The sequence below is a fragment of the Miscanthus floridulus genome, chromosome 10 (assembly GCF_019320115.1).
Source record: "Miscanthus floridulus cultivar M001 chromosome 10, ASM1932011v1, whole genome shotgun sequence".
NCBI lineage: Eukaryota > Viridiplantae > Streptophyta > Magnoliopsida > Poales > Poaceae > Miscanthus > Miscanthus floridulus.
In genome coordinates this window covers 142,205,534-142,276,387 of record NC_089589.1, presented here as the reverse complement: position 1 = coordinate 142,276,387, position 70,854 = coordinate 142,205,534, and the positions used below count along the sequence as shown (strand labels likewise).

The 70,854-nt window shown below is 47.3% G+C and overlaps 3 protein-coding genes and 4 pseudogenes across 3 annotated transcripts; 4 read left to right on the top strand and 3 right to left on the bottom strand.

Moving 5' to 3' along the window:
- Window positions 1-2,038, bottom strand: part of LOC136489868 (putative disease resistance protein RGA4) — a 4,300-nt pseudogene extending 2,262 nt beyond the window's left edge.
- Window positions 2,039-5,552: 3,514 nt separating this feature from the next.
- Window positions 5,553-9,531, bottom strand: LOC136485927 (DNA repair protein RAD51 homolog A-like; annotated as a pseudogene).
- An 18,781-nt stretch (window positions 9,532-28,312) lies between these two features.
- On the top strand, window positions 28,313-34,674 carry LOC136489867 (receptor like protein 22-like; annotated as a pseudogene).
- A 5,487-nt stretch (window positions 34,675-40,161) lies between these two features.
- On the bottom strand, window positions 40,162-42,393 carry LOC136485926 (DNA repair protein RAD51 homolog A-like). Its single transcript, XM_066482725.1, has 6 exons — window positions 42,259-42,393; window positions 41,910-42,004; window positions 41,721-41,834; window positions 40,891-41,020; window positions 40,632-40,753; window positions 40,162-40,516 (listed from the first exon to the last, which is right to left on the bottom strand). The coding sequence occupies exons 3-6, from the start codon at window positions 41,735-41,737 to the stop codon at window positions 40,393-40,395; spliced, it is 393 nt and encodes a 130-aa protein (XP_066338822.1). The 5' UTR covers window positions 41,738-41,834; window positions 41,910-42,004; window positions 42,259-42,393; the 3' UTR covers window positions 40,162-40,392.
- Window positions 42,272-46,214, top strand: LOC136489866 (protein FAR1-RELATED SEQUENCE 5-like). Its single transcript, XM_066486386.1, has 2 exons — window positions 42,272-42,399; window positions 45,044-46,214. The coding sequence occupies exons 1-2, from the start codon at window positions 42,272-42,274 to the stop codon at window positions 46,212-46,214; spliced, it is 1,299 nt and encodes a 432-aa protein (XP_066342483.1).
- Window positions 46,215-47,109: 895 nt separating this feature from the next.
- LOC136485925 (proteasome subunit alpha type-5-like) lies at window positions 47,110-51,430 on the top strand. Its single transcript, XM_066482724.1, has 9 exons — window positions 47,110-47,240; window positions 47,369-47,450; window positions 48,022-48,102; window positions 48,590-48,703; window positions 48,788-48,889; window positions 49,461-49,519; window positions 50,459-50,561; window positions 50,946-51,011; window positions 51,101-51,430. Exons 1-9 carry the CDS (start codon window positions 47,227-47,229, stop codon window positions 51,191-51,193), a joined length of 714 nt encoding a protein of 237 aa, XP_066338821.1. The 5' UTR covers window positions 47,110-47,226; the 3' UTR covers window positions 51,194-51,430.
- A 2,001-nt stretch (window positions 51,431-53,431) lies between these two features.
- On the top strand, window positions 53,432-54,241 carry LOC136485924 (kafirin PSKR2-like; annotated as a pseudogene).
- Window positions 54,242-70,854: the final 16,613 nt, after the last annotated feature.

Below are 70,854 nucleotides of genomic sequence, written 5' to 3'. Positions count from 1 at the left end.
AAGGTTTCCGAACTTTAATTGCTCTGGCCCTATGTCAATACTTCTGTCTGCAATAAGTATTTGCAAGTGATAGAGTTTAGAAAGTCCTTGTACTTTTTGCATCCCAGAGAAGGAGACATAACGAAGATGCTTATTAGCAACTTCTTTTGCAAAGCAAAATTCGGGAACCCCTTTTAAGATCAATAACCGCAACCGCTTCAAGTTCTTTACAACTTTCTCCAGTGCATATACACGTGCCATGCCAAGATCACTGGAGCTTTCTATGACAAGTGTGCGCAAATTCTTGAAGAATGAGATTGCCTTAGTCTTCTCAATTGTTAACTTGCTGAAGTCTGCAATCTACAAGTGTCTAACTGTATGTCTGTCATGCATATAATCAACAGATTCAAGTCTTAGACATTCGCCAAAAGAAACATTGCGTGATAAATCGTGCAATAAATCATGCATGATATAATATCCTGAGTAGTGTTTGTTGTTAGGATCTCCTGTTGGCACAAAAGAAAAAAATGATTTTCTTGTCAATTGTGCCAGGTATCTTTCGCCGATGTCTTCTGGCTTCTCAGTTCCACCTTCAACATGTGGAATCAGTCCTGATCCCATCCACATTTTCACCAATTCGTCCTTCTTAAACATAGAATCTTTTGGAAAAATGCTACAGTATCTGAAGCAGAGTTGTAAGTCTTCTGGTAGATGCCGGTAGCTTGATCAGAGAACAGTCATGATGATAACATCCAGTCTTCCTTTCAACTGCTCAAGCTGTGTGTACAGATTCTCCCAGTATTGTTCATTAGGAACATTTTCCTTCAGATATCCACCTGCAATCTTTGTCACCAATGGACACACTTGAAACTTCTTTACATTTTTTTTAGCAATTGGCAGGAGATGTGTGTAATCTTCAGTTTGCATATCTTTAAATGCGACTTTCTGAAATAGTGTAAAATTGGCGTCTTCATCTAGTCCACGTAAGTGAAAATACTTCGGTTCACTCCCGATCGCACTTGCAACCATATCTGCCACAGATTGCATTCGGATTGTCAGCAGGATCCTGCTTCCTTTCTGGCTAGTCTGCAAAGGCGCCATTAATTTATCCCATTCTTCCCATCTTCTGTCTTCCCAAACATCATCTAAAATAAGCAAAAATTTCTTAGGGTTGAGCTGCTCTTTGAGAAGTTGTTGCAGTGCCTCCAAACTATCAGCATTTGGCCTGTTTTTTGTAACTGCCTCTAGGATCTTCTTTGTTATCCTTGTTGCACTGAATGTATTGTCAGACACATGTGCCCACACAATTATATCAAAGTGAGGTGAACCTTCTAAATCTCTGCACACAAGTTTAGCAAGGGTGGTCTTCCCTATACCTCCGATGCCAATTATTGCAAAGACAGGAACCGTGCTGGCTCTACAAGTGCTTGAACCTTCATCTAAATTATTAGTCAACCACATTATGACCTCATTCTTCTCCCTGTTACGGCCAAAGATTTCAGTGCCCACCAGAGAGCTAGTCTGTCGATCACTGCTTTCAGCACCATCTGGCAAGGCACGACTGTCAAACCGGCTGATAAGCTGAAGGAATGTGCAGACACCTTCTGCAACTCCATCTAAATCTTGGATAGCCTTTCTCAGCTTCTTCACCATGTTTCCTTCAGAGGTATGCCTCACAAATCTTCCAAATACCCTATCTCTGAAGAACCTCGTGACCGGATTGCGTACCTGAATGTGATGTTGGAGGTTTTGTGGATGTGCATCTTCCTCAAGCTTGTAGTAGCCTACCTCATCAAGTGCATCCTCAGCACCTTCAACCGCATCTCGGAACCGCCAAAGCCACTGGTCCAACGCACGGCCCTTCTTTGCGTCGATCTGCTCGAGGTTGACGGACCGCCTGGATCTCTGTGAGCCGCTGCTCCAACCGATCCTTGACGGCCTCCATGCCCTCGGCCTGGTGGCAGTCCCTGAGGTAGCTGAAGGCCTTGTTGACTATGAATGAGATGGCTGGCGTTGCCACCGACTTGCCGGCGAAAACCAGTGCGGCGGTGCCAGCCATTTCTTGGAATATGAGGGTCTGTTCTGGCGTGCTCTCTGTTTGCAAGAGCAACTGAAAATGGTTAAGAGCATGGCCTGCGCAGGTCGTCGGTGTCCAAGTTTTGTAAGCTCGCTGAGAAAGCTTGCCCGGATCCAAATTATGTTTAGGACCCTCTGTAAAGCATAAATCGGTTAGGGACACAAGGAAATGGACAAATTTTGACATATCTAGGGTATGTTTGGCAGAGCTTAAAACGACATGATCCGTATTCAATTTTTCTAGCCAAACACTTATCAACTCCAAAACCATTGATATGTCCTAGATCTACCAAACAGGTGGAGTTGGAGAAAATTACCCGCCACTATCACTGGTTATACAAAAATAATGCTTTGTTCTCTCTTTCCTATCATTTCCCGTCATTGCACGCCTGCCCCGCCCCGCCTGCCCTTGGCCAGGGCTACACCCACCGAGGCCGCGTGCGCCCTTGGCCGGACGGACGCTCGCCGATGGTCGCGGCTACCGGTGGCTGCGAGCTCCAACTGCGTGCAAGCTCGTTGGGAGTTAGAAACCCATGGTTTTTTTTTTTTGCATTTTTCATTATACCCATTGACACGTGGGCTCGGGTTGGAAGTAAGATGGAGAGAAGCGTGGAGCTGTACCAAACATTTGGGTGAATCCCATGACCCATATCAACGGTGGAGCTATTCCATGTGGATCTTGATGGATCTAGAACTAGTGAAGCTCTGTCAAACAGACCCTTGCTCACTTAGAACTCAGAATTAGAGAGATACCATGGGGCGCAACACGAAACCATGTTCCCTACGAAGATTGACTTGGCCCTGTTTATGCAAAACATGTAAACAACTAGTTCCATATGAGAGCAACGTCATGTTTATATATGATGCGAACTACGCGTATGACTTGGAATCCGCTGGCACGGTTGTTGATGGCAGTTGGCGCCAGCTAGCACGACCTGTTAAAGTCAACTGTTTGTGATTGATGGCTTTGAGTGTGAGGTCTACCGCCTCGGCACCATTTTTTTTTTTTTTGAAAAAGTAAAACCTCCATTGCATCACAAACATGTAACGTGCAAGCGACGACAAGCTGTTGCATTTTCCCGGCCAATACTCCGTGCGCATGAGAGCCATGGTGGCCGGTCAAGGGGCGCAGCTCTGGGTGTAGAGTCTAGTCTGCCGACTGTTGAGAACAATAACTTTTCGCTAAATTTATCAGGCTTTTAAGGCTTCCCCAAGGCAGTGGCTTTAGAAGTAGCACCAAAATCTACGATATACAAAAAGTAGGTGCCCTAGAGTTGTCATAGTTACATGTAGAAGCTACATATGCTTAGAGAGAGAATATGGTCAATACATGAAAAGAAGAGAGAAAAAAAAAGTTACACATAATGAAAGAAAAAAAAAAGAATTTTAAGACCACAAGTAGTGATAGTTTGCATTGTGTGAATTGTAGTCTTAATGTCTGTATGGACTACTTTATTGGTACTGGAACCACAGGAACGTTAGCCTCTCGTGCCCTAAGCCAAGTAGTCAACTGACCTCGATGAAAAAAAAAGGCCCTGGCTCGGCCCGGTAGGACGTTTGTAAGTTCCTCTACTGTTTGCAGCAGTTGGCGACTGGATTGTAGAAGAAATGGAAATGGGATAGGAAGCACAGATATACTGTACAGTAGAACAGCAGCAGAGTAGCAAACAAAATTGCTTTACGGTTAGGAAGGATCGGGGAACTCTTTCTTCTCTTCGAACTAGTCAGTACATGGGCGGGCTGCTTGATCAGTTGTTCACTTGTTCTTGGCACTATGGCCCCGTTCGCCCTTAAATCCGACTTGATCTGTTTCTTTTTTCATCCGGAACAGTATTTTCTTCTCACAAATTCCTCCAAAATTCTTTTAAACCATCCAAATTCCTCCACAACCATACCAGCCGAACACCCCCTATGAATCCCTTTGTCTTCTCAGGCCTTGTTTAGATCCCACCTAAAAACTTTACACCCTATTATATCGGATGTTTGGACACATGCATGGAGTATTAAATATAGACTAAAAAATAACTAATTACATAGATTACGTGTAAATTGCGAGATGAATCTTTTAAGCCTAATTAATCCATGATTAAACACTAATTGCTACAGTATACACATGTGCTAATGATGGATTAATTAAGCTTAATAAATTCGTCTCGCGGTTTACGGACGAATTCTGTAATTTATTTTTTTATTAGCGTCCTAACACCCCATGCAACCTCTCTACGTGACACCCCAAACTTCTCCAACTCATCCACCCCCTGCTGAAGTTCCACTGAGGCACTGACAACTGGAGGAATGACTAACAGTGAGTCAGTGTACAAGGCAGATGAGAGTCCATGACAGAATGCACATGACGGTGTCCCGTGTACCAGACTCGTTCCATCGACTGAACAAACAATTGCCACTAAGCAGACAAAAAAAAAGAGGGGGAAAAAGTAAGGTAGAGAACCCACGGCTCGCCTCATTCCTCTTGGATGCAGTCTAGGCTATTGGTTTTGATCTGCCTCGAGGACCGTCCATAGTCTTCCAGCCGATCCAGAAACAGCCATGCTAACTGGAGTACTGAACAATGCAATGCGGACCGAGAAAACAATTGATTCAGCAGAACTAACAAGAATCATTTGCATTTTAGTGCTTGACAACAGATTTGACATTACATGGAATGCTCGTTTTGTACAACAGCAACACCGGCACACTGTGCCACTGCCATCTCCATCTCCCAAAGCAAGCATTTTGTACATCAAGGAGGGGCAACACAACAGTTCAGTTGACCCAAGCGATGACAAAGCAGACAGTTGACCAACAATTGATCTGCAGATGCTGCAGTGCAGCCTTTAAGCCGAGATGGTTTCAGTCCTTGACATCTGCAACGCCTTCAGAAGCTAACTGAAACCTTTGCTTGGGCTTCAGGCAGACAGGGAGAGCTTATTACTTTACAGGTCCCCCCTCTCGTCCCTTGCGAAGAGCAATGGGCATGGATAGGAATACCGACATTAGGGGCTTGGATATAGATGACTAGTTAGTATGATCAACTGGTAGAGCAATGCACCTTTTTGTCGAAGCATGAACCATGATGTTTCCCCCAATGGGCTTTTTTCTAACGAAAATGACAAGAGCTCCTCAGTTAAGAGAGAAAAGAGAGTTCGAAGCACACAATACAGGTTAATCCCAAAGCCCAAAATGGATCTAGAAACAAATCTCCCCAGAAATTATCTGGGGACGAAAAAAAACTGAGCCTGAAGAACACGTAGAAGAGGAAAGGGAGCTACGACAGCAAAAATCAAATGCTTGAAGGAATTGCCACCAACAAAGTGCTACTACTTGATTGGTGATAACCACATTTACTCCAAACTGCCGTGACTAATAAAATCAAATTAAGCAAAACCGAACAAATTGTAAACAGAATTTTCATTTGAACGAAAGCTAAGACATAGCGATAAAGGTAAAGGCTACAATTTTCTCAATGAAAAAAAAAAGAATGCTATCTTACAACTGACCTCATCAGCAAACTTCTGAAAGCTCCTCAATAACTTTAGTCATGTGCCCACTTCAACTGCCAGGCAACCTGCACCAATAGTCAAGAACTCAAGATCGTGTCAACTGGAGTCACATATTGTCACATTCACTACTACTTTATCAGGATCGGTCATTGTTCTGTGAATCCGATTATCTACACACTGCACTTCCAGCAATTGCTGTGATAATTGAACAAATAAACGCAAAAATGGGAACTGGACTGATATTTGATACATCATAACTATAATTCTATATCAATATTTGTTGTTGTCAGGTCTCATGCAACACACAACAGGGCAACAGGCATCGCTTTACAACAGGATGCTCGGATCAGTTACAGGTGCAACCGCATCTGTGAAGGCAAGTGTTCTGTACATCAAAGTGGGGAAACTCAGCAGCTGACCCAAGGAATGACAAAGCAGATAGCAGACAAGCACTGGAGACAAAGCTACTGTGCACTGTATGCAGAGATAAGACAGCCTCAATCCTTGACATCTGCGACGCCTTCAGAAGCTATCTGAAACCTCGCTTCAGCTTCAGCCAAGCAGGGAGAGCTTATTACTTTACAAATCCGCTCCTCCCCTCTTCCCTTGTGAAGAGCAAGCCTGATGGAGAGTTGGAGACACTATCGACATTTTAAGATACGATATGGATAGGAACAGAACAGAACCTGGGTCTTGGAGAAAACCAGTTAGTTCTTGATAGCTGGCATAATGTACCTTGTTGTGGAAGCATGAGCCATGATGTTACCACCAACGGGCTTGATCTGTGGTCCGGCAAACATAGCAGAGCCATCCACTTGTGCTACTACTTGATTGGTGATAACCACAGCAACTCCAAACTGCCATGATCAATCAAATCAAATTAAGAAAAGCAAAAAATCATGAAGGGATATCCAGCGTCAACAGCATTTTCATTTGACTGAAAGCTAAGACAAAAACCATAAAGAGAAAAGACTTGGTGTTCTTGAAGACAAAAAATAATAACAATTTATACCAACCTCATCTGCTAACTTCTGAAGGCTTCTCAGAAACTTAACCATATGCATTTGCCTAGCCGATAGCTCCCCTCTTCCTGAGAAATCAGTTCTGTACAGAGCTGTGGCACTGTCAACAACCATTAGAGCAAACCTGCAGATGTAGATATTCAGATTAGAAATTCTGACCAAGCTACCTCCATAATCACTAGTCTTCATAACAGATATATACTGATAATCAAAGAACACAGACATTGGCAGAGTAAGCAGTTGCAGTGACAAATTTAGCTGGATTCTGCATTTCCTAATGTGATTTGATTGTGAAGCAGCACATCATGTATTCAGGTTAGACTAAGCGTAGCAAACACTGCATTGGTATATCCCTACAGACAAACCAGGGCATACAATTAATTAGCTGTAATGTAATGCAAGGTTTGATATGGTACATACCTCAGCTAATTAACCATTTTATGTTTTAGCTAGTTAGCTTATATGAATCGCAACATGGGATATTCTTGTACAATGCACGTAGAGTGAAAACAGACAATACTAATGTTGTAAATAGTAGTGAAGTCCAGTTCAGTATGAGAGTTGCATTTGTATTTTATTGTCACATGTTACCGTTATGTGGGTCCAAAGGATCAGTACTTTAACTAAGGCATGATCCCTTTGATTCATAAGCAAAAGATAACCAAATCAATTTCAATTTATTTACCTAGAGCACAACTGATAGAAAGTAAAGCACGCTTATGTGCTCAAAGTAACATATAGTTCACATGTAGACTCAAAACAATAAGTTGGACTTGCCTTGTCTCTATCATCATGGAAGCTGCCTCCAGCAGAAGTCTGGATTGATGATCTGTATTATAAGCTCTGGCATAAGCCACATTCTCTAGCACATCAGCACCGTTAAGCCCAAACCTAGATTCCAGTATGAGCATGTTTAGTGATCAAATTTATGTTATAATAATTAAAAAAAATGCAACTAAGGTATCACCTGTCAGCTATCTGCAGGAGCCTTTGTGGTCTGAACGTACCCTCTGCATCAATGTACAGAGCCTTTCCTTCACCACCACCTTGGTCCAGTGGAAGCTGCAATGTAAATTGTTTACATATTTTACACCAACAAAATAAAATGGAAAAAGCCAAGAAGGGGTTGATAGACAAAAATCTCACCTGACATGTAACACAAAGGGTGTGACACAATTAAGTCTTTCCAGAGCGGAACTCACCATATATCTCTGTGATAGATCCTGTTTCTATCCCACCTGTTGCAGGTATGTCATAACACTATAACAGAATGCTAAATCACTGCGAGTAACTAGATTAAGTTTTAAGTTCTGTAGGAAAAGTAAGATCATGGAATCTACAAGCTCATTACCCTCCAAGATCTTATCAAGTTCTCTTGATCCAGTTGTAACTTGAATAATCTCCAGCCGCTGCGCATGTAGTTGGCTGGCACTTGTAAATCCCAGTGGAACTATCTTGGATGCTGCAAAAGGTTTGTAGACAGTTACGAGTTCAACAGTACGCAACACAACTTCCCTACAACATAGCCTCAATACATATAGTTCCATATTACTTGCCTGCTTCAATTATCTTGCCAACTTTAGCTTCACTTATTCCTTTGATCTGCACAAGATCTTTCCTTGGAGTGTAAGCCACAGCCTCCACAGTGTGCAGACCAGAATCTTTCAGCTTTTTCACATCCAATGCAGCTATTCCAGAAGCCTAGACCACAAATGACACAAATTTAATGTTAACAGAGCAATGTGCCCTTTTTATGTTTCAAGAAACTAGTTACAGTTAGTCTGCTACCTAAATGGCACTGAAACAAGGGAATAGATACAAACTACAAAATGCAATCATAAGAGCCTTTGCTAATGTATATTGACTACAATTGAAGAACACCATGTCCTTAGGCAATGAACTACAATTGTGCCATTTATTAACTAACAGGCCAATATAGTTCAGGCAACAAATTCCTCATTTTCTGAAGGCGTTTGCACAGGGAAACTATTTCAGGCCAATATGGTTCAGGCAGCAATGAACTGAAATTATGTCAGACTCATCTGAAATGATGTATGCACAGGAAAATCAATTAACAGAAGAGCAATTCTCACAAGAAACAGGATGGTGACTTCATGCTTCATTTCTCAAGCATATTTCAGAAGCAACTACCCATGTCCCATGAATCCACTCGAGAGCCTAGTCATGATTCCAGTTGAAAGCACATCATCTCAGTACAGCAATGAATGTACTAAACGTTGACACTGTTTATTACTGACAATTGTGCAATCCGTGGTAGAAAGGACCAAACAAAGCCCAATAATCGCTCAAACTTGACCGCTATTCATGTGAAGTGGCGAATTATCAAGAACCTAGGTTTTGGCAACCAAGAATCTGCCGAGACCATGTCAATTCAATCACGCATGACCTGGAAATTCCATACTCTCTCACAATCGTCGCGTCATTCACGGGAAAAGGCAAGTTAATCAACAAAGAACCTAGTTTCTCGCAGTCAATAAACCGCGGCAACAGCTGGGGAAAAAGGAAAACCAACGCCAATTCATACTCGCACGGATCGGAACATCCAAGAAAGGCTTGCCCTGGCTCCACCAAGTGCGGAACAAACGATTCAAGAACCTCCCATCTCTTCGGCCAAGAACCCAGCCCCACACCCAAAGAACCCGAACCCGCGACGAAGCCCACCTCCACTCCCTAATCGCGCAGAACGCGGAGCCGGAGCCTCAAGAAAGCCTCGGCCTCGGAAACGCCGCCCGTTCCGGGGCATCGCGAGGGGAACAAGAACCGGACCCAAGAAGCCGTGTAGGGTTTGGGCGCGGGCCGAGGGGAGCCGGGTCCGTACCTGGAGCTGCTCGATGGGGAATGGCCCGTGCTCCACCTCCTCCTGCTGCTCCGCTCCCGCCGCCGAGGCCGAGGCCGCCGCGCTTCTGCTGCTGCTGCTGCTGCGCCGCCGACATGGTCTTCTCCTTCTCTCACCTCTGCTGCTCTGCCTGTTCACTCTGTTTGTTTGTTCGAAGAGAATTGGACCTCACATGGCGGGAGGCTGGGAGGGTTTACTGGACCTTACATGGGCCACCGTCCAATGGGCCAACCAGTGGCCGTCGGCCCGCGTTTGGTTGAGCACACTAAGATGACTATGGGCTTGACTTCAATCCAATCTTCGTTTCATTTCTTTCCGAAAAATGTCTACCTTACCTCCTCAACTTTCGCAAAAGTCTGTTTTTCCTCCTTGAACTCTAAAATCGAGCAAAACACCTCCCTCAACTTTTAAAACTGTTTATTTTACCTCCCCTGGCCCTGTTATAAGCAGTTTTGAAGGTGATTTTGTCTTTTTCTTTTTTATTTATTTTGGCTGAATTTTTAAAAAATCATAGTAAATCATCGAAAAATCATAAAATAAAAAATCTAATTTTGTTAGACTCCACATGAGTAGATCTACACAGTGAATATATAATATGGTAAGTTTTAGGACAAAGTTTTTGCTGTGGCTTTAGATCTATGATTTTTTGTAATTAATTGGAATAATTCATAGCTGCAGTTTCTATGGTCCAATTATGATAAAATTTTTATAGTGGGCTAATTATTGTATGATTGAACTATAGTAAAAATTTCATACTCATTGGATCATGTATAGCTTAGTTATAGATTTATTTATTTTTAACAAACATAAACCTAAATAAAATCTATAACTAAGTTATACATGATCTAATGAGTATGCAATTTTTACTATAGTTTAAGAATACAATAATTAGTCCATCATAAAAAATTCACCACAATTGAACCATAGAAACCACAGCTATGAATTATTCCATTTAATTACAGAAAAAACATAGATCTAAAGCTACAACAAAAACTTTGTACTAAAGCATACCATATTATATGTTCACTGTGTAGATCTACTCATATGGAGTTCAACAAAATTGGAATTTTCTATTTTATGATTTTCTGTGATTTACTATGTTTTTTCAAAGATTTGGCCGAAATAAATAAATAAGACAAAACCGCCTTCAAAGCTGCTTATAACAGGGCCAAGGAGATAAGATGAACGTTTTTAAAAGTTGAGGGAGGTGTTTTGCCCGGTTTTGGAGTTCAGGGAGGAAAACGGACTTTCGCGAAAGTTGAGGAGGTAATGTGGACTTTTTCCTTTTTTAGCAGAAACGAAGCCCAACCTAGAGGCTGGGACGTGTCCGATCCTGCGCGGCGGCCCATATACATGGCGGACCGCGCCCTGCCCGCACCGCCGCCCTCGCCTGTGTTCTTCGCTTCAACTTCCTCAGCAAGCAGAAGAGGAGAGAAGAGAGAGAGGTGGCGAGGTCCTGCTCGATCCAGCATCCGCCGTCACTGGAGTCGCCGACCGAGAGGATGTTTCTCATGAGGTGACTGGCCGGTTTCAGATCCCTCTGTCCATCATTAAACCCTCTGGATTCAATCCTCCGCCGTTGGCGGCCCGTTGTGGCACTGTCAACAATCATTGGAGCAAACCTGCAAATGTAGATATTCAAATTAGAAATTCTAACCAAGCTACCTATGTAATCACTAGTCTTCATAACAAATATATACTGAAGGGAATGCGGGTGGCTGCATGATAGCACAAAAAGATTTACTACATAAAATAGGATCACTTGCATATAGATGATCATAGATTATATTTCCAACGCGCGACGCAACGGAAGATTTAGCGGAACGGGCGTAGTTGATGTCAAGGAAGTAGGTATACCGTACGACCTGACGTAGTGCGCATGGAGAGGTGAACAGCGCGACATGGCGTGCTAGTGCTTGACAACGCGTTCAGATGTACTGCCGCAGACCAAACGACACCGCAACAGTCTTCACAGAATCACAGCGGCCTCCTGTTCTCATGCACAAGGGCGTGACCAAGGCTGCTAGTCGTGTGGTGGCTAGGGCTAATCAGGGTTATTACCCCCTTGGCCAGTGATTAGCATATATAGTTATTGCTAATGGGCCACATGGGTTGGACAGGCCCACACTGAGTTGGGCATATTTCTAGCACCTTACTCCTCACTTTGTCAATCATGTTGGCTATTTTCGTAATCTCACATAAACTCTGTTCTTTTGATTGCTCTGTATAGAGTTGACAGGAGGAGGAACCAGGGTGCTCAAAACTGAGCGGAGAGGCACGACAGCGACATCGCATCGTGGACGAACCGGCACAACGGTATTGTCTAGATGGTGCGTACCATCGAGCCCACAGGATGAGGGAGCACATAGCCCGGTTGAAGGCAAACACCGGCCTCAAGCTGTCATGGGCTTTGTTCAAAATTTTATTTCAGAGCTAAGATTGTGAAAGAGAGGGGTGGTAACAATAAAGCAGTCCGCACTAAGATTGGCTCCTCCTTCACAAGGTTTTATGACGATGAACGTTGACGCGGCAGTGGCTAAGGGAAGTAACAGAGGAGCACTTTTTGTCATTTGTAGATATCAACAATTAGTTTATCATGGCTCCTCTGCTATTGTCATCGGTGGGTTTTTAGAGGACCCAGCCACTTTGGAAGCTATGGCATGCTGGAAAGCTTTGTCTTTGGCGTCAGATTTGAACCTATACTGTACCCTTTATCATCAATCAATGAAGTCGGTGTTTCACCTAAAAAAATCTTGTATAAAGTTGCAAAGCAAAGGAAAATACAAATACTGGAGCTTTCATCGGTGATTGAAAAAGAAAATGGCGTCTATGTGATTCCACGAATACGACCAACGACTTAGAAATTTCAAATTAAGACCATCAACTTCATATCTGCCGTCTCCCGGGGGCGGGAACAGTTGCTTCGAGCTGGCATGAACTTCTCCGTCCGTGCCACAACGGAGCCATCAACTTTTATATCTCTTGACTTCGGGGATTTAGGGGGAGACTTGCCTAAGACCGTCGCAACAACAATACTGTCGGTGTTTCGGACCCGGGGGTCCTCAACCAATCAGTAAATATGAACTGCGTGCCCCTAATCCCGGATAGTGATGCAAAGAGACACAAGGTTTATACTGGTTCAGGCAATCGGTGCCCTACGTCCAGTCTAGGAGATCGATCTTGTATTCTTTGCACCGAAGTGCTTGTAGTAGGGGGTTACAAGCTGGGTGAGAGAGGGAGCTAGTCCCAGGTCTCGGCGTGGAGTGGTGCGGGCTGCTTGAGTCGTTGCTCTCAGGCAGCGTGGGAGCGTGCGTGAATTGAGTGAGTGCGTTTTGCGCGTGAGGGCCGGCGTGGTCTCGATCCATAGAAACGGCCCTGGCTGCTTCCTTTTATAGCCACAAGGAGGGAGCCAGGAGTACATGAGAGAGCTACATGTGGAGCCTTAGCGAGGAAGGAAGATCCAGTACTGTGGCCTATTCCTGTAGCAGCACAGTGTCGGGAATGGCAATTGGTACTTGATCACTGGTGCGTCATGCCGGCCATGCCTGAGGCTGTTGAAGTCGTAGGGGTCCTCGTTGACGTTTAGTCAACATGGCCTCCTCTGTAGGTGACATGCCGTGCCTTGTGAATTTTTGACTTGGTGGTTCGCCGAGGCCTGGCAGGTGTTTGTGGCCGACCGCGCCGAGGCCTGATTTGCCGAGGCCTGGGAGGTGACCTGAGTACGATGCGGCGGTCTCGGTGGTCAGCGTCGTACCCGGTTTAGGTGGAAAAGTACAGGGCGTGTGTCCGCAAAGCACGGTAGTCCCTGCACCGTCAGTGGGGAATGGTAAAAAATGAGATTTGACCGCCGTCCCATCGCCCCTGTTGCTATGCCCTGCCAATCGTGGCTGACGTAGGCGCAACCAGGGGTACTTACACGGATGGGACAGCCCGCCAGAGGGGCAGTTGAGGAGGAGACGACGAGGATGCGGGATGAACCCGGCCTCGGCCGAGGCGGAGAAGGAATAGTACGTCTGAGACCCTGCCGGGGGGTCTCGGACGAGGCGTAGAATGAGCAGTTGGGCTCTCCTGCGGTTTCCGAGACTACAGGGACATGGACTTGACCTTCCATGCTGCTTTGTCCTTGGCACAGGGGTTAGGTAGCACAGTGATGAGCACAGTGGCAGGTAACCCCTGTTGCGCCCGGTCCCCTGTCCCGTCGGTCGTTCTGCCCGTACTGTACCTGAGTGCAGCTGACGTTTGCGGGAGTAGTTGGGCGCATTAATCTGGACATGACGTTTCGTCAGAGGAGTTTGGTCGGGACGGAGGTTACGAGTATGTTTGCCGAGCCCGGCCTCGAGCGAAACGGAGAATTGGCATCCCATCGGAGGCCTTTCGGGGCGAGGCCTCGGCGAGAGGGCCTCGGCGGGGCGCTTTTGGCCTTTCGTATGAGGCCTCGGCGCAAGGCCTCGAGCGAATCGGAGAATTCTGCAGAGACCTGGCGGTAGTCTTTTGGCTTTGATTTTTGCAAGGTTTAAGCAACATTTTTTGTTCTTGCTTAGAGTACCCCTTCTTGTGGTATTCGACAGTAGCCCCCGAGCCTCGGGAGGAGTGTGGGCACTCTCCTAAGGTTTTGACGAGACTTGGTTCACAACAGCTCCTGTCGGGATCGTGTTTTGTACTTGGTGGTTCCGGTGGGTGCGCGCGAGCGCACCCGCCGGGTGTAGCCCCCGAGGCCCTGGAGGAGTGAGTTTTATCGTGCTTGCTGGGCCCATGAATGCGAGTTCGGGTCGCTAGGTCTCGGCAAACTTGCAGGAAGAGCCCCCTAGCCTCTGCACAGAGCGAGAGGGCCGTCAGGTGCTCTCCTGGCTTTTTATACACCTCTCGCGCGTGAGGGTTTGTTTGCTGAGACCCCCTCGGGTGCGAGCCTAGGTCGCGGGGCCTCAGCATATCTGCAGGAAGAGCTCCCTAGCCTCTGCCTAGAGCAAGAGGGCCGTCAGGAGTACCCTTGGCTTTTTGTACGACCCTCGCGCAACCTTCTCGTTCGGAAGGAGGGGTTTGCTTGCCGAGCCCCCTCGAGTGCGAACCTGGTCGCTAGGTCTCGGCAAAGTTACAGGGAGAGCCCCTTAGCCTCTGCGGGGAGGTCCGTCAGGGGTTCCCCCTGGCTTTTTTATATGACCCTTGCGCTTCCTTTTCGTTCGGAAGGAGGGGTGGAATATGCCAGGCTACCCTCGGTGGGCGCGAGCGGTGACACTTCCGGTGAGCTGCTATCGGGTAAGTCCGAGTGGAGGCCCGTGCCCCATTCGATAAGGGTCCGCTAGCGGTCCAGAGATGCACTCCAAAAGTACCAGAGGGCTTCTTTATTGGGTCTCAGGGCCGTTCGATTGGCCCCGGGGTCTCGGTGCCTCCCTACGGTGGGATCCCATTCCGAGAACTCCCTGCTAGGTCTCGAACACGACTTAGGGCATCCCGAGCGATCGCTTGCTCGGGCCACGGCCATGTACGGGCTCGCCCATAGTTATCCCTGACTCTGTTGTCCTGGGGCGGCTGTCGAAACCCTCGGTGGTCCAGCCTTCGAACCCTTGGACCGTAACGGGCTCGGCGCCCTTTTTGTTGCTTTTTTCTGAATCTATGAGTGCGGGCTTGGGTCGCTTATCCTTGTCTTGGGTGCGGAAGGAGCCCCCGAGCCTCCGCATGAAGCGAGAGGGCGGTCAGGGGTCCCCTGACTTTTTTGTTCAGCCCTTGCGCATCATTTTCGTTCGGACGGGTGGGTTGTTTACCGAGCCCACTCGTGTGCGAACCCGGGTCGCTAGGTCTCGGCAAACCTGCAGGAAGAGCCCCCTAGACTCTGCACGGAGCGAGAGGGCCATCAGGTGCTCTCCTGGCTTTTTATACGCCTCTCGTGCGTGAGGGTTTGTTGGCTGAGCCCCCCTCGGGTGCGAGCCTGGGTCGTGGGGCCTCAGCATATCTGCAGGAAGAGCTCCCTAGCCTCTGCCCGGAGCAAGAGGGCCGTTAGGAGTTCCCCTGGCTTTTTGCACGACCTTCGCGCAACCTTTTCGTTCGGAAGGAGGGGTTTGTTTGCCGAGCCCCCTCGAGTGCGAACCTGGGTCGCTGGGTCTCGGCAAAGTTGTAGGGAGAGCCCCTTAGCCTCTGCGGGGAGGTTCGTCAGGGGTTCCCCCTGGCTTTTTTATACGACCCTCGCGCTTCTTTTTCGTTCGGAAGGAGGGGTGGAATATGCCAGGCTACCCTTGGTGGGCGCGAGCGGTGACACTTCCGGGGAGCTGCTATCGGGTAAGTCCGAGTGGAGGCCCGTGCCCCATTCGATAAGGGTCGGCTAGCGGTCCGGAGACGCACTCCAAAAGTACTAGAGGGCTTCTCTATTGGGTCCTAGGGCCGTTCGATTGGCCCCGGGGGCTCGGCGCCTCCCTACGGTGGGATCCCATTCGGAGAACTCCCTACTGGTCTCGGACGCGACTTTGGGCGTCCCAAGCATCTCGCTTGCTTGGGTCTCGGCCATGTACGGGCTCGCCCGTGGTCGCCCCTGACTCTGTTGCCCTGGGGCGGCTGTCGAAACCCTTAGGGGCTCAGCCTTCGAACCCCTGGACCGTAATGGGCTCGGCACCCGGTTCCTTCACCTGAAAGGAATAGGGTGGGGGGATATTTCCCCCATCGGTTCGACAATGGCCGGCGCGCCTTTTTAGGCGATTTCCTGGGGGAGGCAAAACCACACCTGCTGCTACAGCGGTCGGATGTGACGTGGCGTCAGCGGATGGGACGTAACTGTTCCCGCGATTAATGAGGAAAAGGTGGACACACGGGCGGTAAAATCGGATTAGGATTAACCGCGCCGGATCTGAGGGAAACTTCCCCGATTTCGTCGCCCATCTGTTTCGCCTTCACCCTGCATAAATACGCAACGACCCTCACTCCTCCCCTCCTTACCTTGCCCATATTAGCTTTGCCGTCTTTGAGCCGTCGCCAGAGTAGAGAGCCCCAGGAGGAAGAAAGGAAAGAGGCAAGGCAGAGAGAGAGAGAGAGAGAGAGAGACTCACCGTCGTAGTTGAGCCCTCCACCGCACTCATGGCCGGCGACATTGTTGTCATCGAGGCGGACCCTTGGGATCCATTCGACGTCACCGTGGAGATGCTTCAGTCGCTCGTCGACGGCGGGCTCCTTCGCCCGGTGACCGACCCCAACAGGCCAGAGTGGATCACTCCGTTGGGCGAGCCGGAGCCGAGGCCTCGCTACGGTTATGTCGTGAGCTTCGTGTCCTTTCACGAGCACGGCCTCGGTGTTCCTGCGGACCAATTCATGCTGGCGCTCCCGCACTACTATGGCATGGAGCTCCACAACTTCAACCCCAATTCTATCACGCAAGCGGCTATCTTCGTCGCTGTCTACGAGGGGTATCTGGGGATTGCCCCCCACTGGGAGTTGTGGCTCCATCTCTTCCGGGCGGGGCATACCACCAAGCCGGAGGGCACGAGGAAGGCGGTGAGGGCCGGCGACTGTACTCTCCAAGTGCGCCAGGATCGTCAGCACCTCTACATCTCGGCCCAGCTCGCGTCATCCAACCGTCGATGGTACACGAGCTGGTTCTACCTTCGCAATGATGACGACGGACTTCCCCCCTACACTGGGCGGATTGTGGGGAGCTGCCCGGAGCGGTGGAAGTATGGCGTCCCGAGGGAGGATCAGCCCAAGCTATAGCCGCTCCTGGAGGGGCTGCAGAGGCTACGGGACCGCCACCTTACTGCGGCTATGGTCGTGGCCGCCTTCCATAGCCGGAGGGTGCTGCCACTGCTGTCTGCCTCCGCCCTTTCTGACGAGGAAATTTTTTGCCGGGTGAGGGAGACGGTGGAGGCGAAGCCGCGGAGCGGTGGTCTGACCACCCTCGCGATGCGTTCGTCGCGGGGGTATCTCTCGCTGGTAAGTCGCGCGCCGCTGCATCCCCCGAGCCCTCCCCATTTCTCATTATTTCTCGTTCCCTTATGCGTGTTCGCCATTCCTGCAGGGGATGAGGGACGTGCGAGCCTCCCCACCGCCCGTTCCCGAGGACGCGAGGCAGCGGCGATCAACCGGGCGCACGCCGAGGCGCAGAAAAAATGGAATGACACCAAGGCGGCCAAGCGCACAAAGCAGATTCTTGCGCGCGAGAAGCTAGATGAGCGTCGTCGGTAGCAAAGGAGGGACGGCCTTCCGCTGGAGGAGTCCCCGTCGCCGTCACTATCGACGGACGCCTCGGACGGAGATGACGAGGGCGAGAGGGGGCAGGATCCCCTGGACCATCTCCCTGATGTTGAGGAGACGGCGCCCAGGGTGTTGGCAAGTAGCCCGGTGCTCCTAGGAGGAGGAGGAGGAGCCGCCTCGGGGTCGGCGATTGCCCGCCTCGGGCTAAGGCCGACACGCCTGAGGAGCGGGCATTGGGCAAGCGTGCTGTTAGCCCGGTGGGCTCGACGGCAACGGTGGTGCAAGTGGCGGTGGAGCTGACACAACTGCTCCCTCAGAGCACCGAGGGGGCGCCGGGGTCCGTCGAGGACCAGCCGGTGCCGACGGATACGGCGGTCGTGCTTCAGCCGCCGTCGCCGCCTTTGCAGACGAGGGTCGCCGTGCCGAAGTGGTTGCTGCCCCGGTCGAGGTAAGCGTACTTTAGGTGGCGCCGCAGCGTTTTTTGTTCGTTCCTTCGTCTCGTGCTGACCCTGTAAGTATTATGTTTTTAGCCGGAAGCGACCTGCGGAGGTGTCTTCCTTGGCGCCGCTTAAGGCGCTTAAGGTGACCCCTGGCTCCACCGCCCATTGGGTGGTGGGGGCACAAGCCGCCATACGACGCGGCGTGGCATCGGCGAGAGCCGGCCTGACGGAGTCGGTCTCCCAAGGAGGGGCTGTCGAGGGTACCCCAACACCGACGGGGGAGGGGCCGCCTCTGCCCCACGAAGGCGAGGGCCATGAGTCGGATGTGGCCGGGGTGTCCTCGGTTGTCGAGGCCACCGAGGTCAAGGCCCGCAGGGTCTTTGAGGCTGAGGCAACCGACGAGGCCGCAGCAGCGGAGGTCGAAGCCCCCGCGCCCATCAAGGCCACGATGGCGGGGGCCGGAGCCCATGGGACCACCGAGGCCGGCGTAGTGGTGGCGAACCGTCGGCCCAGGAAGTGGAGATGAAGGTGGTGGAAGCCTCGGTGGCACCCCTGGTTCAAGGCCCGCCGTTGTTGCCGGGGAGCGCCCGGGAGGTAGAGGTCCTTCCGATCTCCTCCGATGATGTTTCCTGGGCATGGGAGATGGCCGACGGCGAGGTGGCCAGTGCCGTGGAACAGTCGGTTTCGACCCCGGGCGAGGGAAGCTCGACCCTCGCATGGGTACGACCCGAGCCCCATGGGTGGGACCACCTACGTGTGGTGTGGCAGAGCCAGGATGACCCTGAGGCGGAGCCTCTATTTGCCCTCAAGGACGCGGCCGAGGGCGGGCGCTGGGACACGTTCGAGCAGTACCGCCGGCTGGCGGAGCGGTCACTTCGAACGGCGCTGTCCGTGGTGGCCGATGATCTGCCCGGAGTCGCCCAGGTTCGCACTTTCTTTCCTCACGCGGTGGTCTTCTTCTGAGTTTTCTTTGTAGGGATTGACCCCTGTTCTGTTTCCCCCAGGAGCTCGAGACCCGGTCCCTCGGGAAGTTGGTCTTTCTCCGGGGGGAGAGGGACGTCTGGGACCAGCTTCAGCGGCAAAAAGGGCTTCTTGCCGGCGCCAACGAGCTCCTGTTGGCACGGAGCATAGAGGTGGAGGACCTCCGCCTTCATTGTGCCGATGCGACGGTCGAGGCGGTTACGGCCCGGGAGCGGGTCGCCCCTCTGGCAGCGCGGGTCAAGGAGTTGGAGGAGGAGCTGATCCGCGTGGCCGGTGAGCGGGACACCTTCAGGTCTCGGGCTGGAGAAGCCACGACCTTGGGCAAGGTCCTTGCTGGGCAGCTGGGGGCGGAGCAAAGTGCGCACCAGCTGACGAAAGGCACCTTGGATGAGGCCCTTTTGGTGGCTGAGGCCTCCCGGACCGAGGCTGTGATCTGGAGGGGAAATGCCAAAGGTGAGTCTTGTTCCCTTTATTTAATTCGTTTTTCTTATGTTCGGCCCCTAACTCCTTGGTGCGATACAGAGCTGGCGGGGGAGGCTTCTAGGGCGGCCGAGGCTGCTCGGGCGGGTCGAGGCTCAGCACCTGAAGGAGTTAGCCGAGGCGTCTCGGGTCGAGGCCTAGTGTTGGAAGGAGAAAGCCGAGGCCTCTCAGGTCGAGGCCCGATGCTGGGGGCAGAAGGCCGCGGGTGAGTTCTGTAGACTTTCCGCCCTTGCTCTGGCTTGTACTTTTTTGCGCTCAACCTTGTTCCGTTGCGTTTGGCGTAGAGCTGGAGAAAGAAATCACCCAGGCAGCCGAGGCCTCGGCCGTAGTGCAGGCGGTGCTTGAACCCGAGATCGGGGAGCATGATGTGCTGAAGAGCGCCTCCCGTACTGCCTGCGAGGCCCTGGAAGTCGAGGGGGTCCAGTCAGGAAGCTCTCTCGGGAGCCGCCTGGTTGCGTTGAGCGGCCAGATGAGCGAGCGACTCCGAGGGGCGCTGCATACGGGCGTCAAGCGCGCACTGGCCGTCATCGCCTCGTACTACGTCGGCGTTGACCTCCAAGCCATCAGCGATGGCTACGTCCTGCCCGATGATGACGAGGAGGTTGATGAGGGGGTGACAAAGCTGATGGAGGCAGCGGAGGGTCCCGGCGTGGTGCTGGCTGGGCTGTTCGAAGAGGAGGTTGTCCCTCCTCCACCGTCCGCCGATGCTGGAGACCCTGCACCGTGACCTAGGCCCAAGAGGCCGTGTAATTAGATTAGGGATTATGTTGCCCTATCATAACGTTGGCGGCTGTTGAGGCCTTTTTAAAGTGATCGTGCGCCGATGCTTTTTCAATCGTTTTTCCTTATTGTATTTTCGAGCCTCTGCCCTCTGTCTTGTTTCTGAACGTATCTCTTGTAAAAAACTTCCTCGGAGCCTAAGTTGCCCCTTGGGCAGAAGGTGGTGAGGGAGTGCCATAGCCCGGAGGCGTAGGCCATCTCACGACTCAGCCGGCCTTCTAACCTTGAGACAGTCTTTTGGTCCTTAGGTTCTTTCACAATCGATTTGTCAGAGCACGCTAGAGAGTTCGGCGTAGGAATTTTTTCGAAAAACGACTTAAGAATGGTGCGTGGGACTTAGGGGGGGAGTCCCCCCTTCTAGTCCCCCGAGGGAGGCTCGGTTCTGCAGAGACATAGCAGAGCCTTCCTCATGGTGTTATTGTAATGCCGAGCCCCGTGATGGGCTCGGCGGGTTTCTAGAAAATTTGGAACAACTAAAGAACGCCTCTTAATTGTATTCCGAGAAACAGTTTGTACAATGCTTGGAAATTCTAAGGGTAGAAACGACGTAGCTGTTCTATGTTCCAAGCGTTGGTGAAGATTTCGCCTTTCTCGTTGGCCAGCTTGTAGGTCCCGGGTTTTAGTACTTGGGCGATGATGTACGGTCCTTCCCATGGCGGGGTCAGCTTGTGGCGGCCCTTGTTGCTCTGCCTTAGTCTCAGCACCAGGTCTCCCACCTTTAGGTCTCGGCTTCGTATGCGCCGGGCTTGATAGCATCATAGGGCTTGCTGGTACTTGGCTGAATGTAGCAGCGCAACGTCTCGGGCTTCCTCCAGTTGGTCGAGAGTGTCCTCGCGGGTAGTGCGGTTGCTTTGCTCGTTGTAAGCCTGCAGCCTTGGGGAGCTGTACTCCAAGTCAGTGGGGAGGATGGCCTCGGCTCCATAGACCAGGAAGAACGGCGTGAACCCCGTGGCTCGGCTTGGTGTATTCCTTAGGCTCCAGATGACCGACGGGAGTTCGACCAGCCGTTTCTTGCTGAATTTCTTCAGCCGGTTGTATATCCTTGGCTTGAGGCCCTGAAGAATCATGCTGTTGGCACGTTCTACTTGGCCATTCATCCTAGGGTGTCCTACGGCCGACCAGACCACGCGGATGTGGTGGTCGTCACAGAACGTCAGAAATTTATGTCCGGTGAATTGTGTCCCATTGTCGGTGATGATGGTGTTTGGAACTCCGAACCTGTGGACGATGTCCATGAAGAACAATACTGCTTGCTTGGATTTGATTTGAGTGATCGGTCGAGCCTCGATCCACTTGGAGAACTTGTCAATAGCTACCAACAAGTGGGTATAGCCCCCGGGGGCTTTCTGTAGAGGCCCAACCATGTCCAGTCCCCATACGGCGAACGACCATGTGATGGGGATGGTTTGGAGGGCTTGAGCCAGGAGGTGTGTCTGTCGCGCATAGTACTGACATCCTTCGTAGGAGCGTACCAGCTTGGTGGCGTCGACAACCGCCGTTGGCCAGTAGAACCCTTGGCGGAAAGCGTTTCCGACGAGCATTCGAGGCGTAGCATGGTGTCCGCAGGCTCCTGTGTGCAAGTCCCAAAGCAGGGCTTGGCCTTCCCCGGTGGTGATGCATCGTTGGAGGACGCCAGATGGGCTTCGTTTGTACAACTCACTGTTGTTGACGACGTAAGTTTTGGCTCGTCGCGCTAGCCGTTGGGCCTCGGTTCTGTCTGCAGGAAGCACTCCTCGAGTGAGGCGATCAAGGAGGGGGACTCACCAATCCACCCCTCGATCGGCCTCGGGAGGCCCTACATCGACTTCCATGGTCTCAGGCTCGGCCGTCGGGGTCTCGGTAATAGAGGGGGCCTTGGGCCCTGTGGGTGCCTCGGCCAGTGGGCCTTCTTGTGTTGCCGAGACGTAGTCCACCGAGGGCTTGTGTAGGTCTCTGGCGAATATGTTCGGGGGGACCGAGGCCCGTGCCGATGCCATCTTTGCTAGTTCGTCCGCGGCCTCGTTGAACTTCGGCGCAATGTGGTTGAGTTCGAGACCGTCAAATTTATCTTCAAGGCGACGTACCAGTTTGTAGTACGCCTCCATTTTGGGGTCGTGACAATTCGAGTCCTTCATGACTTGGTCGATGACGAGCTGTGAATCGCCTCGCACGTCGAGACGCCGCACTCCAAGCTCGATAGCGATTTGCAAGCCATTGATGAGAGCTTCATACTCGGCTGCGTTGTTGGAGGCGGCGAAGTGGAGCCAAATTATGTAATGCACATGCACTCCAAGGGGGGAGATGAAAGCAGGCCCGCGCCTGCCCCGGTCTTCATCAGAGACCTGTCAAAGTACATGGTCCAGCATTCTGATTGGATTTGAGCAGGTGGCAGCTGGGTGTCGGTCCACTCAGCCACAAAATCGACTAAGACCTGGGATTTAATTGCTTTCCGAGGCGCAAAAGACAGGGCCTCCCCCATGAGTTCGACAGCCCACTTGGCTATTCTACCTGAGGCCTCCCAGTTCTGGATTATCTCCCCTAGAGGGAAGGATGACACCACGGTCACCAGGTGGGATTCGAAGTAGTGACACAGCTTGCGCTGAGCCAAGACTATGGCGAAGACCAGCTTCTGGATATGGGGGTAGCGTGTCTTAGTTTCGGAGAGTACTTCGCTAATGAAGTAAACGGGTCGTTGGACAGATAGAGCATGCCCCTCCTCTTGCCTCTCGACTACTACTGCCGCGCTGACCACCTAGGTCGTTGCGGTGACGTAGAGCAAGAGGGCCTCGCCCTCGGTTGGCGGTACCAGGATGGGGGGGTTGGTGAGTAATGCCTTGAGCTTGGTGAGGGCCTCTTCGGCCTCGGGGGTCCAGGAAAAGCGTTCGGATTTTCTCAAGAGACGGTACAGAGGTAAACCTTTTTCGCCAAGGCATGAGATGAAGCGACTCAGGGCCGCAAGACATCCCATAACTCTCTGTACTCCCTTGAGGTCTTGGATCGGCCCCATGTTGGTTACGGCTGAGACCTTCTCTGGGTTGGCCTCGATGCCGCGTTTTGAGACTATGAATCCTAAGAGCATGCCTTGGGGGACCCCGAAGATGCACTTCTCGGGGTTAAGCTTGATGCCCTTCTCCCTGAGGCATTTGAAGGCGATCTCCAGGTCATCGACGAGGTTACTGGCCTTTCTGGACTTGACTATGATGTCGTCCACATAGGCCTCGACAGTTTGCCCGATGTGCTTGCCGAAGACCTAGGTCATGCACCGTTGGTACGTGGCCCCCGCGTTTCTGAGACCAAATGGCATAGTTCTATAGCAGTACATGCCAAATGGGGTGATGAAAGAAGTCGCGAGCTGGTCGGACTCTTTCATCTTGATTTGATGGTAACCAGAATACGCATCAAGGAAGGATAAGGTCTCACATCCTGTAGTAGAGTCAACGATTTGATCGATCCGAGGCAACGGGAATGGAACCTTTGGACATGCTTTATTTAACCCAGTGTAGTCTATGCACATCCTCCATTTTCCGTTTTTCTTCCTTACTAATACAGGATTGGCTAACCACTCTGGATGGGATACTTCCTTGATGAACCCGGCCGCCAAGAGCTTCTGCACCTCCTCGCCGATGGCCCTGCGCTTCTCCTCATCGAATTGGCGTAGGCGCTGCTTCACTGGTCTGGAGCCGGCCCGGACGTCCAAGGCGTGCTCGGCGACCTCCCTCGGTATGCCCAGCATGTCTGAGGGGCTCCATGCGAACATATCGGCATTCGCGCGGAGGAAGTCGACGAGCATGGCTTCCTATTTGCTATCGAGGGTGGCGCTGACCCCCAACGTTCGGCCGTTGGAGCAGTTGGGGTCGATCGGGATGAGCTTGACAGTCTCTGTGGGCTGGAAAGTCCCGGCGCGGCGCTTGGAGTCGGGTACTTCGCTACCGAGTTGGTCGAAGTTGATGATGAGTGCCTCGGCCTCCACGATAGCCTCTGCGTATTCGATGCATTCGACATTGCAGTCGTATGCATGCTCGTACGTGGACTCGATGGTGATGACGCCGTTGGGGCCAGGCATTTTGAGCTTGAGGTAGGTGTAGTTCGGGACCTCCATGAACTTAGCGTAGCACGGGCGCCCCAGAATGGCGTGGTAGGTTCCCTTGAACCCAACCACTTCGAAGGTGAGGATCTCTTTGCGGTAGTTGGAGGGAGTGCCAAAGCAGACCGGCAAATCAATGCGTCCGAGGGGTCGTGCGCGCTTCCCTAGCATGATGCCGTGGAAAGGTGCGACACCCCCTCGGAGCATCGACTGGTCGAGCTCTAGGAGCTCCATGGTGTTGGCGTAGAGGATGTTGAGGCCGCTACCTCCGTCCATCAGCACTTTAGTGAGCCGGGTGTTGCCAATAATCGGGTCGACGACGAGCGGGTATTGCCCGGGGTTTGGGACATAGTTGGGGTGGTCCTCCCGATCGAAGGTGATCGCCTCCCGAGACTAGTTAAGGTACTGGGGAGTAGCTACCTCAACCGAGAAGACTTCCCGGCGTTCCCTCTTTCATTGACGCACCGTGAGGCACGCTGAAGGCCCGCCAAAGATCATGAAGGCATTGTGCACATCAGGGAACCCGTCGTCCTTGTCGTTGTCTCTGTCGTCGGTGCCCTTCTTCCTGGCGTCATCGTCGGGAAGTCCGAGCTTGGCGTAGTAGCGTCGGAGCATGGTGCACTCTTCGAGGGTGTGCTTTACCGGGCCCTGATGGTAAGGGCACGGCTTCTTGAGCATGTCGTCGAATAGTCCGGGGCCTCTGGCGGGGCCTCGTGGATTCCTATGATCCGCGGCTGCGACAAAATTGGCCTCGAGGGCCTCTTTCTTGCCCTAGCGCCCCTTTTTCTTTTTCTTGGAGAAATGGGAGGGCGAGGCCCCAGAGGTCTCGTCCCTCCGCTTCCCCTTTGCTTCGCCGTCGGGGAAGATGGCCCCGACAGCTTCTTCGCCCGAGGCGAAGTTGGTGGCGACATCGAGGAGCGCGGCCGCCGAAGTTGGTACGTTCTGGCCTAACTCTCGGACTAGGTCTCGGCAGGAGGTGCCGGAGAGAAAAGCCTGGACAACTTCCGAGTCACCGACGCTGGGCAACTCGGTGCGCTGCTTGGAAAAGCGCCGGATGAAGTCTCGGAAAGACTCGTCCGGCTTCTGGCGACAACTCTTGAGGTCCCAGGAGTTCCTGGGGCGCACGTATGTGCCCTGGAAATTCCCGACGAAGACCGTGACCAAGTCGCGCCAGTTGTGAATTTGTGAGGGAGGGAGGTGTTCGAGCCAGGCTCGCGCCGAGTCTGACAGGAACAAGGGGAGGTTACGGATGATGAGCAGGTCATCGTTCACGCCACCTAGCTGACAAGCCCGGCGGTAATCAGCCAGCCACAGCTCGGGGTTGGTCTCGCCACTATACTTCGCGAGATTGGCCGGTTGCCGGAACCGAGCAGGGAATGGAGCGCCGCGGATGGCCTTGCTGAAGACTCTAGGGCCAGGCGGCCCAGGAGAAGGACTGCGGTCCTCTCCGCTGTCGTAGCGGCCACCTCGGTGTGGGTGGTAACCTCGGGCGAGCCCATCGTTGTCGTGGCATCGTCGCCTGCTGACCATGTCGTGGTCCTCTTGCGCCTCGCGTCGATCGCTGAGGCAGTCGTGGACTGAGGGGGGCCTTGAGGCGATCATGTACCGAGGGCCGCTTCGAGATGTTCTCACGTCGCCGAGACGCGGAGCTCTCGGCCTGCTGTTCTGCGGCGGTCTCGAGAAGGTCTCAGAGCTCGCCGCAGACCCATCGCCCCTCCGTGGTAGAGGGCCCGGGCATCGCTCGGACTAGCATCGCCGCCGCCGCGATGTTCTGGCTAGCGTGATTGAAGATTGGGGGTTGCTCACTTCCTTCGTCGTTGTTGATGCGGCGGTGTACGTCGTGGGCCCTCTACCGGGCCCCTCCGCCGTCACCGCGGCCTTGCTGCTCCTGCTCGAGAGTGTCTCGGAGCTGCTGCAGCAGGAGTCGATCTTGGTCGACTTTTGCCTGGAGCTCACGGAGCTGCTCCAGGTCCAGGCGTCGGATATCCCCGGGGGCGATGTTCACGTTCCGCGCCGCCCGGAACTCAACGAGCGGGGGTGTGGTGTCGCCCGCCCCTTGGCGGAGTGGGGACCGGTTGCCTGCCCTCTCACCCTCGTCACTTGCCCCTAGCATTCCGAGCCCGACGTGGAAACACTCTCGAGTGGGATCGTAAGTGCTTTCGTCATCGAAGTCGGAGTGGTCGAAGCAGTAGTCGCTTGCGGCCAAGAAGCGGCGCATAGCCTCAGGGTCACGAAGCCCGGAGAAGTCTGCTCCGGCCCATGCCTCTCCTCCTCCTAGGATTCAGTGTGGGTGTGGGTCAAGATTGTGGTGGAGAAGTCGATGGCGAATCATTGGTGGTGTCCCGAGGGCTCCGCGTGCGCGGAGGCGTAAGCGAAAGCGTAGGCGGCGGCAATGTTTTTCAGCCCGAAGAGGTACGGGGATGGTGCCACCGCTAGGCTCCGCTCCACCTGAGTCGATTCCTCAGGGAGTGGTGGGGCAGAGCTTGACGATGGGACATCGCTGCACGCTACTGGCTTCTCTCCCCTGCCCAGGCTTAGGCTAGACAGGTCCCTAGCCAGGGACTCTATACCAATAGCCGGGCAAGGGATGTCGGCGGAGTGCGGCGCGCAGCCCTGAGTTCGCGTGGTGTCGGAGTAGTCCCGCTCGCGTCGTGCCTGGCGAGCGTGATGAGAGCGGCGGCCCGGGCGCCGCCTGTGCCTAGGCTGCCGATGCGCGATGTCGTTGCCGGCCGGTGGGGCTCTGGGTGTGAGGAGTACCATATCGTACTCACATCCTAGAGCCATGAACTCTAGGCTCTCAAAACAGACCACCGTGCCAAGACGTAGTGGATGTATGGGGTCAGCCATCCGAAACTTGTTGGGACGATCACGCTTACACGCAGGAGTTCTCCTACCTAGCGCGCCAACTGTCGGTGTTTCGAACTGGGGGGGTCCTCAACCAACCAGTAAATGTGAACTGCGTGCCCCTAATCCCGGATGGTGATGCAAAGAGACACAAGGTTTATACTGGTTCAGGCAATCGGTGCCCTACGTCTAGTATAGGAGATCGATCTTGTATTCTTTGCACCGAAGTGCTTGTAGTAGAGGGTTACAAGCTGGGTGAGAGAGGGAGCTAGTCCTAGGTCTCGGTGTGGAGTGGTGCGGGCTGCTTGAGTCATTGCTCTCAGGCAGCGTGGGAGCGTGCGTGAATTGAGTGAGTGCGTTTTGCGCGTGAGGGCCGGCGTGGTCTCGATCCATAGAAATGGCCCTAGCTGCTTCCTTTTATAGCCACAAGGAGGGAGCCAGGAGTACATGAGAGAGCTACACGTGGAGCCTTAGCGAGGAAGGAAGATCCAGTACTATGGCCTATTCCTGTAGCAGCACAGTGTCGGGAATGGCAATTGGTACTTGATCACTGGTGCGTCATGCCGGTCATGCCTGAGGCTGTTGAAGTCGTAGGGGTCCTCGTTGATGTTTAGTCAGCATGGCCTCCTCTGTAGGTGACATGCCATGCCTTGTGAATTTTTGACTTGGTGGTTCGCCGAGGCCTGACAGGTGTTTGTGGCCAACCGCGCCGAGGCCTGATTTGCCGAGGCCTGGGAGGTGACCTGAGTACGATGCGGCGGTCTCGGTGGTCAGCGTCGTACCCGGTTTAGGTGGAAAAGTGCAGGGTGTGTGTCCGCAAAGCACGGTAGTCCCTGCACCGTCAGTGGAGAATGGTAAAAAAGGAGATTTGACCACCGTCCCATCGCCCCTATTGCTATGCCCTGCCAATTGTGGCTGACGTAGGCGCAACCAGGGGTACTTACATGGATGGGACGGCCCGCCAGAGGGGCAGTTGAGGCGGAGACGACGAGGATGCGGGACGAGCACGGCCCCGGTCGAGGCGGAGAAGGAATAGTATGTCTGAGACCCTGCCGGGGGGTCTCGGACGAGGCGTAGAACGAGCAGTTGGGTTCTCCTGCTGTTTCCGAGACTACAGGGACATGGACTTGACCTTCCATGCTGCTTTGTCCTTAGCACAGGGGTTAGGTAGCACAGTGATAAGCACAGTGGCAGGTAACCCCTGTTGCGCCTGGTCCCCTGTCCCGTCGGTCGTTCTGCTCGTACTGTACCTGAGTGCGGCTGACGTTTGCAGGAGTAGTTGGGCGCATTAATCTGGACGTGACGTTTCGTCAGAGGAGTTTGGTCAGGACAGAGGTTACGAGTATGTTTGCCGAGCCCGGCCTCGAGCGAATCGGAGAATTGGCATCCCATCCGAGGCCTTTCGGGGCGAGGCCTCGGCGAGAGGGTCTCGGCGAGAGGGCCTCGGCGGGGCGCTTTTGGCCTTTCGTATGAGGCCTCTGCGTAAGGCCTCGAGCGAATCGGAGAATTCTGCAGAGACCCGGCGGTAGTCTTTTGGCTTTGATTTTTGCAAGGTTTAAGCAATATTTTTTGTTCCTGCTTAGGGTACCCCTTCTTGTGGTATCCGACAAATACATTACTAAATATAACTGCACGCTTTTGGAGGTCTAAGCACATGACCTTTCTCGTATCCTCACAACATAGCAGAAATGGTTTCCATTGGCTGGGCACTGCTACTATTTCTTATCCAACACCATTCCAAAGCGAATCACATCGTTTTCTATATTTAATCCGATCGAATCCGTATTTTCTTGTCCGATTTTACCGTTTTCGCTTTCGCATTTCAGATGTTTCGTATTTCAAATGTAAAAAGTAGAAAACGGTTTAGACATTTTTCGACCGTTTTCTACTTTTCTACTTTTAATTTGAAATATACTGAATTCAAAATTCGGTTTAAACTGAATTTGGCCAACTGCACAGGTTATACAGCCCAATTATAGGCTGCTCACCACGCAGCTGCGTTCTTTCTACTGGTGGCTAGCTACCCTCTCTTATAGACGACGCCCAACCTCATCTCCCTTCACCTCACGAGGTGGTGCTAAATGGCAGGAAGCTAGCAGCATCTACACGAAAGCCCACCTGAGCCATAGCCCATCAAGCTCATCGGTTTAACCCCCACCTGCGAAGCATTCGATAGTTTTTGCCTTAGCCGAATAAATCTTTGTTACTCAAAAGAAAAATCTGAATAAATCTTTAAAATAAAATACTACATCTATTCCAAAAAGATTAATAAAATTATCCTGACTCAGTTCGAGTTCATGTTTCTATAACATCTAATTTTAGTTCAGATTCTAAAATGGTATGCTAGTTGCTACATCTAATTTTAATTTCTATTATCCTGCTAGCTACTAATTGCTTGTTCTAGACTTGTATTTATGTATCGGCTATTGTGTTAAATACCTAAGACTAAGGATAATGCACTTGTTAATTATGAAATGCACTTGAACTTGATCATGCACGTACTTAGTCATGCACTTGGTCCTACGGGTCGGTATTCCGTATTGAGTTTTCGTATATCGACCGTGTTCGACATAAATCCGCTCGAATTGGTTCGTTTTCGGAATTCTCGATATTTCGTAAGTTCAGGTTCGTTTTCGTGTCCGACTTTACCGTTTTCGCTTTCGTATTCGTATTTCAAATATAAAAGTAGAAAACAATTTACGAGTTTTTCGACCGTTTTCGTCCTTAAAACTCCACTCACTCGCTACCTCCATCGCCCACAAAGCTGATGCCAATTTCACTCACCAGTCTGCTCCTTCCCTATGCCGTCCGGATCAGGCTGATGTTCTTCTCAAACTGAAGCAGTCTTTCCTCTTCGATCAATACTCGATCACCACCCTTCCATCGTGGCAAGCTGGGACAGATTGTTGCCTCTGGGAGGGCGTCGGTTGCAGCAACTCCTCCAAGATCGAGAACTCGGTGGTCACCACCGGTTCCAACAATTAGTATCAGAGCCCATGGTCGAAAAAAGCTAAACCCGATAAAAAATCTCGAGCGTCACATATGGCGGGGCACCCCGATGTGTGACTAAGAGGGAGATTGTTGGGGTTTAGTCCCACATCGTATAGTGATAGTGGGAGAGCACAACATATAAGGTGGGAGAACCCTCACCTATCAGACTAATCTTTTGGGTTGAGTAAGGCCCAAGGCCTTATATGTTGTATCTCCAGTGAACTTGGAACATGTGGGAGCGCAGGCTCGTAACGAGCCGGGCCGGCTGCAAGCCAGCTCCAAGATATCATAGCCCATGGTCGAAAAAAGCTAAACCCGATAAAAAATCTCGAGCGTCACTGGATAAAACCCCGTGTCTGTCTTGCGTCACCATCTTGTTTGTAGCTTGCGCATCTGTCTGCCGATAATCTACTACTTTGGGCATACCCCTAGGTAGACTGCCGACCATATTTCGTCGACAGACACCATGCTGCATTGTCGGGTTCTAGATCTACCTCTCTATTGGGGTGCTTGTGCTAAGTCATCGCACCACCTTGTCCCACCTATGCTCACTGCCATCATCAAGGTTTATCGCTACCGCAACTGTGAGGAGACATGCCAATGTGGGGACCAATCAGGGCCAGACATGACACGCTGAGACGTTTTACTTCGGCGCCGTGAGACATGGCACCGACAGCTGGGTCCAAAGTTGAGTTTACAGTTGAGTTTACGTCACACAGGGGTGTAGACGTGAACATTTTTTAAAAAAGGGTCAAATTACAAAAATGCTATTACTAAGTCATCCTCTCTCTCCCGCTCAATTTCCTTTCGGGCCCCATGGGTTCACCATAGAATGGAGAATAGATGGGACGGAGGAAGTAATGCTAGAGGCGCCTAGCACTATGCATCGGAAAATGTTAGTGGTTTTGCTGTCATAAAGGTTTGTCGTCCACCAGGCATCTCTCCGAGCGTTGCTACTCTTATTGAGCTACCGCAACTGCGGGGAGATATGCCAATGTGGGGACACAACTGCTAAGCTGTCCTCTCTCTCCCTCTCAATTTTCTTTGGGGTCCCATGGGTTGACAATAGAACGGAGAATAGAGGGGATGGACTCGATGGAGGGAGTAATGCTAGAGGTGCCTGGCACTGTGCACGAGAAAATGCTAGTGTTTTTTGTCATGTGTTTTCTTTGATTCCTGATTAGGCATCAGGATTGCATTGCCCTATGTGTCGATCCCTCGACCATCGACTCTCCCAAGAACGAGGTTGTCGCTACATGGGCAAGAATGACAACGCTCGTGGTCAAGCCATCTTCCTGGTCGCAACCTATCTAGGATGGTGCCACTCATGTTGACAATCCTAATAATGCTCACTATCGATATGAGTTAGTTCCTATTTTCCACCACCTCTGGCAGATTGTCTCCAATGTTGATGAAGGATTACTTGGAGCACTCATTGATAAGTTAGAGAAGCCTTTTGTACCTTTGCCATTCGATCAACTCATCGGACGTCCTATTGTAGATGTCAACAGAAAGTTGGTGAATATGTGTACTCATGTGCCTCTATTGATACTTTAGACCCATACCTCCCTTCATGTCTTCAACTTGGGCCACCTTGACCTTCGATCAGCTACTTCTAGTGACAAAAAGGGTTATTGTGCGCATTATCTACTCTTTAGTTTCTACTTCATTCACAACATTGGCATTGCGACATTGCTAAGACAACAGGGGATGTTAATCTGTGACTTATTCTCTAGTCTGACTATCCACAACGGTCTAACTATGACTGTAGAGGCATGTTACATCATATTTGGTAGTTAAGATTGGAACTCAGTATTTCCATATGTGTCCTGGGAGGTGTGTCTTGCTTTCCAATTCTTTATACTCTATAAATACCACCCAAGAGACTCAATTTAATACATCCCTCGCGTTATACACAACCCTTTATTCTTTCACATATCATAGATATTGATGAATATTCATCATGCCGCTCTAACCACATGTTACATATACTGTAGGATTGAGAATCATAACCGGTGATTTAGTCTTATCCTGGTGAATGGTCTAGTACATTTAGCTATGTTCCTCTCTGTTCAAAATTTTAGTGTATGCGTGGGCATGCTTTTCATGTTTAATATCATAATGCATTGAAAATATTGAATTATAGTGTTTCTTGCTCATTCTATTTTTATGCATAAGATTGTATTTAGTTGAAATGGTAGTGCAAAATCACTTGGTTCATACCATCGCGTTCATGCTTATCACTGAATGTGCATTTCATCCACATACATTTTGTTTCTTTATTTAATACATATATGGATCCCTTTTTCTTTTCCAGAAAAATTGTAAACTGAAAACATTTTTCTAATGTTGCTACTGAACAAACATGTCAATATAATAAGTTGTCGGTATATGTTTGAAGAATTGAACGAATTTTACCTGACCAATTTTGATGTTCTCTACTTTTTTTTTGAAATGTAAGTAGTTCTCTACTTTGTACAGGTGAAATTCCAACATCTCTCTTCACTCTTCCCGTATTACGGAACTTGAATCTTAATGGGAACCACCTTTCCGGACCAATACAAGAATTCAATGTGGTATCTTCACACTTGTACTCAGTTGACCTATCCTTCAATGAATTGACAGGGCAAATTCCTCAATCATTCTTTGTATTGACACGTTTGAGGTATCTCGATATTTCTGACAACAACTTGATTGGTTCAGTGGATCTTGCATCATTTTGGAGTTAGAGAACCTCACTCATTTGGCTCTTTCAAACAATAAGCCCTCCATTACGGATGGTGAAGTTACTAACTATTCATCTGACTATCTGTCGGGCCTTACCGAACTAGGACTTGCTAATTGCAGTATGAACAAATTACCAAATTTCTTGATGCGTCTTAATCACATGAAATCCTTGGACCTTTCATGTAATAATATCAGTGGAGATATACCAAATTGGATATGGGATAGATGGAACAGTAGCCTTACAAGTATAAATCTTTCATACAACGTGTTCACTGGTATGCAACTTACTTCCTATGTTATCCCATTCAGGAATTTGTTGGAGAATTTTGATGTTAGCTCGAACAGGATTCAGGGACAAGTTCCTATGCCAAGCTCAGCAGCTAGGGCTTTGGATTATTCAAACAATTCATTCTCTTCCGTTCTCCCGAACTTCACTTTAGATCTTAATGGCACCAACTCTCTTAGTATGTCCAGGAATAATATAAGTGGCTATTTACCAGTTTCAGTCTGTGAAGCATCTGACCTGGAGTTCCTTGATCTATCATTTAACAACTTTAGAGGACTGATACCAGCATGACTTTGAGGGAGTGTTACCTCACAATATTTCAAGCGATTGTTCTTTCCAGGCTATAGATTTGCATGGCAATAATATTGAAGGTCATCTTCCGAGGGCCCTCTATAACTGTAGTGACTTAGAGGTCCTTGACCTGGGAAGGAATAAAATTACATATACTTTTCCATATTGGCTAGTGGGTCATTTGAATCTTCGTGTTCTTATCCTAAGATCCAATCGGTTCCATGGTTCAATAGATTATCCAAAAGATAAAATGCCTGGAGAATACTTCCCGAGGTTGCAAATTATTGATCTAGCCTCAAATAACTTCTCTGGCAATTTGCATCCACAATGGTTTCAATTGTTCAAACCAATGGAGAAGTATAACAATACAGGACAATATCAAACGAAGGGACTTCTCCAACGAACTGTAATAACAATATACAAAGGGTTAGATATGACGTTTGAGGAGATCTTGACTACCTTCACATCAATAGACTTATCTGATAATGCATTGGAGGGTAGCATTCCGGGGGCAATTGGAAAGCTTGTTTCACTACATCAGCTAAACATGTCTCACAATTCCTTCATTGGACAAATTCCACACCAGCTTGGTGGCATGATTGCATTGGAGTCATTGGACCTTTCTTCAAACATGCTATCAGGTGAGATACCACAAAAGCTAACCAACCTAACCTTCCTTAGCATCTTGAACTTGAGCAACAACCAATTGGAAGGAAGGATACCACAGTCGCGTCAATTTGTAACATTCAAGAATACCTCATTTGATGGCAATGTGGGGCTCTGTGGACCTCCTCTATCAAAACAATGTGGCACTCCACATACTCCAAGGGAAGCACATCCGGAGACCTCCCATAAGGATGACATTATTTTGATTCTCTTCGCTAGCGTAGGCTTTGGTGTGGGATTTGTTTTTTTTTTTTTGACACGCAATGGCAGGAGCTCTGCCTTTCTATTAAGATAGGAAAGAGAGTTTATATACAAGAGCTGTAGAGATCTCCGAGCAGGACAAGCGGGTAAAGAGGTGAAAAAAATTGTACAGTCGTCTAGGACGATTACTCTCCCCAAGAATGAGCCATCTTCTTCTGAAGGATGTCCTCTTTCGTTCTTGAGGCCACCTGCATTGCCGTTTCGTGGGTGTTTGTGAATATTCTTCTATTTCTCTCTTTCCAAATGTTCTAGACGGTGTAGATTACCAAGCCGTTGAAGCGCTTTCTGTCATCCTTGGTTATCTTGGATTGGACCTCTTCCCACCACGAGATCAAATGGGTTGGATCTTCGGCCGGGAGGATTATGCTCGCATCGAAGTGTTCCCAATGTAGAATGAGATTCCATACTGCTCTGGTGAACGGACAAAGCAAGGCTAAGTGGAGGCACGTTTCCAACGGGCCGTTGCATAGGGCGCATCGGTCTTGGTGTGGCCAACCTCTCTTTTGTAGATTATCCGCAGTGAGGATTTTCTCTCGCGCCATGGTCCAGACAAATACTTTGCACTTGTTTTCAGTGAATGCTTTCCATATGAGATCACTCCGAAATGCTCTGTAGGAACCACATAATTGTATTCTGTAGGCCGATCGGGTGGAATAGGCTCCGTTGGCTGTCCATTTCCAGGTAATGGTGTCTGGAGTGCCCGGCGTTAGGTGGATATCTTGCAACCTGATCCATAACGAGATGAATTCCTCCACCTGCGATGCTGTAGTGATCTGGCCCCTCAGAGCGGCGACCCAGCCATTGTTACGGAGCTCAAGATGGATTGACCTATTTTTACATCTCACTAATTCAAATAAACTGGGCGCAAGATGCTTTGGAGCCTCACCGTCCAGCTAGCTGTCATGCCAGAAGCGAGCTTTTTGCCCATCACCAATTGTGACTCTCGTAGATGCATTGAAAAGTGCCCGATCTAGATCGTTGCAGGGAAGTTCCATTCCAGCCCAATGTTTAGAAGTGTCCACCCAATCCTGCCACAGCCATCTTAAGCGCAAGGCCCTGCTGAACTTGTTAAGGTCAGGTATTCCAAGCCCCCCGAGGTCCTTTGGCCTAGTTACTGTCGGCCAATTAACAAGGCAGTGCCCCCCATTGGCGTTTTCCTCTCCTTTCCAGAGAAAGGACCTTCTAATTTTGTCGATGCTTTTTCGAGCCCAAGCCGCCAATGGGAATACCATTAGATGATAAGTTGGCATTGCTGAGAGAACGGATGAAACCAGGGCGAGGCGACCGGCTCTGTTCAGCCATTTTCCTTTCCATCCAGGCAATCTTTGGCCGATCCGCTCGATGAGCGGCTGGACGTGTACCTTCCGTAACGAACACGTGTGGAGCTGCAGGCCAAGGTAACGGCAAGGGAAAGAGACCCTGATCCCTGCAAAGGAGGTTAGAACATGGTCTAGATCTATCTCATCGCATCTAATCGGGTGAACGGAGCTCTTTTCCAAATTTATGTGGAGGCCTGATATATTCCCAAAGGCCTAGAGAATCACCTTGATCGCATCTATGTCTTCCTTTCGAGGGTTTATAAAAATAGCCGCGTCATCTGCGTATAGGGAGGTTCTCCATCTGGCCGTGGATGAAGGGACCGGGGAGAGGGCGCCCATCTGAGTAGCGAATTCAAGAATACGCTGGAGTGGATCCATGGCGAGGATGAAAAGCATTGGCGATAAAGGGTCGCCTTGGCGAACCCCCCTGGCGTGGTGGAAGCTCGGTCCTAGCAGGCCGTTGAGCAGCACCCTCGACGTGGCTGTGCGGAAAAGGATGGATACCCATTCACACCATCGTGGGCCGAAACCAAGAGCGCGTAGGACCTCCAGTAGGTAGCTCCAGTTCACCGTGTCGAAAGCCTTGTGGATATCGAGCTTCATGAAAAGTGTGGGCATCTTTTCCTTGTGCATTTTTCTCACCATTGACTGTACATATAGGAAGTTGTCATGAATACTTCTTTTCTTGATGAACGCACTTTGGCAGTTGGAGACTAAGGAGTTGAGGTGGGGGGCGAGTCTGTTGGCCAGGAGTTTTGCAAAAAAATTTGCAAAGCTATGCATGAGGCTAATTGGCCTGTAGTCCGTGATTCTCAAGGCGTCTGTCTTTTTTGGAAGCAAGACGATGTTTGCCGAATTCATTAACTCAAAGCCTTGGGAATGCAATTGGAAGATATTGTTGATCGCAGCCAATAAGTCGTCTTTGATTATCTCCCAGCATGCCTTGAAGAAGGCCCCCGTGAAGCCATCAGGCCCCGGGGCTTTCTCGGATGGCATCTCAAGGACAGTACGCCGGACTTCGTCCTGAGTGAATGGTAGCTCCAGCTGCTGTAGGTTTCTTAGAGTATAGCCCGGCGCCTGCCAATTTAAGGACAAGGTCCTTGCTGTAGAGGTGCCCAAGTGCTCGCTGAAATAATCCCCGGCCACTTTTTCTTTTTCATCCTGGGAGAAGACTAACCCACCCTCTTTTTGTAGACAGTGAATGTAATTTTTTCTCCGACGTGCATTGGCTTTCATGTGAAAAAGTTTTGTGTTGGCGTCACCACTGCGGATATAGGTAAGCCTGGACCTCTGCCTCATCCGTGACTTCTCAATTACAGCCAGGCCGGTGCTGCGGGCTTTTAAGCGTTTCCTAAGTTCGTTCTCCTGATCTGAGAGTGGCCTGAGTTCTTGTGCCATTTCTAGCTGAAGGAGGACCTCTTTGGTGATGGCTAGCTGGAGTCTTGTGTTTCCTATTTTCTCTTTCCGCCATTTCTTCAGGCCCTTTGCAAGTCTAGCCATTTTGATGTGTAAACGCTTGATGGGTAGCATGGTGTTGAGTGGTTTCCCCCATTCAGTTTGCACCACTTCGTGGAAGCCTTCCATCTTGGTCCAGAAATTTTCGAACCGGAAGAAATTGTTGTTGAAATGATCAAGTGCGCCGTGGAGTAGCAGTGGTGTGTGGTCTGACATGAGAGATGGGAGGGAGTGGAGAAAGCACGATGGGAAGAGCAGCTCCCAATCTGGAGTGCAAAGAAGTCTGTCAATCCTAGTCATTGTGGGGTTGGTTTGCACATTGGTCCAGGTGAAACGGCGGCCGTTTAGCTTAATCTCTTTGAGCCCCAAATCATCAATTGTCGCCTTGAAGGAGCCCATGAGGCGGCGGTTGAGATTTGTGTTATTCTTATCTTTCGCCTGGTAAATCAAATTAAAATCTCCAAGGATAAGCCACTGCTGATGACTGGGCGCGGGGATGTTTTTGAGCTCCTGCAGGAAAAGGATCTTATCATCATCCCTTTGAGGCCCATAAACAACCGTGATCTGCCATTGAGTGTTCGTGGCCCTCATGGTTATAGTTGCTGTGATTGCATGCGTGGTCAGAAGGACGTTGGATAGTTCGAAGTAGTTTTCATTGACTGCCAGCAGGATGCCCCCTATCGTCTGAACAGCTGGTAGTACATCGAAAGAATTCGCGAAGCATTGTCCAACCGTCCGGGTTACTATGTGTGCATCGAGCTGCTGCAGTTTGGTCTCTTGCAGGCATACTATGGTAGCGCCGGTATCTCTAACTAGCTCACTGACGGCGTCGCGCCTTGCATTGTCATTAAGTCCCCTTACATTCCAATTTATCAGCTTGCAGTTTCTTTGAGCCATAAAAACAGAACGTGGAACCCTTTGGTGTGCTTAAGAATCTGCGTGCAAGTGACAAGGCAGGGCAGTGAACTTCCTGTGCAACACTGCAGTAGGCGAGCAGGCTTCAGGCAGGCCAAACAGGTATGGATCAGGAGGTGTTTTCGTATTTTATGGATTCAGTGAACTTGAAGGTGCATAGTTGTTCCTGAATCTGTAGGAGATGGAATGTGGGCCATATGCAAATTTGGTACTGTATATCCTATCGTCGCTCTACACCATGCATATTGCACATAATTGTTAAGTGTTAGGTACTTTTAGTTTTGGGTATGTAATTGTGCAGCAACTCGTGGTTCTACGGCTGCGATACTTGGTTGATTTTACATGTCATAACAGTGATGAGAAACTAAGGACTGTTCATCACCAAAATGGCTCCTCGAGATAATTTATAAAGTGCACTTTTTGCTTTTAAACAGAATTTCTGTAATTCATCCTTTAAGCATTGGAGAGTTGGTGGTGATGGGTGGTGGCACTGGTACCAGTACCGAGAGCAAGATAATTGCACGAAGGTGTAGATTAATTATCAGACAGGGATACAACCACATATAAATAGGCAAGGATTATCCTAGGGTCATGGTGACACAATACAGGTTAATCCCAAGGCCCAAAAGGGATCTAGCAACAAATCTCCTCAAAAATGATCTAGGGACGAAAAAAACTGAGCCCAAAGAGAACAGAGAAAAGGAAAGGGAGCTACGACAGCGAAAATAAAATGCTTGAACGAAACACCAGCAATGGGCTTGCACTGCGGTCCGGTAAATATAGCAGATCCATCCACCTGTGCTACTACTTGATTGGTGATAACCACAGCTACTCCAAACTGCTGTGACTAATAAAATCAAATTAAGCAAATCGAACAAAGTGTAAACAGAATTTTCTTTTGAACGAAAGCTAAGACATATCTATAAAGGTAAAGGCTACAATTTTCTCAATGAAAAAAAAAAGAATGCTAACTTACAACTGACTTCATCAGCAAACTTCTGAAAGCTCCTCAGGAACTTAGTCATGTGCATTTGCCTCACTGATAGCTCCCCTCATCCTGAGGTGGCACACTGGCACTGTCTAAGATGAGAGCAAACCTGCAAATGTAGAGATTCGGAACAACAGCTAGGTCTGCTATTATTAGTCTTCATAATAAACATATACTGAAAACAGGCAACAGCTATATGGAAATGTCCAAGAATACATCAAAAAAGCATTGGCAGGCAGAGTTAATGAAAAACACTTCAACAAATAGCTGGTTTCTGTATCGGCTGATGTGATAAGATTGTGAGGCAGCATTAAACTGGACGTAACAGTGATGGCCAGTGGGGGCCCATGGCATTGCATCAAGATGTTGTCAACGCCATCGTAGCGTGTAGCTGTGATGGTGACTCTGCTGCACATAATCCACGGAAACACAGAGGTTCCAGCCGTCTACTGCAACCAGTAATACCAGTATACAACTCGAAAATGAACCACGAGCTCATTTCCGGTTGCCACAAGAGTCAATTTTAAAATCAGCTCCTTTGCCATGCAAGGTTAGCGAATTGAATCCCCAACCCCCCCCCCCCCCCCCCCCCCCACACACACACACACACACACACACACCAAAAAAAAAAGGATGTAGGGCGTGTTTGGATGGCTCCCCACCGATGTTGCCTGTCCCAGGCAAGGCTCCCAGTCGTCCGTTTTTGGACGCCCGGGGCTAGGATCAGCTGCCTGCCATGGCGTGATCCAAACAAGCCCATAATGTCCAACGTAACGGTAACATTTTATTAACTGAAGAAATAATGAGACAACAGCCAATATACATACAAAGGGCAAGACTACTCAAAGGTCACCACAATGCAACCTTCACCAACAGTCAAGAACTCAAGGTCGTGTCAACTAGAGTCACATATTGTCATATTCACTACTACTTTATCAGGATCGGTCATTGTTCTGTGAGTTATTATCTACACAGTGCACATCCGGCAATTGCTGTGATAATTGAACAATAGAACACAAAAATGGGAACTGAACTGACATTTGATACATCATAACTATAATTGTATATCAATATTTGTTTCAGTTATCAGGTCTCATGCAACACACAACAGGACAACAGGCATCGCTTCTTTTTACAACAGGATGCTCGGATCAGTCACATGTGCAATCGCATCTGTGAAGGCTAGTGTTCTGTAAATCAAGGTAGGGCAACTCAGCAGTTGACCCAAGGAATGACAAAGCAGACAGCAGACAACCATTGGAGACGAAGCCACTGTGCACTGCAAGCAGAGATATGACGGCCTCAATCCTTGACATCTGCGACACCTTCAGAAGCTATCTGAAACCTCGCTTCAGCTTCAGCCAGGCAGGGAGAGCTTATTACTTTACAAATCCGCTCCTCCCCTCTTCCCTTGCGAAGAGCAAGCCTGATGGAGAGTTGGAGACAGCATCGACAGTTTTAAGAAACAATATGGATAGGAACAGAACACAACCTGGGTCTTGGAGAAAACCAGTTAGCTTGTGATAACTGGCATAATGTACCTTGTTGTGGAAGCATGAGCCATGATGTTACCACCAATTGGCTTGATCTGCGGTCCGGCAAACATAGCAGAGCCATCCACTTGTGCTACTACTTGATTGGTGATAACCACAGCAACGCCAAACTGCCATGATCAATCAAATCAAATTAAGAAAAGCAAACAATCGGCATTTTCATTTGACTGAAAGCTAAAACAAAAACCATAAAGAGAAAAGACTTGGTGTTCTTTAAGATAAAAAAATAATAACAACTTATACCAACCTCATCTGCTAACTTCTGAAGGCTCCTCAGGAACTTAGCCATATGCATTTGCCCAGCCGATAGCTCCCCTCTTCCTGAGAAATCAGTTCTGTACAGGGCTGTGGCGCTGTCAACAACCATGAGAGCAAACCTGCAAATGTAGATATTCAGATTAGAAATTCTTACCAAGCCACCCCCCATAATCACTAGTCTTCACAACAAATATACACTGAGAATCAACGAACACAGACAGTGGCAGAGTAAGCAGAATTGACAAAATGCACTTTGATTGACAGTAGCAGTTGCAGTGTCAAATTTAGCTGGTTTTTTCATTTCCTAGTGTAACGTGATCGTGAAGCAGCACATCATGTATTCATGTTAGACTAAGTAGCAAACACTGCATTGGTATATCCCTACAGACAAACCATAGCATACAATTAATAAGCTGTATGTAATGAAAGGTTTGATATGATAAACATACCACAGCTGATTAACCATTTTATGTTTTAGCTAGTTAGCTCATATGAATCGCAACATGTCATGAATAAATTTGGGATATTCTTGTACAATGCACATAGAGTGAAAACGGACAACACTAATGTTGTAAATAGTAGCGAAGTCCAGTTCAATACGAGAGCTGCATTTGTATTTTAATGTTACATGGAACCTATGTGGGCCCAAAGGATCAGTACTATAGCTAAGGCATGACCCCTTTGATTCATAAGCCAAAAATAACCAAATTAATTTAAATTTATTTACCTAGTGCACAACTGATAGAAAGTAAAGCATGCTTATGTGCTCAAAGTAACATATAATTCACATGTGGACTCAAAACAATAAGTTGGACTTGCCTTGTTTCTATCATCATGGAAGCTGCCTCCAGCAGAAGTCTGGATTGATGATCTGTATTATAAGCTCTGGCATAAGCCACATTCTCTAGCACATCGGCACCGTTAAGCCCAAACCTAGATTCCAGTATGAGCATGTTTAGCGATCAAATTTATGTTATAATAATTAAAAAATTGCAGCTAAGGTATCACCTGTCAGCTATCTGCAGGAGCCTTTGTGGTCTGAACGTACCCTCTGCATCAATGTACAGAGTCTTTCCTTCACCACCACCTTGGTCCAATGGAAGCTGCAATGTAAATTGTTTACATATTTTACACCAACAAAACAAAAATGGCTCCACCCATTTCTTCGGCAAAGAACCCAGCCCCACACCCAAACCCAAACCCGCGACGAGGCCCACCTCCACTCCCTACTCGCGCGGAACGCGGAGCCGGAGCCTCAGGAAAGCCGCCTTGACCTCGGAAACGCCGCCCACTCCGGGGCGAGGGGAACAAGAAGCCGTGTAGGGTTTGGGCTGGGGCGAGGGAGCCGGGTCCGTACCTGGAGCTGCTCGATGGGGAATGGCCCGTGCTCCACCTCCTACTCCTGCTCCGCTCCCGCCGCCTTCTGCTGCGCCGCCGACATGGCCTTCTCCTTTTTCTCTGAGAGCATCTCAAGCGCCGATACAGCTCCCCCGATTAGGTACTGGGTAGCCTAATATCACTTTCTATATTTACAACAGTACTCTAATATATCTTCCCTAATATCTATATAAAAGATGGATCTCACGTGAGTGTAAGAGAAAATATAACTAAAAATTAGTATTTGGGATGGTCCTTATACTACAGCAGGCACGTGCTTTACCGAATACAATTGCACTCGACAAAGAAGCCTTTGTCGAGTGCTGCACTTGGCAAGGAGCTGTCGGCGGCTTTGCCGAGTGCCGGAAAAGCACTCGACAAAGATTTACACTCGGAAAATGAAAATGCGAAAAAAACCCAAAAATAATAGGAAAATTTTTCAAATTTTTTTTCGGGGAAGGCCGCCACCAGCCAGTGCCCGCCCGTCCTTCAACGAAGTCGGTGCATTTTTTACGCTAAATTCGCGGCTAACATGGCCGGCGGGATTCGAACTCATAACCTCTCCCTCGTATGTCTACTGCTCTACTACTGCACTATACTGTCACTTGTGTCTAGATTCCGTTATCTATCCTCATATATTATACTAAACTAAGAGTAAATTGCTTGTTTGAGGCCTTAAACGAATTCAAATCAAAAAGTGGTCAACTACAAAGTTTCATAACTTTTCGAGATCTACAATTTTTATTTAGGAAGTTTTTCCATCCGAGGTTGTTTGAAAAATTCGAATTTCAAATTTAAGAGATTCAAACGTAGTTTTGCATGATAAGATGATTTCAAATCAAAAAATTGTCAACTACATAGTTTCATAACTTTTGGAGATCTACATTTTTCATTTAGGAAGTTTTTCCATCCGAGGTCTTTTGAAAAATTCAAATTTTAAAATTTTCAAATTCAAACGTCGTTTTTGCATGACAAGATGATTTCAAATCAAAATGTTGCCAACTACAAAATTGCATAACTTCTCAAGATCTACAAAGTTTATTTTGGTCATTTGTTCATCCGACATGGTGGTAGTAACATTGTTCACAAATCTTATACATCTCTCTTCTACTTTCATGAAACTAATATGAGAGATGTAGATTTTATGAACAACGTTATTGTTGCTTTGTCAAATGAAGAAATAACCAAAACAAACTTTATAGATCTTGAGAAGTTATACAACTTTGTAGTTGAAAAGTTTTTCATTTGAATTCGTTTAGGGCCTCAAAAATTGCTTTGAAAAACTGATTTACCGAGTGCAAAAAAATGCACACGCAAAATGCCTCTTTGCTGAGTGCCAAAACAAAGGCACTCGGCAAAATACATCTTTGCCGAGAAAAAAGGCACTCGGCAAAGACGGATTTTACCGTATGCCGAAAAATAGCACTCGGCAAAATACATCTTTGCCGAGTGCCAGGCACTCGACAAAGATGCATTTTGCCGTGTGCCGAAAAATAGCACTCGGCAAAATACATCTTTGCCGAGTGCCAGAAAAAAGACACTCGGCAAAGACGCATTTTGTCGAGTGTTTTTTTTTGCCGAGTGTATTTTATTTGGCACTCGGCAAAGACCGGCTTGCCGAGTGCCCGATAAAATACACTCGGCAAAGCCTCCGGCACTCGGCAAAGTGCCGGTTTCTGGTAGTGTTATAGTATTGGGGGAGTTGTATCTCCTCCTTCTTTAAAGGGAGATGAGGGAAATATTGATAGCCATAAAACAAAAGAGAGATATTGGGAAACTCTGGAGCAAGAAAAAAACATATATGTTCCCAATATGACAGGCTCGTCTAACTTACAAAGATCTGGGACGTACTTGCAGCGATGCCTTTCGTTTCTCATTGAGCGGTAGGACGCAAACTATTCTACAAGCACAGACGTTGGCCCATAAGCCTGCTGCGGCCCAGTCTAGCAGCACAAGCGACGAGGAAAAGGGCGCGAGCCGAGCAGAGCGATGAGGAAAAGGGCGCGAGCCGAGAAAAAAAGCGCGGGCGGACTGCGCAGACGGCCGCACGGCCGAGAAAAAAAGGAGCGCGATCTGCGAGAGGACCGCACAGACGGAGGTGCCGGAGTGATCGCCAGATTATTGCATTGACAGAGAGGCCGATTCTCAAACGCTGGAGGGACGAGTTGCTCTGCTCTTGTATTCTGTTCCACGGAGATGGAGGAAGAGGCCACCAGAAAAGAAGCTAACAAAGTGAATCGTGATCCAAACAAGTGAGTAACACACCTCTCTATATTCTATATTACTTGTTATTTGACATGAAATGGATTTTGTTATTTCAATCCCATGTATAGCTACTCTTTGCTTACTCTGTTTGGCATGATATCTGAAATTAGTAAAAGATTTTTCTCTGCAATTGCACAACTCCGCTACTCATGTTATGGTTTTTTGTGTTAGAGACATGCCACCTGGCGTTGGCATGGAATTTGGAAGTTCGAACGAAGCATGGGCATTTTGACTTAGCTATAGTGGACAGCAAGGCTTTGATGTCAGGAAAAGGTATACAAACAAAAGACCATCCGATGGCAAGGTTACATCATGCAAATTTGTTTGTGTAAATGAGGGTCATCGATTGCCGGACAAAAGAGATCATCTAACAAAATGCCCTTGAGCCCAAACTAGGACCGATTGCCAAGTCCACGTGAATCTGAAAATGGATCGAAAGAATAGAAATCTGAAAGTGTCTGAGCTTGTTTTGGGGCATAATCATGCACTACACCTGCCAGAAACCTGACACTTAATGGTGTCACAGAGAAAATTTCAGATTTACAAGCTTTTGAAATTGAAACAGCAGATAATGCAGGAATTGGGCCAAAAGCTGCTCATGAGTTAGCTACTCGCCAAGTTGGTGGTCCACTTAATCTTAGCTTCACCCTTCGTGACCAGAAGAATTATTTGCGGACCAAGCGCCAAAGAGAGATGGCATACGAACAAGTAGGTAGTATGCTGAAGTATTTTCGAGACAAAATTGCCGAGAATCCATCGTTCCAGTATGCATTGCAAATGGACTGTGAAGAACAAATAGCCAATATATTTTGCGCTGATGCTAAAATGATAATGGATTATGCACATTTTGGTGATGTTGTTAGTTTTGACACTACTTTGAGAACAAACAAGGAGAGTAGACCTTTTGGTGTATTTGTTGGATTCAATCACTTTAGAGAAACTGTAGTTTTTGGTGCTGCTCTCATGTATGATGAGACATTTGAATCCTTCAAGTGGCTTTTTGAGACCTTTCTAAAAGCTCATAATGGACAACAGCCTAAAACTTTTTACACAGATCAGGATGCAGCAATGGGAAAGGCAGTTGTAGAAGTGTTCACGGAAGCATGGCATGGATTATGCACCTTCCACATCATGCAAAATGCTATCAAACATCTACATGAAGATAAGGATGAAGAGAAGGAAAAGGGGAAGAAAAAACAAAAGAAGAAAACAGAGAAGGAAATGGAGAAAAATGAAAGCTTAAGTATTCTATCAGATTTTAGTGCCTGCATGTTTGAGTACGAAGACATGACAGAATTCGAACAAAAATTTGACCTCATGAGGCAAAAGGTGAGCAAGCAAACTTGGTTGGACAGTATATACAAGTTGAAAGAAAAATTGGCTGAATGTTACATGAAGGATGTCTTCACATTAGGAATGAGAAGTACACAATTGAGTGAGAGTTTGAACAATGACTTGAAAATCCATTTCAAATCTGATTTTGATATCATCCGGTTCTTTAAGCAATTTGAAAAGGTGGTGCAAGGGAAAAGGAACAATGAACTAAATTCAGAATTTGATTCCACGAAAAAGTTACCTAAACTAGGTTTGAGGAGACCACCGTCTATATTGTTGCAAGCTAGCAAGTTGTATACACCTATTATATTTGAAGCTTTTCAAGGCAAATATTAAAGATCCTTGGCAGCTTGCACAAGGCATTGGATGAAAATAATGCCTATCTAGTAGGACATTGTATATATGAAAATAATGCCTATCTAGCAGCTTGCACCTGCGCCAGCACAGCTACGCCGAGGGAGACGGCGACCAGCAGCAATCGGCCGACGGCCATCTTGAAGCACGTCTCTTTTGCGGGGCCGAGGAATAGGAATGATGAGGAGGGAGCCAGCGACGTCAGTAGAGGTCGCTGTCTCAGGGGCCTGCTCACCAAGCCAAAGGAGGTGGCGAGCGGAAACAATCGGCGGGCGGCGATCTTTTCTGAGCGCGTGGGTGGCGAGCCGGCGAGATCTGGAGTGCCTCCGTTTTATTTTTTTTTATCAAATAGGAGTGCTTCTCAATGCTACTTGAGCCACATCGTTTACATGGGCCGATGCATCTGTGCCTTCCTGCTTGTTTCCTACCGCTGGATTGGCTGTTTGCTTCCTGCCGCTCGATCAGAAACAAAGGGCATTAGGCACAAGTATGTTCCAGGACGTAGTCCTTCCTGAGTTAGAGGAGTTGGTTCCGTTTTACGAGGATAGGGAGAGGTATTGGGAACTGCTCCAGACGCTCTCACCTCTTCTGCTCTGTCCGTTTGCTCTGAGGAGAATTTGGAGAGCGGCAATGCGCAGGCTGGGAGGGTTTATTGGACCCCACATGGGCCGCAGTCCAATGGGCCAACCAGTGGCCGTCGGCCCGCGTTTGATTGATCACAGTACGATGACCCTGGGTCGCTGGACCGCGATCCAATCTCTGTTTCAGTTCTTTCCGAGCAAGAAACGAAGCCCAGCCCAGAGGCTGGGAGGCGTCCGGTCCTGCGCGGGCGGCCCATATACGTGGCGGACCGCGCCCTGCCTGCACCGCCGTCGCCTGTGTTCTTCGCTTCAACTTTCTCGTCAAGCAGAAGAGGAGAGAAAGAGAGAGAGAGAGAGAGAGGCGCCGAGGTCACCAGAGTCCAGCGTCCGCCGTCACCGGAGTCGCCAACAGGATGTTTCTCACGAGGTGACTGGCCGGTTTCAGATCCCCCTGTAGTCTGTCCTTTAAACCCTCTGGATTAAATCCGCCGGCGGCGGCGGCGCGTCGTGTGCTGACGCGGGGTGCATTTTCGGTTTGGGGTCTTTGCTTTGCAGGACGGAGTACGACCGCGGGGTGAACACCTTCTCGCCGGAGGGGCGGCTGTTCCAGGTCGAGTACGCCATCGAGGCCATCAAGGTGAGATCCCCTCTCTCTCTTTGCTGCCTCCCTTCGTAGCGGGAGGGCGACGTGCTGTATCCAATCGAATCTGAACTGTGGGAACGCCGAGATGTGGAGTGCCTGTGCGGGATGGTGGGGACTTTTGTGAGGACGAAGCTAGATTTGTGGGGTTGGCTGTTGTTGCGTGAGCTCAAATCTGAAAGGGGGGCAGTTGGGGTTTTTTAGGATTTTATTAACAGAATTGCTGGGATTTGTGAGTTGAGGGTGTTATAAATGATCTCAGGAGTATGGTTCACTCGATTTTACTAGTTGAGGTTTGGGATTGTGGAAGGTTTGTGGTTCTGTGTGTCTAGTCAGTTTATTACTGTGTCAATTTTGGCTTGGCATGTGATGGCATACTCTTTTTTCCTCAATAGCACCAGATTGACATTGCATTATTAAGGGGAAAGTAGGTCAAGGACTAGCACTTGCACATACCCATACTGAATTTTGTGCAGTTTGCGAGGCCTTTACTTGCGAGGTTTATGTGGGTTTTGTCACTGTGTGTGACAAAGTGATGCTTATGTTGCTGTTTCCTTTGCTCTTGCAGTTGGGATCCACTGCAATCGGGTTGAAGACAAAGGATGGCGTTGTTCTCGCCGTCGAGAAACGTGTGACCTCGCCACTGCTGGTACTTACTGAGTTAACTTTTCCTTCTTCTTAGCCAGTACTAGTGCTTGATTTTATGGTGGCAAACATTGGGATGTTAAATTGGGAACATTGCTTGCTCACCGAACTTACTTTTATATGAATATATATCCTCTTATTGGTCTGAATCGTGACTAGGGGCTCATGTTGGGTTTCAACTCTAGCCTACCCCAACTTGCTTGGGACTAAAAGGCTTTGTTGTTGTTGTTGGTCTATGATTGAATTCTCATGACTTCTTATACATGGTTTACTATCTTTAGGTAGCTTCTCTTTCACAAAGTTGTGCAGCACCTCATTCTACTGCATTTTGTTGTAACATTTTAACCTCCAGATGATTCAATCTTAGAGTTTTGAGCTCAACTTCATGCAATTTTGCACTATGATAACAGGAATGGTTTTCACGTTATAGGTTGTTTCATGTTTATAAATTCTTAATGAATTCAGTGTTCCTTTGCTCTTTTATGTCATAGGAACCTAGCAGTGTGGAGAAAATCATGGAAATTGATGAGCACATAGGCTGTGCCATGAGTGGACTTATTGCTGATGCTAGAACATTAGTTGAGCACGCTCGTGTTGAGACCCAGGTACATTCCAGTGTAATGTACATATTATTCACATGTTTGCGAGCTTTATCTGTTAAATCTGACCTGACTTGTTATAACAACCAGAATCATAGGTTCTCATATGGGGAGCCAATGACCGTAGAATCTTCTACACAAGCTATCTGTGACCTGGCTCTGCGCTTTGGCGAAGGTGATGAAGAGTCAATGGTTAGCCTCATTTATGTTACTATAACCTCCAGAACACAAGAAGCAAGATTAATTATCTGCAGATTACATTTCATTCCTTCAACTTCAGAATATAAGATGGATTTACACCAATATCTTTATTTTCAAATGTTCTGACTGGAGGCAATTGAATCCAGTACAACATTTAGGTGTTCTTATCACTGGTCAGCCCTATTACTCCCATAATGAATATGAAAAGAGATAACAGACACTAATGACCTTTTACGAAACGATTTGTTATATACCTATCTTGCCTGCATTGTCTCTTTCATGTGTAAATATTATCTTATCAGGGCCTAACGGTGAAGATGGACCTATGAATTGTTTTTGTTAAGGTTCTACAAACCGAAAACTTTCCCCATTTGCCAACCATTTTGATAGGGCCAACCCACTACTAGTTTCAGTTTTCACAGCATTTATACAGCCACAGTTTCCTGCAACACACATCTACTTTTATATTTCCATCGCAATAGCTCGTCGAGGGGTGTGCTAAGTTGTAATCACTTCATGTATCGTGTAGTGGGCGTTCTGATGTACTTATTTGTTTGTGCAGTCACGGCCATTTGGAGTCTCCCTCCTAATCGCTGGACATGATGAGAATGGACCTAGCTTGTAAGTGCTGATCCATTTAGCTCACTGAACTGGATTTTCTTTAATTGCAGTCTTCAGAATCCATGTTTTTCTTAAACTGGGGAGATTTACTTCTTTTTCTTATGCTAAATCATTGTGGTATAACTCATTGAAATTGCTTTTTTGTTGCCTTTTTTTTACACTTTAGGCTGTCATGGTAATGTTGGTTGCTTTACTTCTGTTTTCTTCTGTAAAATCATTTTACTATCATCATATCATGCATCACATTTGCTTTTTGTTGCTTCTTTTTAGATCGTCATGGTAAACGCTTTTTTAGTGGATGTCTCTTTGCTGCAGAGTGCGGGCTTACCATTTGTTTGACTCACATGAACTATGGTTGTCTACTAGGTGGTTTTGTTCTAGGGTCATTATGTGTCCTTGACAGAAATTAAAGTAAAATTCCTGTAAAATAAGGAAAAACAGGAAGGCATGGAACTTGTGACCAAGATTGTTCGAATGGTTATCTACATCATGCATTGAACTAAGTTATTCGCTTTTATAGTTGAGCTACGTTTCCATTCTGTACATATGTGGAAAAGGTCTTTACTTATAACAAGCATAAGTGATATATAAAAAGGTCAACTTTGAGCCTAAGTAATAATTTTCGTTGGGGTTTTATGTGCTCATTCTTTCCCTGCTTCTCAATAAGTCTAGGGGGGATTTTCTTCATTTACCACTGGAAGTTTAGCCAATTCCCAGACATAAGTTTATTCGGTATACATGTTGGCTGAGGCATATATTTTAGTTAGTGGAATATAGTGGAGACCAGGCACTTATAACAGGCCCCTCTGTATATGTTGCTCATTTTGCAATCATGGCATCCTTATCTCTTTATGTTGTGAGGCAAATCTTCTTGTCATAATCAATTTACACAAGGCCACTGGACTTAATTTCTCATGGTTCACCATATGTGTGCTTCAGATACTACACGGACCCATCTGGAACCTTTTGGCAATGCAATGCAAAGGCAATTGGATCAGGTTCTGAAGGAGCTGATAGCTCCTTGCAGGAGCAGTACAACAAGGTATGGTTCATGATAAATGCTAAGCTTATCAACAAATCGTACAGTTCCAAAGAGAGGTGCCGCCTGTGAACCCTAGTTATAAGGAATTATCTACCAAAGCACATTGTCTTGTAAACTCAATACACAGGGAAAAATGTCCTAGAGCAGTAGATTAATTGCAATGCTGCTTAGAATCTTTGAATATGCTACTCACACATAATGACATCACAAGAATTTGCTCCACAAGGATGTAAAAATGGGAGGATAATAGTCCTCCTTTATGGCTGTCAAAAAAATGTAGAAGTGCATGCATACTGCAATGTCATAGAACAGATCCATAAAAAATAGTGTCGACTATTACTCATGTGGAAGAAAATCGAGAGTAATGCCTTGCTGATATTGCAGGAACTGACCCTCCAGGAGGCGGAGACCATAACCCTTTCTATCCTGAAGCAGGTTATGGAAGAGAAGGTATGACATGTCAAACTATTCCATATTCCATCGCTCAGCTCTGTTGAACCATTCATCTAAATGTGAACTTATCGTCTTCTTCTAAACAGGTGACCCCAAACAATGTCGATATCGCCAAGGTTGCCCCCAAGTACTACCTCTACACCCCTGCCGAGGTCGAAGCTGTCATCGCGAGGCTGTAAAACACTTCTGAGTTCTTGATTTCCCGTCAACAATCACGGTCGTTGTATGAAGCATGGACATTTTGATGTGGGCCTATCAGCATGCTAGTGTGTGTTGCCATGTTTGTCACCATGCTCTGTCAACTCCACAAGGGCAGTTCATGATAGACTAATTGGCAGCCCGGCCAGTTCAGTGATTTAAGTAGCATTGAGAACTTTGTACTGCCAGAAAGAATGTATATTTCTTTTTACGAATTTGACTTCAGTTTCTTCTTTTCCCAGCCAGTTCGTGACGTGTTGACTGGTTTTGCAACCTGCAATTTCCAGTGGTGTGTGAATTACTGCGGTCGTGGTGGCCATATCCGGTGCCTTTCACGCGCAGGCTATTTTTGGTTTTCTGCCGGTGGCCAAGACAGTTTGGTCGTTTTCTGCCGGTGGCCAAGACAGTTTAGTCTGCCCAGAAAATTTTGCATCCATTTGGTTGAAGGCTAGAAATTGGCATGATTGAACGAATTTAGCATGTGACAAAGGGCATGTTATGGAATGTTCAATCTAAAACAAGTAAGAAGTTTATTACAAATATGATGGTTTACTACGCATAGATCATAACACTAGAACCAACGTAGCCTAGCCTGTACTCACATATCATATAAAAACAGAAAGAATATCTTATCACATCTATATGAGCACCATGACACAAATTAAATAGACCCATGCAATTAATTCCTTCGTAAATAAAAAGGAATAGTAAAGGAACCCATGAAGAGTTTTTCCCTCGCTCCGATTATGTGTCAACAGAGAAGTTATTCTTTTTAAATATTTTTAGCCATATTGGATTTCCTTAGCCCAAAATAGGTGCTCGGTCCCAGCGTTAAGCTTATCAGCCCAATGTTCTCGATCTTCGTTGTTACGAGATTCAATCCATGTGTAGGGAAAGCCAAAATCTCATCAAGTAGACTCAAAGGAATTAAATATGTGTACCCATGGCACATTGTTGTTGGAAAAAAGAATATGAAGGAGTGTGTTGTCGTGGAACTTCAAGTTTGGATCTTGTAGTTTTGATAGAAAAATCAATGATGACCCCCCATCTTAGTCTCTTTTTTCCTTGAGTTTTTCCAGCATTGCTTAAGAAGGTTTACATAAATGATCATGTTGTCTTTCTTCTTGAATCGATCTATGCCTTTGAGCCCTAACTGATGTTTCAGACAGCCAGGAGGTTGGCCATGGCCCTCTTCATCTGTATATTGATGGGTAGACTCATATTGTAGCTTGTGGAAGCACAACAAAAGTTGCATAAAATTTGTCATTCTCCATTCTATATGGAAACAAGTTAACTTTGACGTTTGTAAAAGGTAGATGTACATCTATTTGAATCAAGAGCTAGAGTTCAACATATACTCCCTCCACTATGGTTTATTACATGCTCTAGCTTTTCTCTAAGTTAATTTTCCCTAACTTTGACATACTTCCTAGAAAATCAATCCAAAATTTTGAACATCAAGTTTGTTTCGTTGAATTATTTATGACATATGTATTGGTAGTGCTTTTTTGTTGTCAAAGTTTATTTGAAATTTTGTCAAAGTTGTACAAGATTGGTTTTAGACTGTACTAAAGTAAACTGTAATCAAGAACACAAGGAGTGTGTGGCAATTGCCATGTTTAGCTATAAGCATTCTAATTTTGAAAATCATTTGTGTGTGCATGCATCTGCATCTGTACATACTGGGATTTCATTTAGTCTCGATCTTGTGGCATTTATTCATTCATTGCTGAATAACATCTCACCAAACTACTGTGCATGCTTTAACCATGACTACAATACTACAACAAAGTCCATTGATAAAGGCTTTGATACACATGAGCAAGTCATAACTTTACATACTCGTCATGTTTATAAAGTGGAACATTTATGATGTGGCTAAGGCTGTAACATGTGTAAAGGTGAAGTGATCATGCATGTCACTCCTCATGTATCAAAAAAATCCAATATAAGACGACACTTTTTCCTTGTACATAGTGGAAATTGTCTTTCCTACACAGACCATATAATCCAATGAAATTGACAACTAAATGTCAAAATTGACTAGGTGCCATGTCATCTATAGCTTATCTGTTGTTTGGCAAAAGCCAAAATCTAAACAGATATACATGAGCTCTCGCTTGTATAAATAGGCCCCAAATTAGTAGTTAATCCATCACCCATAACATTGAGAGCAATCGGAAACATACCAAGTGAAACAAGCTAGCAACGTCCTCGCAACAATGGTTACCAAGATATTTGCCCTCCTTGCGCTTTCAGTGAGCGCCACAACTGCGGTCATTATTCTGCAGTGCTCACTTGCTCCTAATGCTATTATTCCATAGTTCCTCCCACCACTTACTCCTATGGGGTTCGAACACCCAGCTGTGCAGGCCTACAGGCTACAGCAGGTGCTTGCGGCAAGCATCTTACAACAGCCAATTGCCCAATTACAACAGCAATCCTCGACCCATCTAACCGTGCAAACCTTTGCAGCGCAGCAGCAGCAACAACAGTTCCTGCTAGCACTCAGTCAACTAGCCGTGGCAAACCCTGCCGCCTACTTGCAACAGCAACTGCCTGCATCCAACCCACTGGCCCTGGCGAACCCTGCTACATACCGACAACAACAACAGCTGCAACAGGTCCTGTCAGCACTCAGTCAACTAGCCGCGGCAAACCCTGCCGCCTACCTGCAACAACAACAACAGTTGCTTGCATCCAACCCACTGGCTACGACCAACGCCACTGCATACCTGCAACAACAACAACTACAACAGATCCTACCCGCGCTCAGTCAACTAGCCGTGGCAAACCCTGCTGCCTACTTGCAACAGCAACATCTACTTCCATTCAACCAACTGCCTATGGTGAACACTACCGCGTACCTACAACATTAGCAGTTGCTGTCAGGTAACCCACTGGCAGTTGCTAACCCATTGGCTGCTGCCTTCCTCCAGCAACAACAATTGTTGCCATTCAACCAGATATCTTTGATGAACCCTGCCTTGTCGTGGCAGCAACTCATCGTTGGAGGTGCCATCTTCTAGATTACATATGAGATGTACTTGATAACAAAGCTCTCATACCGACGTGTGCAACTTACCAGGAATAATCAATACATTGATTGAGATTTATCTGAGTCTATTTCTTAACTGTGTTCTTCGTATATACAATTGAAAACATCAAATCGCAATTAAAGACACATGATTGGTTAATACATAGACAATACCACATTACTTCATCAATCCAAACATGTGCAAGCCCAACCTCTTGAATGTTCTCATCTGGGTGTGCGTGTGTGTTTATAAGATTGATGCGACAGTACGCGCTTGCAGATGAGTACTTGCATCTGTGGTATGTTTTTTGAGAAAGTGATGGGCACATATGCTTTGACCAATGACCATTCAAATCAAGTGCACATATACCAAGCGAAACTTAATGAGTTCATCAGTAAACCTACATGTGCGTCTGAAAGCATCTAGGGCCCTTGTTGGGTTTTGGTGATTAATGACAATACAAGATTACTATGACTAACATATGTTTTGCAGTGGCAATTAAGTTAGGTCATGGTAATAGAGATCGATTGGGCAATCATGGATGTCATGCCCCTACGATGGAAATCGTTTCGGTTTTCAAAGGATGGACGATAAGGTTAAGGATGACTAGTTCTAAGTGTCGATTGGAGTTGGAGAGACACTTAGAGTAGTTTAGGACTTTGTTTTTCCTTTGGCCGTACTATTAAGGGGGGTATGGACGGGTAGCTTGACCTAGGTGAGTCTAGTGAGTTAGGTGTGGTGCACACTTGCTAAGTCTAGCACTAGGTAGCTCCAACAAAGCCCTTAGATCCTTTGGAGCAAACTTCATTCACGTATGATCGAAGGTTGGAACTGAATGGAGGGTCAAATACTGACTGGACGCTGGCCGCAGGGTCCGGTCAGTTCATTTGACCAAGGAGATTGCGTCTGGTGCGACCAGACGCTGAGTGGTCGAGTGACCAAACGCTGGGGACCAGCGTCCGGTCGACTCCAGTAAGGTTCCAGAAGAGTGAATCTGCGACCGGACGTGTCCGGTCAATTCTAACCAGATCCTGAGGATCCAGCGTCCGGTCGAGTACAGTAAGCATCCAGTGAGGGAAAAATAGGACCGGATGCGTCCGGTCAGTGGTGATCGGACCCTGCTAGCGTCCGGTCAACACTTAAACTCTGGTGTGTGGGTTGAACTAACCGGAGCGTCCGGTCACCCCGCAGAGGCACATAACGGTTCGTTTTTCAGGCTATCTTATAAATAGAAGCTCCACTCATGTATGGAGCTACTTTTGCTTATTTCAACAGCTGAAACACACCTTAGAGAGTGCCAAGAAGAGCAAGGTCCTAGTGAGGTGATTGAGATTTGAGAATCCCAAAGAGAGCCCTCATTAGTGAGATCAAGAGTAGCAAAGTGTGCATCCACCCTTCTGCCTAGGCTTATCGTGGTCAAGTGAGAGTTCATGCTTGTTACTCTTGGTGATCGCCATCACCTAGACGGCTTGGTGGTGATCGGAGAGCTTGGTCATCATTCGGAGAGCTTGTGGATGACCCAACTCAAGTTGTGAGCGGTTGTGGGTGATTCACCGCGACGGAGTGTCGAAGAATCAACCCGTAGAGAGCACTTGATCCTTACACGGATCAAGGGGGAGCTACACTCTTGCGCGGGTGCTCCAACGAGGACTAGTGGGGAGTGGCGACTCTCCGATACCTCGGCAAAACATCGCCGCGTTTCTTCTCCTCTCTTTATTTTGAGCATTTACTTTAAGCATTTCAATTCTTGTCATTTACATTCCTAGAATTGCCATGCTAGAGTAGGATTGGAACTAGGTTGCTAAACTTTTGTGCGTTAGATCAATAGAAACACTTCTCTAGGCACAAGGGGTTAATTGGGCTAACCATAGGACTTGTTTATTGCGAAGAAATTTAGAATTAGCTCAATTCACCCCCTCTTGGGCATCTTGATCCTTTCAATTGGTATCGAAGCCTCGTGCTCACGTTTTTAAGCTTAACCGCTTAGAGCAAGATGTCTCACGGGGATGGACCTCCTCCTATCTTCGAGGGGGATGATTTTTCATATTGGGAAATTCGCATGGAGGTGTACATAGAAGCTCTAGACATTGGAATACTTAGAGCCGCCTCACATGGGTTCCCAAGACCTAGGAATCTCGCACAACTTTAAGGCGATGAAGTGAACTATGAAAAATGGAATGCAAAGGCTCGTAACACCATCTTTAGAGGCCTTTGCAAAGATGCGTTCAACCATGTAAGGAACCACAAAGACGCCCATGCACTATGGTCGGATGTTTGTGCGCTCCATGAGGGAACAAAGAGTGAGCGTGAGGAACGCTATCATCTTGTCATGAAAAAGCTCAACTCTTTTGAAATGCTTCCTAAAGAATGTGCTAATAAAATGTATTCATGTTTGAATGTTCTTGTAGAGGAAGTCAATGGACTTGGACTTACTCAAATGTCACCATCCGACGTTGTGAGAAAGATCTTGAGTGTCCTTCCTATTGATAAATATGGGCATATTGTGATCGTGCTACATCAAGGTGATGTTTCCACTGCTACACCAACACAAATCTTGGGGAAGATCAATGCTCATGAGATGTACATGCACATCACACCTCAAGATGGCTCATCCTCTACAAAGAAGAAAGAAAAAGACTTAGCATTCAAAGCTAGCCAAGAGAAGGGCAAAGCAAGGCTTGAGTATGAGAGCTCAAGTGATGATGAAGTTGATGATGAAAGCCTTGCTCTCATGGTGAAGAAAACCGCCAAGATGCTAAAGAAGCTAAACAAGAGTGGCATCAAGTTTGATGGCAAGAAGAAGAAGTTCTTCACAAGCTCAAGAAGAAAGCCAATCTCCGAGATGGATTGCTATAATTATGGCGAACTTGGTCATCTAGCTCACCAATGCACAAAGCCCAAGAAAGATAAGTTCAAGAACAAGAACAAGGGCAAGAAAGATGACTCAAGCAATTCAGATGAAGACGAGAAGAAAAAGAACAAGCCATACAAGAAGAGAGATGGCAAGAAGAGGGACTTCCACAAGAAGAAGAAGAGTGGAAAGGCTTACATCATCGGTGATTGGCTCACATACATTGATTCATCTAGTGGATCATCCGATGATGATAGTGACGACAAGAAGGTGGCCGCCATTGTTATTGATTCCTCATCATCTTCACCGCCACCACCGCCGTCATCCTCTACACACCTATGCCTTATGGCCAAAGGTGAACGAAAGGTATCTCATGATGATGATAGTAGTAGTGATGATCATGCTCATAAGGATGGTAGTGATAGTGATAGCGATGATGATGAATATGAATCACCTACTTATGATGATCTTGCTAAGTTGCTAAAGAAATACACTAAAATCATTATAAAGACTAGAGCTAAAAATGAAAAGCTTGAGATTAAGAATGATTCTCTCTTAGCTAAATGTGACATAGCCTAAAAATCTAGTGTTGAGCTTAGAGAAGCAAATGAAGCTATGTCATCCAAACTCAAGGAGCTCAAATCTTCTAAGAAAGAGCTTAAAGATAAACATGATAAACTTGAGTTGGTGCACAAAGAGCTCATCACTAGCCACAACAAGCTAAAGGAAGAATATACCACTCTTAAGATTAATCATGATAATCTTGTTATTGCTCAAGAATTTCTATCTAATGAGCCACATGATGCTACTAACCATGTTGTTAAGATTGATATAGCTACATCATGTGATGACTTGATCATTGAGAGCATTGAGCAAGGTTCTAGTAGCAAGGGCAAGCAAGTGGTTGAGGCCGATGATTATGATGAGTTTGTTAAGCTAAAGAATGACAATGCAAAGCTCAAGAAAGATCTTGAAGAAATCAAAAGTCACAACACCATTGTGCTAGAAACCCTTGATCATGATGGTGACTTGATCCTTGAGAATGAGAAGCTCAAAGAGGAAAACAAGAAGCTCACGGAAGAGAAGAACAATGATGCTCTTAAGGAAGAGAACAAGAAGCTTAAGTTGGAGAAAGAGCATCTCAAGGTTGGATTGAGCAAGTTCACAAGAGGCAAATATCTTCAAAGTGAGCTACTTATGAACACCATCATGAAGATGGATAGAAGTGGCATTGGATATGTGGCACATGTAGAGAAGAAGAAGGCTCAAGTTCAACAACAACAATCAAAGCCAAAGCTAAAGAGATGTTTTGAGTGTGGACAAGAAGGCCACTTTGCTCATGAGTGCCAAACTTCACCACCACAACCCTTGCCCAAGCATGCTAGACCCTTTGCCTTTAATGCTCACTACATGCTTAGAAAGGATACTAGTGGAAAGATGAAAGTGATGTTCTTAGGACCTTCAAACAAGAATAGGCCTAAGAAAATTTAGGTTGCAAAGTCACTTGTTGAGAAGGTGAAGGACCCTCAACAAGTTTGGGTTCCTAAAGCTTGATCTCTTGTGTGTAGGTGAACTACAAGACCGGTGGAAGTCATTGGGTGATTGATAGTGGTTGCACACAACATATGACCGGTGACCCTCGTATGTTCATCTCACTAGATGAAGAAGTAGATGGATAAGAAAGAATCACATTTGGAGATAACTCAAAGGGCAAAGTTAAAGGATTGGGCAAAGTGGCTATATCAAATGATCATTCAATCTCTAATGTGCTATATGTTGCTTCATTGAGTTTCAACTTGCTATCCGTTGGGCAATTGTGTGATCTTGGCTTCCAATGCTTGTTTACCGAGAAGGAAGTTGTTGTATCCAAGAAGGATGATGATCAAGTGATATTCAAAGGATTTAGATACACCAACTTATATCTAGTGGACTTCACCTCTGAAGATGCAAACTTGAAGACATGCCTATTCACCAAAACAACACTTGGGTGGCTATGGCAAGAAGACTTGCTCATGTTGGTATGAGTTCACTCAAGAAGCTAATGAAGAATGATTTGGTGAGAGGGTGGAAGGATGTGAAGTTTGAGAAGGACAAGCTTTGTAGTGCATGTTAAGCCGACAAGCAAGTTGCAAATACTCATCCAACAAAAGCTTTCATGTTAACCACAAGAGTGCTAGAACTCCTACACATGGATTTATTTGGACCAACAACATACAAGAGTTTGGGAGGAAATCTTTATTGTCTTGTGATAGTTGATGATTATTCAAGGTATACATGGGTGTTCTTCCTTCATGACAAATCCAAAGTTGCATCTTGCTTCAAAAAGTTTGCCAAGAGAGCACAAAATGAATTTGAAGTGAAGCTCAAGAAGATAAGAAGTGACAATGGGAAAGAGTTTGACAACACAAACATAGAGGCATATTGTAATGAAGTTGGAATCAAACATGAGGTCTCCACAACCAATACTCCTCAACAAAATGGTGTAGTTGAGAGGAAGAACCAGACATTGATCACTCTAGCAAGAGCCATGCTTGATGAGTACAACACCCCCGAAGCTCTATGGGCAGAAGCAATCAACACCGCATGCTATGCATCTAACCGTCTATTTCTTCAAAAGTTCCTTGGCAAGACACCTTATGAGTTGCTCAATGGGAAGAAGCCGGACGTCTTCTTCTTTAGGGTGTTTGGTTGCAAATGCTACATCTACAAGAAGCGACAACACCTAGGGAAGTTCCAAAGACGTTGTGATATTGGTTTTCTTATTGGTTACTCATCAAAGTCCAAAGCATATAGAGTATTTAATCATACCAGCGGCTTGGTTGAAGAAACATATGATGTGGAATTTGATGAATCTAACGGCTTCCAAGGAGCACATGAGAATCTTGATGATGTAGGTGATGAACCATTGAGGGAGGCTATGAAGAACATTCTGGTTGGAGACATCAAGCCTAAAGATGATGAAGATGATGTACAAGTGATTGATCCACCCTCTTCATCAAGTATGCCACAAGATGGTGAAAGAGATGGGAGAGTAGAAAATGAAGATACTCATGTATCCCATGAGCAAATAGTGGTACAAGCACAAGATGTTGATGCTCCACAACCTCCTCCTCAAGTGGTCAATAGAAGAAACACACCTCTACTACAAGGTCATCCACAAGATCTTATCATAGGGAGTCCATCAAAGGGAGTGATGACACGCTCACAAAAACTTGCCTCATTTTTTGCTCATCACTCTTTTGTCTCTTGCTTTGAGCCTACCAAGGTAGAAGAAGCTCTTCAAGATCTGGATTGGATCAATGCCATGCATGAAGAGTTGAACAACTTCACCCGCAATGAAGTTTGGACTCTTGAAGAGCGACCAAAAGGTGCAAGAGTCATTGGAACAAAGTGGGTGTTCCGAAATAAGCAAGATGATCAAGGTGTTGTTGTGAGGAACAAGGCAAGACTAGTTGCAAAGGGGTTCTCTCAAGTTGAAGGTTTGGATTTTGGTGAGACCTTTGCACCGGTTGCAAGGCTAGAAGCCATTCATATCATCCTTGCATATGCATCACATCATGAAATGAAACTTTATCAAATGAATGTGAAAAGTGCATTCTTAAATGACTTGATTAATGAACTAGTCTATGTTGATCAACCTCCTAGGTTTAAAGACCCTAGATATCATAATCATGTTTATAGGTTGTCCAAGGCGTTATATGGGCTTAAGCAAGCCCCAAGAGCTTGGTATGAGCGCCTTCGGGACTTCCTCATTGAGAAGGGCTTCACCATTGGGAAGGTCGACACCACACTGTTCACCAAGAAGCTTGATGGGCATATCTTCATTTGTCAAGTATATGTTGATGATATCATCTTTGGATCATCAAATGAAGACTCTTGCAAAGAATTTGGTGAATTGATGTCGAAGGAGTTCGAGATGTCCATGATTGGTGAGCTTACATTCTTTCTTGGTTTTCAAATCAAGCAAATGAAAGAAGGGATCTTCATCTCTCAAGAGAAATATACAAAAGATCTTCTCAAGAGATTCAAGATGGATGAATGTAAGCCAATCAAGACACCAATGCCAACCAATGGACATCTCGACCTAGATGAGGGAGGTAACACGGTTAATAAAACTCTCTACTGTTCTATGATTAGTAGCTTGTTATATTTGACCGCATCTGGGCCCGACATCATGTTTAGTGTGTGTATGTGTGCTAGATTTCAAGCTAATCCTAAGGAAACACATTTAATTGCCATAAAAAGAATTCTTAGGTATCTTAAGCACACATCAAGCATTGGCCTTTGGTATCCCAAAGGAGCTATATTTGAATTAATTGGCTATTTCGATTCGGATTACGCATGCAAAGTTGATAGAAAAAGCACATCCGGAGGGTGCCATTTGCTTGGTAGATCTCTTGTGTCTTGGTCCTCCAAGAAACAAAATAGTGTGGCTTTGTCCACTGCCGAAGCGAAATACATTGCCGCGGGTGCTTGTTGTGCACAAATACTTTATATGAAACAAACTTTGCTAGACTGTGGTGTAGTTCTAGAAAAAGTACCTCTTTTGTGTGACAATGAAAGTGCGGTAAAACTTGCAAATAATCTAGTTCAACACTTCGCACCAAGCACATAGATATCCGCCATCACTTTCTAAGAGATCATGTTGCTAAAAATGATATATCACTAGAAGGTGTAAGGACTGAAGATCAATTAGCAGATATCTTGACTAAACCGCTAGATGAGGCTACATTTTGTAGATTGCGGAATGAGCTCAATGTACTTGATTTTAGTAACTTCACTAAAAGATGAGCTTGTGTTGTTCCTTGCATTCATTGTAAAATACAACATGTTTAATTTTTGGTAATGCATATAGGGCTTGTCTAACATGGTTAAGATAACCACCGAAAAGCGTGTGAAGAAGCTTAACCTTGGATCAAACTTGACAAGCAACTAGATTTACTTACAAGTATTGCATATGCATGAATGTTGTTTTGTCGTTTTGTTCCATTTACCCTTTTAGTGCCTATTTTCATAAAAAGAATTATAGCCTAAGGTAAAATATTTTGAAAAACTTGAGGGTTTGAGAGAGGTCACTCACATCAGTCCCAATTGGTGTTTATTTGGATCTTATTCAAGTTGGGACTTGATTGGGAACAGGCAGCGCGAAGGATCTTTGAAGATTTGCTAGAAAATAGTGACCAGACGCTGCATCGGACTCTGATGTCCAGCGTTCGGTCAGTTCACAGGAGGTGAACTTGCTACGAAGGAGTGACCAGACTCTGCCTTTCTGCGTCCGGTCAGAAGTCGTCTCAGCGTCCGGTCATTCATGAAGGCATCAAGGCTAGGTGACTAGACTCTGGCTGCGTCCGGTCAGTGTCCACCGGACGCATCCGGTCGTGATTCCAGAGGATTTGGACCTCTCTGGAATCGATCGGACGCTGGGTGGTAGCGTCCGGTCTCTACCACCAGAGCGTCCGATCAGTAGATATCGTGTGGCATCAGGTTTCTTCCCTGTTTCCTTCTCTGTCACGTCGGGGGACCCTTATATTAACCTAATCCGGTCGCGCGTTTACCCTAATCGCCGTCCCAAGCCGCCGTAGCTTCAGCCCGCGCTCGCCCTAGCTCCACGCCGCCGCCTCTCCCACGCATCTCTCTGCTGCACCACTGCCACCACACCCTGCCCGAGCACTAGCATCGCCAAGACTCTGTTCCAGCACCGTCGAGGCCCCATCCAAGCCCGCACCAGTGCTGCTCCTTGCGCCACCGCCCCTTGCCTTGCCGCTGTGCCTCCTCAATGGCAGTGCAGTCCACGTCCAGCGCCGGTAAGGACCTATCTGGTGCCCAAGCATCCTCATTGCAAATCACCCATGACCTAGCCATTCATCGCGGCACTGATTTCAGGGCCACCGATTCACTGCTCATCGCGATCCCTAACCCTAGGTCTTCCGGTGGTTCCCCACGTGTCACTTTTCTTTCCATCAGATCGCCGGTTCATCAGGTAGCAAGCCCATCGTTTCTATTTCGTATCTAAATTGCTTGCTTCCTAGGGTTTCGCATCTATTAGATATAATGTATTTATTTGTATATCTATCTATTCCATCATGCAGTGAGTCGGTGCCATTGAGGTGTCAGTGGCTGTTGTTAGTTAACTCGGGGCCAAGCTCGCGAGTACGGATCGAGGCCAAGCCTCGAAAGTGTCAGTGGACAGTTGATCTTGTCAGCGGCAGTTTTTCTTGTCAGCTCAGATGGCTCGCACCAAGAATGTTGGAGGTGGTCCTGGAGATGATGATCGGAGGCCCCCGCCTCGCCTGCCTGCAGATCCAAAAGGTAAGGCGACAAAGAAGATTGCATCCAAGAAGAGGAAGTACCCAGATGCAGAGACATCTCGAGCAGCAGCAGTTGTAGAGGCCGCAGAGCATGCCGAGAGAGGAGGTGCTCGCAGTGGGGTTGTGATTGCAGATCCACCGCCTTCATCGAGGGCTAGGATAGAGCGAGTTGAGCGCCTTCTTGGTAGTCCACCTGGGACTATCATTGTTGCAGGACAACATTATACTATTGATGAGGGTCAGCCTTAGGGGGCTTCACAGCAGTAGCCCCAGACAGCAGAGCAGACTCAGGAGGGTGAGCAGGCCGAGGAGGCTGAGGAGACAGAGCAGGCACCACAGCCCCAGCTATGCCGCTCTAGTCGTACCCATGTTCTAGTCTCACCGAGGCCGTCGACACAGCGGAGGGGATCACATCCACCGCCTAGACCACAAGGTCCGCCTCCAGTGACCCATCTTGACTTGAGGGCCGCCATAGCCAAGCAGGTTCGGCAGCTGAGGTTTGTAGAGTTTGAGGTGTGGTTTCCTCCGAGGAGGGATGAGAGAGCATCTGAGGGATTCTACACACCGCTCCAGGAAGATTTCTACAATGCATATCTAAACAGTGGGGCAGTCTTCAGGTCTCAGAGAGTCTGCAGCATTGAGGCTATAGTAGCAACAGCTGGAGAGCATATTCGCCCCTACCTTGCATATCTGCCGGGGCTGACAGATTTGATTGGACGGACATGACTATATGTTCCTTCGTGGGTTCGTCAGTTCTATGCTTCCCTCTTTGTTGACCCGCATCATAACTTTGTACACTTTGCATTCAGAGGCAGAGACTACATGATGATGAGTCAGAGGGCCAGGGAGATACTGAGGCTATAGGAGCAGCCTGTCAAGTTACATGAGCTATGTTATGGACAGACAGAGCCTCCCAGGCGTCCTCATGGTGGTTTGGTTCCCCCTACAGATCTTGTGTGACACTGCTTCAAGGATCCTTTTGGCAAGGGCTCTCGCAGGAACACTAGTGATCTTACTCCGACTGCTCGAGTTCTAGAGGCTATTATGAGGAGGACATTGCTTCCTAGGTTGGGATACAGGGAGGGCCTGACACGTATCCAGCTATGGCTTCTCAACGCCCTGATGCAACAGACAGTGTTTGATGTTTGGGATCTTATTCTATCTGAGATGGAGGACACGATAGCTGAGGGCTTCAAGGGTCGCAGGCAGCTTCCTTATGCACATTGGATCACATTCCTTATTCTCAAGGCTGTGCAAGTTAGGACACCAGAGATGGTTGCAGAGTACAGAGGTGCCACCACAGAGTTTCCAGCTTATAACATGGCACAGAGGATCAGGCATAGCACACCACAGGCACCCACTCAGCCTCGCCGTCGTCCAGATGTACCAAAGTCCACAGCTCAGCAGGACGAGATTATCAGAGGCATAGCCGCTACTGAGGAGGAGCAGCTTGAGGCACAGCCGGAGGTGAGCGAGCCTAGTGATAGCTCAGACGATGACTACCAGCCTATTCCTCGGATGCCTCCACGCAGACATGATGCAGAGGCCGGCAGTTCCAGCTCTGCTCCACCTACACCATAGATAGACCCTGCTTTGATTGCTATCCTTGAGCGGATGCAGCAGGATCAGGCTAGACAGGCTCAGGAGACCGCTGCCAACTTTATACAGTTTCAGGCTCATCAGGACAAGTTCCAGTGATAGCAGCAGGTCCTCCAGCAGCAGCAGTTACTCATGCAGCAGTAGTTATGGGATTTATGCAGCATGTAGTAACGGCACTTGGGGCTCCACAGTCATAGCCTTCACCCCAGCTTGCTCAGCTTGCCACCACTACGACGACTCCAGCAGTACAGCCTAGTGGGCTTCAGAGTCAGGGATAGCCTCTAGCTCAGTTTGCTTCTCCCCCAGTACAGGTGTCCCAGTGGTTATCCTCGCCAGTGGTAGCCCCACAGTTCACACTATTTCAGACGGGCTTCACACTGGATCAATCATCCTCGCTATTTGTGCCTGACACGTCAGTCTCCAGGAGTCTTGGAGCATCGTTTAGCGAGTTGACAGGGATGCCTACACCGCCACATATGCATGCCCCAGGTCCTTCTACAGCAGCTCCCGTCGTCGTGACTACTCAGAGGCTTCCTTCTTCTGTCGCATCTTCAGATCCTACGACAGACATACCGACAGCATCACAGGCAGCACCTGCCCCAGCTCAAACCCAGATCACTTCAGCAACGCTCCCAGCCATAGAGGGTCAGTCAGCACATAGCTCAGGGTCAGATGATGATGCCGCCCAGTTCTAGCTTGCTCCTCGTACTTCAGCGCCCGACTCGTCCGCTGCAGCCCCACCGACCAGCCCTTAGGTTTTGGTGTTTGACGCCAAAGGGGGAGAGGGTTCGAGTATGTAGACTCAGGGGGAGTGACTTATTTAGGGGGAGCTTAGTTATCTATTAGCTTATTATTTATTACATTTGGAGTTTCTATTTGTGTGATACACTATTACTATTATGCATTCGTGTGTTTACCTTCATGCATTAAACTATATCTATGTGATAGTGATATCTACGTGATTGTGATATATGACATGTGTGCTCTCTACTTCATAACTATTTATATGTCATATCACTTGTGTTATGCTCATTTGCCTTGCTTCCGTGTTTATACTCCGATGCAAATGAGCTTTATTACTTATACTCATGCTTATTTAATATCTTTTGAGTACATTATGTTGGCTTGGGTCATACAAGCTTGCCTAACTCTTTTGTTCTTATTGACAAAAGCTTATATGATCCAAGCATGATAAAAACCTCAACTCTTTCACATACTCGAGGTGGTATTGTCATCAATCACCAAAAAGGGGGAGATTGAAAGCATCTAGGCCCCTTGTTGGGTTTTGGTGATTAATGATAATACAAGATTACTATGACTAACGTGTGTTTTACAGAGGCAATTAAGTTAGGTCATGGTAATGGAGATCGATTGGGCAATCATGGATGTCGTGCCCCTTCGATGGAAATCGTTTTGGTTTTCAAAGGATGGACGACAAGGTTAAGGATGACTTGTTCTAAGTGTCGATTGGAGTTGGAGAGACACTTAGAGTAGTTTAGGACTTTGTTTTTCCTTTGGCCATACTATTAAGGGGGGTATGGATGGGTAGCTTGACCTAGGTGAGTCTAGTGAGTTAGGTGTGGTGTACACTTGCTAAGTCTAGCACTAGGTAGATCCAACAAAGCCCTTAGATCCTTTGGAGCAAACTTCATTCATGTATGATCGAAGGTTGGAACTAAATGGAGGGTCAAATATTGACCGGACGCTGGCTCTGGTGTGACCGAACGCTGGCCGCAGGGTCCGGTCAGTTCATTTGACCAAGGAGATTGTGTCTGGTGCGACCGAACGCTGAGTGGTCAAGTGACCGGACGCTGGGGACCAGCGTCCGGTCGACTCCAGTAAGGTTCTAGAAGAGTGAATCTGCGATCGGACGCGTCCGATCATTTCTGACCGGACCCTGAGGATCCAGCGTCCGGTCGAGTACAGTAAGCATTTAGTTAGGGAAAAATGGGACCGGACTTGTCCGGTCAGTGGTGACCAGACCCTGCCAGCGTCCGGTCAACACTTAAACTCTGGTGTGCGGGTTGAACTGACCGGAGCATCCGGTCAACATGACCGGAGCGTCCGGTCACCCCGTAGAGGCACATAACGGTTCGTTTTTCAGGCTGTCTTATAAATAAAAGCTCCACTCGTGTGTGGAGCCACTTTTGCTCATTTCAACAGCTGAAACACACCTTAGAGAGTGCCAAGAAGAGCAAGGTCCTAGTGATGTGATTGAGATTTGAGAATCCCAAAGAGAGCCCTCATTAGTGAGATCAAGAGTAGCAAAGTGTGCATCCACCCTTCTCCCTAGGCTTGTCGTGGTCAAGTGAGAGTTCGTGCTTGTTACTCTTGGTGATCGCCATCACCTAGACGGCTTGGTGGTGATCAGAGAGCTTGTGGATGACCCAACTCAAGTTGTGAGCGGTTGTGGGTGATTCACCGCGATGGAGTGTCGAAGAATCAACCCGTAGAGAGCACTTGATCCTTGCGCGGATCAAGGGGGAGCTACACCCTTGCGCGGGTGCTCCAACGAGGACTAGTGGGGAGTGGCGACTCTCTGATACCTCGGCAAAACATCGCCGTGTTTCCTCTCCTCTCTTTACTTTGAGCATTTCAATTCTTGTCATTTACATTCCTAGAATTGCCATGCTAGAGTAGGATTGGAACTAGGTTGCTAAACTTTTGTGCGTTAGATCAATAGAAACACTTCTCTAGGCACAAGGGGTTAATTGGGCTAAGCATAGGACTTGTTTATTGCGAAGAAATTTAGAATTAGCCCAATTCGCCCCCCCTCTTGGGCATCTTGATCCTTTCAGCGTCCAAAGTTGTTCACGCAAAGTCTTACCTCTTAATTATTGTTTTTAGTAAATACTTGGTGTGTATATTTTCAACTAGAACCCAAATTATGCATGCCACCATAGTATTGTAGACACATAGGGAAGTCTTTGGAGCCCGTGAACTTCTTGCCTAATAAAATTTATGATGAATGTGAAGTTTAAATTATTATCCCATGAATAAATTAAGGAATATTTTGTTGAGGGACACCAAACTTGCGTGGAATTGGCTGCTCAACAAGCTAGCTCATTTTTCTGCTAGGTGGCATTACCAAAGATGGGAGGATCCTTGCTGATGGACACCATAGCCAATAAAATAATATTTAGATTTGGGGTATTTAAATCTAAAAGTAAGCCCCCGAGATTGAAGTACCAACCGGCCACCACCATCCTACACTTTTAAAGAGAGAACCCACCTGGAGTGCCATTCTCACTCCTAGCTTAGTCCAATGGATTGCAACTTCCTTCTATGTGTAGCATGTGACAAAGGGCATTTTCTAAAATGTTAAATCTAAAACAATAATTAAGAAGTTTAATACGAACATGATGGTTTACTAGGCATAGCTCATAGCACTAGAACCAACGTAGCCTGCACTCACATGTCATATAAAAACCAAAGGAATATCTTATCACATCTATATGAGCACCATGACACAAATTATATAGACCCATGCAATTCATTCCTTCGTAAATAAAAAGGAATAGTAAAGGAACCCATGAAGAGTTTTTCCCTCGCTCCGATTATGTGTCAACAGAGATGTTATTCTTTTTAAATATTTTTAGCCATATTGGATTTCCTTAGCCCAAAATAGGTGCGCGGTCCCAGCGTTAAGCTTATCAGCCCAATGTTCTCGATATTCGTTGGGACGAGATTCAATTCATGTGTAGGGAAAGCCAAAATCTCATCAAGTAGACTCAAAGGAATTAAATATGTGTACCCATGGCACATTGTTGTTGGAAAAAAGAATATGAAGGAGTGTGTTGTCGTGGAACTTCAAGTTTGGATCTTGTAGTTTTGATAGAAAAATCAATGATGACCCCCCATCTTAGTCTCTTTTTTCCTTGAGTTTTTCCAGCATTGCTTAAGAAGGTTTACATAAATGATCATGTTGTCTTTCTTCTTGAATCGATCTATGCCTTTGAGCCCTAACTGATGTTTCAGACAGCCAGGAGGTTGGCCATGGCCCTCTTCATCTGTATATTGATGGGTAGTGTCACACCCCGAAATTTCTGATTTTGGGTTGTGCGTAAAAAACACTAAATTAAATGAATGTTTTAATATTTATATAAAACCTTTCAAGATTAAGTAGGTTTCGCTAACTTAGATACAGAAAAATGTGAATTTTTAATCTTTTCTAAATTAATTTAATGGGTTTTGCTTGATGTGATGTTTGCAGGTTGCATGCCTTTGTGTGGTGGGTGTGTAAAGTTTTTAAAATGTGTTTAGTAAGTCATTTATCTTTCGTCGTCTTCTCTCCGTCTTTTTCTATCAATAAATTCCTTGTTTCTTAGCTTGATCCTTTGTATGGAGTTTCTCATAACCTTTTCATCTACTCTAAATCACTCACCTGAGTTTATCATTCATCAACATATCTCTAAAATCTCCGTGAGAATTTTTCTGGCTTTTTTCGAAACTTTTTCCTATTTTTCTGTGAGCATAATCTAATTTTTAGATGCTCCAAAATATCTTTTCAAGAGCTCCAAATACTTTATTTGGGTTTCTCATGTTGCAAAGTGTCTCTAGGAATTTTCTCTGAATTTTTGGTGCTTTCGGAATATTTTTCGCGGCCTAAATATAAATTCTGGACTTTTCTGAAATTATTTTAATCCCGAAATTAATTAATTCCGAAAATAATAATAAAAAAATCCTGACTTCCCAACTTCTCCAAACCCTAGACATATATATATATATATGACGGTGTACCTCTCGACGCGCTGGTTCCAGAAGTACAATCCTTTTTCGGAGCCGCCATCCGTAGCTCGCTACATCTAATGCCGAAGTTCAGAAAAGCTAGGTTTCCGGCGAACTCTCCGGTGAGCTTTTCCGGCTAAACCGTCGCGTTCCGGTGTCAACCTTAATCACCACAGGGTAGCTCTCGTCGTCCTCTACGCCGTGTCCTTCGTTGCATCAATCCATCACCTTGTGATAACTTTGCCTTCGTTTTTTTTCTCCGGCGATGTTTTTGACGAGCTCAACCATGGTTGAACATCTTCCTTCGTTCTCCGGCCTTGCTGCGTGCCCATCCTCTCGAGCCGCACCGCCCCAGTCTCGCGGTCCCACCGCTGCGTCCCGTGCCGCTCCCAACGCGCCTCGGCCTCCAGCCCCGCTCCCCTGCGTGCAGCAGTTCGGGCAGCAGGGTGCCACTGCCGTGGCTGCTCTGGCCTCGCCCGGAGCAGGCCGCCGCGGGCCCCACGGACTGGTGTGCGCCGTGGCATGGCACCATCACCGCGTGCCGCTGGTCGCCCGAGACGAGCCTCCTTCCACTCCATCGTGCGAGCAACAGCTGGGCAGCTCCATGGCTCTGTTATGTACGTGCAAGGTGAACCAAGGTACTAGATGGTCTTATTTACGAAACTGTCACCGGTTAGTGACCTTCGCTGTTTAACCATCCTAACTCCGATTCGCTTCATTCAAGTTGCGCTAGATTCGTATCGATGTGATCTACATACTAATGTCGTCGTTTTTCATGTCAAGTGACTTTATATATAAGCTTAAATATTAATTTAATTAATGTACACGCAACTAGTTTTTATAAATAAAAGCAACATAATTATATACAATACTATTTTGCAAATAAGTTTTAACCTGTCTAGTGGCTAACATAAATATGTTTCTAGATTATAATATGTTTAGTCTAAACACACATATCAAATTTGATTACATGTTCTCACATGCCGGTTTGTATTTGCAAGTTAAAGTTGAATTGACATAAATGATATCAAAATATTTATAAATAAAATATGATTAGCTTCAACTCAGTTTTTTATTATGTATAAATATGGTTTGTTTAATCTGAATTAATAAGTTTC

What these genes read in the sequence shown, in the direction of transcription:
- LOC136485926 (XM_066482725.1), bottom strand. An exon ending in TTCAGAAGTTAGCAGATGAG is followed by an intron (nt 40,754 to 40,890) that starts GTTGGTATAAGT and finishes TGATCATGGCAG; the next exon opens with TTTGGCGTTGCTGTGGTTAT. An exon ending in GCTCATGCTTCCACAACAAG is followed by an intron (nt 40,517 to 40,631) that starts GTACATTATGCC and finishes ACTCTCCATCAG; the next exon opens with GCTTGCTCTTCGCAAGGGAA.
- LOC136489866 (XM_066486386.1), top strand. Translation starts at nt 42,272, where the DNA reads ATGGGGAATGGCCCGTGCTCCACCTCCTACTCCTGCTCCGCTCCCGCC. An exon ending in GATACAGCTCCCCCGATTAG is followed by an intron (nt 42,400 to 45,043) that starts GTACTGGGTAGC and finishes TACACCTGCCAG; the next exon opens with AAACCTGACACTTAATGGTG.
- LOC136485925 (XM_066482724.1), top strand. An exon ending in ACGCTCGTGTTGAGACCCAG is followed by an intron (nt 48,704 to 48,787) that starts GTACATTCCAGT and finishes TATAACAACCAG; the next exon opens with AATCATAGGTTCTCATATGG. An exon ending in GATGAGAATGGACCTAGCTT is followed by an intron (nt 49,520 to 50,458) that starts GTAAGTGCTGAT and finishes TGTGTGCTTCAG; the next exon opens with ATACTACACGGACCCATCTG.